At 38.2% G+C, this 66,725-nt stretch overlaps 6 protein-coding genes across 7 annotated transcripts; 3 read left to right on the forward strand and 3 right to left on the reverse strand.

The window, feature by feature from the left end:
• Positions 1–2,083: 2,083 nt before the first annotated feature.
• On the reverse strand, positions 2,084–5,668 carry LOC113047583 (protein FAM104A). Its single transcript, XM_026208961.1, has 3 exons — positions 5,138–5,668; positions 4,741–4,852; positions 2,084–3,015 (listed from the first exon to the last, which is right to left on the reverse strand). Exons 1-3 carry the CDS (start codon positions 5,152–5,154, stop codon positions 2,785–2,787), a joined length of 360 nt encoding a protein of 119 aa, XP_026064746.1. The 5' UTR covers positions 5,155–5,668; the 3' UTR covers positions 2,084–2,784.
• A 1,019-nt stretch (positions 5,669–6,687) lies between these two features.
• On the forward strand, positions 6,688–20,224 carry hid1a (HID1 domain containing a). Its single transcript, XM_026208915.1, has 19 exons — positions 6,688–6,899; positions 8,044–8,193; positions 9,559–9,729; positions 10,162–10,284; positions 11,170–11,276; positions 11,485–11,601; positions 12,588–12,795; positions 12,929–12,985; positions 13,077–13,217; positions 13,298–13,388; positions 14,853–15,004; positions 15,110–15,188; positions 15,506–15,670; positions 16,495–16,722; positions 16,841–16,986; positions 17,064–17,156; positions 18,789–18,880; positions 18,961–19,119; positions 19,306–20,224. Exons 1-19 carry the CDS (start codon positions 6,834–6,836, stop codon positions 19,367–19,369), a joined length of 2,409 nt encoding a protein of 802 aa, XP_026064700.1. The 5' UTR covers positions 6,688–6,833; the 3' UTR covers positions 19,370–20,224.
• A 146-nt stretch (positions 20,225–20,370) lies between these two features.
• Positions 20,371–45,711, reverse strand: otop2 (otopetrin 2). Its single transcript, XM_026208925.1, has 8 exons — positions 45,516–45,711; positions 24,859–24,967; positions 23,643–24,025; positions 23,396–23,532; positions 23,252–23,310; positions 22,732–22,880; positions 21,632–22,446; positions 20,371–20,838 (listed from the first exon to the last, which is right to left on the reverse strand). Exons 2-8 carry the CDS (start codon positions 24,900–24,902, stop codon positions 20,668–20,670), a joined length of 1,758 nt encoding a protein of 585 aa, XP_026064710.1. The 5' UTR covers positions 24,903–24,967; positions 45,516–45,711; the 3' UTR covers positions 20,371–20,667.
• Positions 27,365–33,868, forward strand: ush1ga (Usher syndrome 1Ga (autosomal recessive)). The gene is made up of 3 exons (XM_026208933.1): positions 27,365–27,616; positions 30,586–31,036; positions 31,664–33,868. Exons 1-3 carry the CDS (start codon positions 27,453–27,455, stop codon positions 32,468–32,470), a joined length of 1,422 nt encoding a protein of 473 aa, XP_026064718.1. The 5' UTR covers positions 27,365–27,452; the 3' UTR covers positions 32,471–33,868.
• LOC113047558 (protein amnionless-like) lies at positions 34,414–36,498 on the reverse strand. The gene has a single exon (XM_026208934.1). It carries the CDS (start codon positions 36,083–36,085, stop codon positions 34,670–34,672), a length of 1,416 nt encoding a protein of 471 aa, XP_026064719.1. The 5' UTR covers positions 36,086–36,498; the 3' UTR covers positions 34,414–34,669.
• On the forward strand, positions 36,874–40,039 carry zgc:112148 (DUF846 domain-containing protein). 2 transcript variants are annotated; one of them, XM_026208956.1, is made up of 8 exons: positions 36,874–36,960; positions 37,177–37,247; positions 37,670–37,814; positions 38,070–38,159; positions 38,934–39,059; positions 39,144–39,272; positions 39,356–39,387; positions 39,448–40,039. In XM_026208956.1, exons 1-7 carry the CDS (start codon positions 36,949–36,951, stop codon positions 39,380–39,382), a joined length of 600 nt encoding a protein of 199 aa, XP_026064741.1. In that variant the 5' UTR covers positions 36,874–36,948; the 3' UTR covers positions 39,383–39,387; positions 39,448–40,039. The 2 variants fall into 2 exon arrangements, with proteins under 2 accessions (XP_026064741.1, XP_026064740.1); XM_026208955.1 differs by having other exon boundaries at positions 39,356–40,039.
• Positions 45,712–66,725: the final 21,014 nt, after the last annotated feature.

The raw sequence follows: 66,725 nt of genomic DNA on the forward strand, positions 1-66,725 counted from the left end.
GAAAACGGAAGACAACCATCAAAATGGATAGAAGAATAACCAGAATGGCAAAGGCTCAGCCAATGATCACCTCCAGGATGATCAAAGACAGTCTGGAGTTACCTGTAAGTACTGTGACAGTTAGAAGACGTCTGTGTGAAGCTAATCTATTTTCAAGAATCCCCCGCAAAGTCCCTCTGTTAAAAAAAAGGCATGTGCAGAAGAGGTTACAATTTGCCAAAGAACACATCAACTGGCCTAAAGAGAAATGGAGGAACATTTTGTGGACTGATGAGAGTAAAATTGTTCTTTTTGGGTCCAAGGGCCACAGGCAGTTTGTGAGACGACCCCCAAACTCTGAATTCAAGCCACAGTACACAGTGAAGACAGTGAAGCATGGAGGTGCAAGCATCATGATATGGGCATGTTTCTCCTACTATGGTGTTGGGCCTATTTATCGCATACCAGGGATCATGGATCAGTTTGCATATGTTAAAATACTTGAAGAGGTCATGTTGCCCTATGCTGAAGAGGACATGCCCTTGAAATGGTTGTTTCAACAAGACAATGACCCAAAACACACTAGTAAACGGGCAAAGTCTTGGTTCCAAACCAACAAAATTAATGTTATGGAGTGGCCAGCCCAATCTCCAGACCTTAATCCAATTGAGAACTTGTGGGGTGATATCAAAAATGCTGTTTCTGAAGCAAAACCAAGAAATGTGAATGAATTGTGGAATGTTGTTAAAGAATCATGGAGTGGAATAACAGCTGAGAGGTGCCACAAGTTGGTTGACTCCATGCCACACAGATGTCAAGCAGTTTTAAAAAACTGTGGTCATACAACTAAATATTAGTTTAGTGATTCACAGGATTGCTAAATCCCAGAAAAAAAAATGTTTGTACAAAATAGTTTTGAGTTTGTACAGTCAAAGGTAGACACTGCTATTTTTTTGAACACACCCCTTTCAACTAATTGCCCAATTGCACAGCCTTAAGAGCGTGCATATCATGAATGCTGGGTCTTGTTTGTTTTCTGACAATCTACTGAACCTACTGGTAACTTGTTTGCCACGTAGCAATAAAAAATATACTAAAAACCTTGATTATTCTGGTTAGTCACATTGTACTGCTATTATTTTGAACAAGACTGTATATATATATATATATATATAATTTTTTTTTTACACATTTTGTTAAAGATAATCTAAATATATGCCATTAAATCAATATTTCAAATGATCTCCAAAAGTATTATGAAATATTATGATTACAATGTCATATAATTACATGTATATATACACGCCTATAATTCAGAATTTTTCAGTTAAAAATGATTCCATAATAAAAATACCTATCAAATACCACTCAAAAACAGACATTTCATCAAATGTGTTACACTCAAGAAATCCTTATATTAAATCACAAATTTGTTTCTCTTCCCCTTTCAATAAGTTTGAATTAATGAATGCCATCTTGTATGTATGACCTGGTCATATCGATGCTAAAAATAATAAGGTTATATAACAGTTTGTTATATCATTAATTCTTTTTTATTTATTAAAATGTACAGATTCTCTATGGGTTTAATGTCAGATGGTAGAACTTTAAAAAGCTAAAGTTATATTAGTCACCGCTATGAAGACGACAAATCTTTTCATCTTTCTTTAAAATCTATGAAGGTTCGAGGTAAAATAATGCTGTAAAAAACTGGACTGAGTGTGAGGTGTGAGGACATTTAGACAATTGTTAACTTGTTAGTCTTTTTCAAGACAAGACAAAAAAAAAAATAATTACAGGGCTAATACAGATGTATTTTATATTGTAGAATAATACTTGAAAATATGCTGAACTTGTGTTAACCACAGACCTTATTTCAGGCATTTAACCATAAATAAATAAATAAATAAATAAACCAGACTACTCTTTTTAGGTTTTAGGACTCCGTAACTTCTCTAAATGCTAGATCTCAGTTCAGGATTACTGGTAGTGTACTGTAGCATTTAACTGAGATTTTTTTTCTTTTGAAAACATGGACATATCACTTTTACAGGATTTATCTTCCTGATGTTATTCTACAGATCACACAGATTAACGACACAGGTTTGCTTAAGAACATCCATCTTTATTTAGAAATGTAGATGATCTGAATGTAAAATGCAATGTACATCTTTCAATACAAAAAGGTATAGTAAAATAAACCACACTCTTTAAAATGCAGAATTTTGACTAGCACACGAGAAAACCTCCGCAGGGCTTCGAAGGCCTGATGCCTGGACGAGCGACCAGCTTCAGTGATGGTTTAGGAGGAAAGAGATCCGGCAGATGACAAAGACATGTTCCAGATCCGCCCATCAGCGCAGTCTTTGATATTAACTCGACTGCATTTAGTGACAGAACTGCAATGGAGTTCACTAACCAGAGGTGCATGGGAATATTTACGCCTCCCATCTAAATGTGCTCAGCTGGATTGCTATATGCTCCACATCAATATCAGATCAAGTGCAAATCCCCACTAAACTGCATCTTAATTCTCAATAGAGCTGTTTTCAGAAGAAACGTACACAGTGTGAAAGTCACAAAAGTTTGCATCATAGTCAAGCCGTTATTGCTTACAATGAGCACTTTTGTGCTCTAGTTAGTCGGAGAGCTTACAGTACCAGGGCATTTTTATTTCCATCCAATAAAATATTAACATAACACGAGCTTTAGCAGAGAGATCTAGAAAGTAGGAGCAGGTTTGAGTGAGGATGGAGATGAAGAAGTTTTACCCTGGTCTCTACGGGGTTTGGCGGTCCCTGAGAGTCACCTGTGCTTGGACTGAGCCCGGCTCTGTAAGCTTTGGAAATGGGCTTCCCTCAGGACACGGTTGATGTGCTGGTAGGACAGCAGGTCCCCGGGGTCCGACTGCTTGGAGGCACTGTGGGGACTGCAGGGGCCGGGGCCGGCGTGGGGCCCGAGAACATCCACTCCGCTGCTGCTGCTCCCCGCGGCGCGATCCGGACTGCTGATCCAACTGCTCTCGCTACTGGAAGACTGCATCACATGATCAAGATCATCAGTGAGAGGGGATTCAAGAAACAACAGCCCTGGAGCGGTCAGAAAAACTCCCTTTGTACCATTCAGACAAGATTCAGAAATGTGAATCTTAAACGGATTAGATCAGATGGAAATGACCAGTGAACTTGAGTCGTACCTTTCTAACACTGAGAGTTTCTGTCAGCCTTTAGAAGTAAAATATTTACTTGGAGCACCCCTGAGAGAAGTTCATATCTCAGTCATTTCAACGTTTTAAAAATGACAAATAAAAATAAGTATTGAACCTGTGACCATTTTTCTCAGTAAATATATTTCTAACGGTGCTGTAGCCGTATAATATTCACCATGTGTCAGTAACAACCCAAGTAATCCTTGCATACAAAGTCAACCAAAACACATAAGTTCGGAAATTAAGTTGTGTAATAAAATGCAATGACGCAGGGAAAAAGTACTGAACACGTGAAGAAAGGGAGGTGCAAAAAGACATGGAAAGCCGAGACATCAGCTGAAATCTATCAGTATTTAGAAAGCAATCCTGCCCCTAGTCAGTGGAAATTAATATTAGCTGGTTCAGTCCCACCACCTACAGTACCAGGATGAAGAATATGAAACAAGGGCAGACGTTTAGATTGGTTTCAGAGAAAGAAAAGAAAGGTGCTAGAATGGCCAGCCAATCACCTGACTTCAAATAGAAAGTAAGAACTACAGGTCAGAGATTTTAGAAGAGGCTCACATAACCTTCATGATTTGAAGACTGTGAGAAATAAAGACCCAAATCACATCCAATACATGTGACTAGTTTCTTCCCACAGGAGGCGTCTCGAAGCTGTCATTACCAACAAAGGCTTTCTGCACGTTATTAAATACATTTCAGTAGTTTTTTTTTTTCCCCCTGGCGTCATTAAATGTTATTACACTTCACTTAATTTCTGAACTTATTTGTTTTGTTTTCTTTGTATGGATTACTTTGGTTGTTGTGGACATCTGGTGAAAAGTTCAAGTCAACAGCACCTTCAGAAATATACAGGTGCATCTCAATAAATTAGAAAGTCATGGAGAAGTTCATTTATTTCAGTCTTTGGTTCTTTTCATTGTGATGATTTTAGCTTGTCATCACCTCAGAAACCCTGTTTTTGAAGAAGATGCAGAGTGGCAGGAGCTACGCAAAGCCAGAAACGGCTTTTAATAACTTCATCCCATTATATTCCAGCCTCATCATAACTGGCTAAACACTTCCGAAGACAGCAATAAGACAACACAGTAAGTTGGGTGCAGTTAAATGATAAAGCCCCGTTCACACTACAAGAGACACACAACAGGAGAGCAACACAATCCCATTCATTTCAGCTGGTGATTTTCGGCACAGCAACTTCAACTTAATGCAAATGAAGAGCGACTTTTGGAGCAACAGCCAATAGGAAAGAAGATAGAGCTCCTGTGATCTTCCTCCCCTCAACAACGTACATAAACATACGCAATGGAAGAAAGTAGGCTCTGGTTCTTATTCATTTTTATTTGCATGTACGGATTTCATTTTAGATGTAGATTATATGTAGTATTTTGCCTCCAAAATGTTTGTGCTTAGCGGGAAGAAACCTGATTCACTGTCAAGGCAAACAGTATTGAGACGCCCACTAGCAACCTCTTCGCCAGACAAAAGTGGCTGATAGTGTGAAAGGGGCTCAAGAAGTGTATTGGTGTGTTGTTGACTGCGTTCCCTACCTCAGATTCCCAGGACTCTCTCCCCGTCTCTGAGCTCTGGAGGGCTGAACTCAGTCGTTTGGCCTGAGGCATCTGAGCATCTTCATCATCTCCTTCAGCGCGCTGACGTTTCCTTTACAGCATCATTACAGGTTAAAGATTGTCAACACCGTACTAGAGCAGCTTCTTAACACTGATGGCACACACTTACACATTAATCATTGTGTATAACCATATTTATGTTTTTCACATACTATTATGTATACTGTTTTATATTTGTTGCAACAATGAACATTCTAGCGCATACCACTTTGTCACAATCTGTCTCTAGTCTAAACCTAAAATTGCCCTTCTGTGAATCATATAGACATGTTGGTTTATTATGATGAATGAATGCATCAGCAGTTTATAGACTCACCTGTTTTCTGTAAGCATTTCTGCGACTCCCACAGCAGATTAAGGGTCTTGAATGCTGGTCTTGAGTGTGTGAGTGTTTTACTGAGCCTCATTCGCTGCTGGATCAGCTGTGTTTCTCTGATCAACAACCTGCTGTGTCATGCTACACTCAATACAACACAACACGTTTAGACACTAAATACTCTCATCCCCGTCCCACTGAAAGCGGGTTTATGAATTAGTAATGAGACGATTATAAATCGAAATAAGTGAAAGTCGTATTTAGTTGATTCTACGGTGATAAATGTGTCGAACTCTAACTCCTCCGGCTAGTCTCTGTCATAGCTGCGTGCTAACTGACACTTTCACAAATTCACGCGTCCTTTACTACTAATTTAACGCTTTAAATACTTCTTCTTCCAGACTAACATTCATTAACGAAGCAGATATAATAACGTTCTCTGTAAATATAAACCGATTGTTCGTCTGTTTGATGAGCCTTCGCGACACCGAACACACCACCGCGGTTGCTGTTATTTACATGCTAGTGCGCATGCGCGGACATGACTGTAAACACGAGGGTGGCGCGGGATTGGCTGGTTGTGCGATGACGTCACGTCCGATGCCCACAGCGCTTCTGCTCAAGAAAATATATTTGATTTTTATCTGGTTCGGCACCCATTCAGCTTTACCCTTATTTATTCACTTAGCTGCTTCTTTAAATTATTGAAAATAATGCACATGGATAAAACAAGTATAATCAGAAACAACAATTTGCTAAAGGAAGATATTTAGGCTACTATTACATAAAGACATTAACGGAAATACATGCTTGTTCAGTCTTTTTTGTTGTTGTTATTTACACACACACACACACACACACACACACACACACAAGTATTTTATTTTAATTCATATTTTTTTAGGGCAAGATTGATTCAACAATAAATTACTTTTTTAAACGCTAAAAAGTATGCTTTGTTTTTTATGTATATGGAATTTAGCCATTAGAATTAGTCAAATTAAATTAAAAAGTCCGTGTGTCTCTCTGACTTACAAAAAGACCCAGTATAATATTAGCTGAACACATTTATGACAACTGATGTTTCATTTAAAGGCTAAATGACTAAATGTTTGATAATTAAAATGTATAAATGCGTTGGTTTTCATGAGACTGCATTAGATTTTTTGTTCCGTGTCCAATGCATATGGATGTCTGTGAAAAGTAAAATATTCTAAGGGTGAATTAGCTAAACAGTGTTTTCCTAGCAACTGCGTTTGGGATTTATTAATCCTACTATGGTAACTTAGGCAGAGGCCTGGCTTATGAATATTAATTTGAGCAGATTGTCGTTGCTTGGTAACTTTTCTTAGGCGTCTAGTTACGCAACCTAATAAATATATTTAGTAATATTGAAGAGTCAGCCCTGCTGCATTATCAACGCTTCATTAATTCACAGACTGAGCTGAGGGCCGCTAGACTCGCTTCATGTCGCTCTGCCGTTAACCCAATCCGTTACGCCTATTAGCTTGACGTCACACCGTCTAATTAATATTCAGGAGTCAGCCTTGACCATAGTAGGTTTATTTATCAGATCCTCATCCCGGAAGTGTGCGGATTTAGCGCAGCTCCGCCGCCTCCGCAGATGACACACGCAGAGGAGGAGGTGACGGGGATTAGAGCAGAGCCTCATCATTAAACCAACATATCAGGAAAAATGGGAAATACGGACTCGAAGCTGAATTTCAGGAAGGCGGTGATCCAGCTGACCACGAAAACACAGGTTTGTGTCTTGGCTGTTACTCGAGGCTGTTATTAGGAGCCTGTGTGTTTCCAGATGGAGACTGCGCCTCACTCCAGACCTCTGCAGCACCTCACATCTCACATAATCAGGATAATACAATCATAATTTAGTCTTCATCATACACTGGGTATGACTGCGATGGTCATGATATTTAAATAAGAATAATGATGCTTGTGTTCGCCCATAATAAGACAGGTGCAGGTGTCATGTGTTTATCTGCAGATGTAAACATCTGCGTTATGTTCCTCATTCATATGGAACGATTTCATTTTTTATTTTTATTTTTTATTTTAATGTTAGCGTAATAACAATAAACAGTGTTATTTATTTTATAATTTTTTTTAATCTATGTGAAAATGTAGTAACCGCTAAACATTTTTAAAACAAAATGAATTTACGTAGAGCTTAACTGCATGTGAGAACATATGATTTAATATAACTGTATTTTATGTAAATTTTATTTCCCGTTGGTTTCAGGATAAACCTCTCTAAATAAATTAAAACTAAAGCTGTATATCTTGTTTTATACCATTTATTTGAGTTTTTTGTTGTTGTTGTTGTTAGTTTGTTTGCTTGCTTTTAATTATATATATATATATATATATATATATATATATATATATATATATATATATATATATATATATATGTGTGTAGAAATTATCAAATGAAATAATGAGGTATGTTAGATCCCGCCCCTCTTGACGTGACGTCGTTTTTTAATGATCAATTCATCCAAATATATCTTAATAATAAGCGTATAGAGGTCGTTGAGAAATGAAATATTTTATTTAAAAATATTCTTTATAGTCACTCAGTCAGAATGAGCTCACAAACCTGTGTGTATGATAATCATAAAAATCAGTCAAATGTTGTTTAAATCAGTTTTTAGAGGATAATACCGTGTCACGTCCTGATTGTCATTTTTAAACATGATTTTAACTGAAAATATGAAATGATGAACTGTTTCATGTCCTCTGCAGGGTTAACGTGGGTGCTTTGTTATTTTTTACTGGTGATTAAATATTGATGTGTAGATCAGCCCAGCTGTTGCTTCGTTCTAGTGTGTGTTAAAAGGATTTACATATGCATTAAAAACCTTATCCTCCTCACCCACCCCTAGCCCGTGGAAGCCACCGATGACGCGTTCTGGGATCAGTTCTGGGCTGATACTGCTACCAGCGTGCAGGACGTGTTCGCCCTGCTCCCCGCCGCTGAGATCCGAGCCGTCCGGGAGGAGTCCCCCTCCAATCTGGCAACACTGTGTTACAAGGTAGCATTCAGTGCTGAAACATGACACCTGTTACATACGTGCAGCACTAACATTCAGTCATTAGAGAAAGTGCCTCATCGGTAAAAGGCACTGATTGCATGAGTTTAAAGTTGTCGGTGAGACAGGAAACAGCTGGTGTTTTCCCTTCCTGTCTCAGTCCCTGGACTTCCTGTTTAAGGCTGTTCATCAGAAAGGAAACCTGATTAGAAATCTTCATAGTCTTCAAGTGCGCATCCTGCCAGAGGAGTTTGCAAAAAAGAGAAAGAGAGACGTGTTGCTTTACTGTGTACTCAAGGAATAAAAGCATGACATCAGACCATAAGTAAAGAGATTATATTGTGTAACAGAATTTAAAAATGATTTAACTTGTGTACACATGTGCTCTGTTTAGTTTCACGGTGGGCCCGAATGTATTTAACACTTATCTGAATAACAAAAGACATCAAAGGGAATGTAATTAAAAAAAAAGTAGCTAGGATACTTTATAGACTTTAAAGATTTTAGTTAGTTTTTTTTGTCCATCAAAGAATCCTTTAAAAAGTATTACTTTATATATATATATATATATATATATATATATATATATATATATATATATATTAAGCAGCACTGATAATAATCAGAAATATTTCTTTAGCAGCCAAATCTGCATATTAGAATGATTTCTGAAGGATGATGTGACACTGGAGTAATGATGCTGGAAATTCAGCTTTGCATCACAGGAATAAATAACAATTTACAATAGATTTAATAAACTGTTACTTTAAATGGTAATAATATTTATCAGTGATTAAATAAATGATTACATTTGTTGAGCAAAAGAGACATCTTTTAAAAACATTATTAAAAATAATAATAATTCTTACCAACTCCAAACTTTTGAATCCAAACGTTAGTGGATCATATTCATAGTTAATATGATTCATTTGACATATTCAACATATTTTTTTTTTTTTTTTAATGATTGGACCTTTATTTTAACCAATATAAGGTGTACATTTAGGCTCTCTCTTTTTCTTTTAAAAGAAATAAATATAAATTTGTATTTTATGTGAATATATTTGTATCTAGGTGAATGTGTACGTGCACGTTTGAGTATACAGTATATGTACACATATCTATATCCTATTATTATTTTGATTTTGTTTTCATATTTTGACAAGTATTTGTATCTTGCTTTTAATTTTTTTCCTGCAATTTGACCTCCTGATCTACTTTCTGGATTCATTCAGCCACAGTATCGATAAACTTGAAGACTCAAAAACTGGACATTCTGATATTTTGACACGTTTTAGGTGTGTATGTGTTCATGTCCATACTGTCTTGTGTGTGTTTGGTCATGAGTGTATGTGTGTATTCCCCCAGGCGGTGGAGAAGTTGGTTCAGGGAGCCGAGTCCGGCTGCCCCACAGAGAAGGAGAAACAGATCGTGCTGAACTGCACTCGTATGCTCTCTCGGACCCTGCCCTACATCTTTGAGGACCAGGACTGGAGAGGCTTCTTCTGGTCCACCATCCCTGGCGCTGGCAGAGCGGGGGTGAGGAGGACCACTAAATAATACCCACTGAGTGCTTGCTACTCACCTTCAAACCTGGCCCATATTCAGCAGTGTGACTTAAAGCTTGTGTTTAAGTGCATTTAAAAATAGCAGTGTACGATTATGAAACACACTCAAATGGATTTCTCTCAGCAAAGCTGATGCTGTATATTCAACACAAGCATATTTATTCATTTTTATGCCCTGGTTGTGGATTTGCTCTAAGAGAAACCTAAATTGCTAAAAATCATTTACATCCCTTTCTACATTGTCAGATTTTACAATTATCTTTAAAATTATTTATTATAACTGAAATAAACATACATTATAGGTAAAATAATAATAATAATAAAATAATAATTACATGTTAAAAATAAGAGTAAGTGAAGTAGTAGCATTTGTAGTGATTTGTTTACCCTCGTCTCTGCACAGATGGATGATATGGAGGATGAAGATGAAGGCGCTCGTCCGCTGGCAGAGTCTCTCTTACTGGCTGTGGCTGACTTACTCTTCTGTCCAGACTTCACTGTTCAGAGCCACAAGAAAGGAAGACCTGTGAGTACCTACATATATATATAGAGAGAGAGAGAGAGAGAGAGAGAGCGAGAGAGAGAGATGGCTTAACAGCTAACGGCTGAACCGCATCCCTACACTTGAACCTCTAGCACTAGCATTCTCTCTTCTTTTTAATAATTTTATTTATTATAAAAAAAAAAAACATTTGGATCACTTTGGATAAAACCATCTGCTAAATGACTAAATGTAAAAGTAAATGAGACAAAAACAACAACAAAAAACTTCTGTAACAGAACTAATGAACTGGATGTGGTTTAAATAACCAGTTAAATGAGGTTTATGTATTTGAAATCAATAAATCAAATTTGTTTACATCTCATACATTTCAACTAATAGACTATTGCTTGTTTCACAGCTAGCCATATTTAAACAATGTCCATACTTTTTAACTGAATTATTCTAGTCTTTCTAGAGCAGATTTATGCTGTTTGAAACATTTTGAATAACTGTTAAAACGAATTAAATCAATCCGTTTTGAAGATATGATTATTTTAAATCCAAACAAATAGATGCAAATAGTTGATAAAACTGTGCTGTGTAGATATTTATCTTATTTACTTTTTCGTTTATGACTGACAAATATGCATCGTATCAAGTTGAGTTCCATCCAAATGGATACGCAATTTAGGCCTAAATATATTAGAGTGTACAGTGAAGGGCTTGAGAGGTGAGGGGGGTTAGTGTTTATTTAACCCTAGGGGGGTTAGTGTTTATTTAAAAATAAGTGTGTCAGTTTTACTCAACCTGGAACGGTAACCGGTTAACCACTTAATAAAGAATTTACAATATGTCAGTTTTGGTAATTAGTCCCATGCAGTTACAGTAATTTCAGTCTCAGCTTGAGTGTCTGTTTCTCATGTACAGGACTCGGTTGAAGACATGCAGTCCCTGGACAGCTGTGAGTACATCTGGGAGGCTGGAGTGGGTTTCGCTCAGTCGCCTCCGCTCAACTACATCCACGATATCAACAGGTGAGAGCCGCGAGAAGAGCGGCAGTTTCCGTTCCCACAGCCGCATGAGTTTATTTGAGCTTCCATGGTGACCTTTCAATCAGTAACCACACAAGACACTTAAGCCTGCACCTGTTTTCCACCCAAACTCCAGATTCAGCTCACTCATTTAGAGATCAGATGAGTAGTTTAAAAGTGTTTCACTCCTCTGTGTGTGGTGTGTTTACAGGACTGAGCTGTTGAGGTTACTGCTCACCTGTTTCTCAGAGGCCATGTACCTGCCGCCAACATCTGAAAACTGTATCCTCAACCCCTGGGTCACCTTCTTCTGTTCCACTGAAAACAGGTCAGTCTCTGTAGACGAGAGCGCAAACACAACACTCCCCAACTAAAGACCCGGAGACTTCCTAGCGCTGTTTGCTAAGTTAAACCTCTAATCCTGAGTATTAAACGCTAGTCTGCAAACTTCAGTGTGGGCGCTTTTGATTTGGGCCTGGAGGAAACGGTCTAGAAAACAGCCAGCACATCCTAGTAACCGTGTTACTAAAACCAGTCAGAACACACTATTAACCGTTTGTTAGGAAATGAAAGAACACTACAGCCACACTAAAAAAAAATGTCTTTGTGTTTTTACAGTGCATTCTTAAATCAGTTTAATAAAAAAGTTTATTAAGAAGATTTCAGGTCTTGTTTTCAGGAAAATGTATAAAACATGTATGCTAAAAAACCTTCTTGTTGATAATAAATCAAAGGGAAAACAAGAATATTTGTCATAACACATTTGCATGTATTTTGTCTTGTTTTTAAGAGAACTCATTTAATTTTATAGACTTTTCAGTATGCAAACCTACACCGTTTTGTAATATTTCATCTCTTCCTTCACTGCCAAATAAAAAATATTTTCTTAATAAACATATTTGACTTGTTTTCTAGTTTAAATATCTAAAAGATACATTTATTTGAGAAGAAAAATTACTTTAGATATTAAGATATTGAGTCTTGTTTTCTGAAGAATTTATCAAAATGTTGCTAGACAAAATATCTGCCAGTGGTGTAAGAAAAGGTATTTTAATTCTAAAGGAAAACGAGATAAGTTTTCTTGCCTTATATATATATATATATATATATATATATATATATATATATATATATATATATATATAAAAATATGTTATAATAAAAAATTATATATAAAAGAAAAAAATTAAAAATAAGTATGTTAACTGTCACAAGAATTTCTTACCCCTTTGGCATATATTTTGTCTTGTTTTAAGAAAAAAAGAATGTTTTAATTAAAAAGAATCCACAAGAATCCTGTGAACATTGTTTCAGACACGCTCTGCCTCTCTTCACCTCGCTGCTGAACGTGGTGTGCGCATACGACCCGGTTGGCTACGGGATCCCCTACAACCACCTGCTCTTCTCTGACTACCGCGAGCAGCTGGTGGAGCAGGCCGTGCAGATCCTCATAGTGACTCTGGAGCACGAGGGCGGACAGCCGTACCGCCCACCCTCCCCCTCCAGCATGGAAGACCAGGATGTAAGCACACCACCACACCCCATAGTGTACACAACATCCACTCAAGTACAGCAAATGTCAATACAAGTCAAGTGAATAATAACAGTCCAATGGTCGTTGAAGCAATACCTTCTTTTTTTCTTTTTATTGGTAGTCTGTTGGTCCAAATAACCTGTTTGTGAATTACCTGTCCAGAATTCACAGGGAGGAGGTATGGAGAGCCTTTTTTTAGCATATGTCAAGAAAATAAGAAGAAACTGCATTGTTCTCTTGATGTTTGAGCTGTTTCCTTGTGTCTGCAGGATTACGACTTCGTGCTGAAAGGTTTGGCGCGCCTGCTGACCAACCCACTGACTCAAACATACCTGCCCAACTCAACCAAAAAGATCCAGTTTCATCAGGAACTGCTGGTCCTCTTCTGGAAACTGTGTGACTTCAACAAAGTGAGAGATTAGGTGCTTAAATACAGTCATCTCTAAATAATGATGGGGAAAATTCACACATACTCTATTTCCTCTTGCAGAAATTCCTGTACTTTGTGCTGAAGAGCAGCGATGTGTTGGACATATTAGTGCCGATCCTGTATTACCTGAACGATGCCCGAGCCGACCAATGTAAGAGTACCAAATGGAAGATTTTAAAGACATAGTTCACCCAAAAAAATTCAAATTCGGTCATTTACTCACCCTTCATGTCTTTCCAAACCCATAAAGTGCCCCATTATGGGTAATGAAGGCTTCATATTTTGGTTTTGGGAGTCCCCAACAACAGATTGACATGCATGCAAAGTCAAAGAACACTTTCATTGTCTTATAATATGTATTTATTTTTACCTTACTTGCTCAACAACTCCCAAACAATTCGCTTAAAGATTCATTTTTCCAAACCCCTCCTTTGCGTGACGCTAATCTGCGGTGATTGGTTGATTGGTCTCATTTTAATGTCATCATGAGCCTGTAATGTCTGATAAAGCAGCGTTTGTGAGCACAGTGCTGCTTTGTTTACAGCGTTACCGGGGTAACAGCAATTTTTACTGCTCCAAAAGCAGCATCTAGTGGCAAAGAATGAATTTCCATTTTCATTCAGACCAAAGCGAAAAGACCAACAAGTGGATGGGCAATATGCTAATTTTTCATGCTGACGAGGATTTTTTCATTCACTTAGAGCTGTGTTACACACTGCATGAAAGGTAACTTTCAAAAATCCATAATAGGGGCATAACATTTTGGCAGAATGGGCTTTCAATGGGTGGACAGAAATCTCTCAGGTTTCATTTTAAATTACATGAAGAAGGGGGAATAAATTACCAATATTTTGGGATGAACTATTCCTTTAAAGGAAAACGTCACCCTTTTTCCATATTCCACTATGTTCTTCCCTCAACTCAATCGTTGTAGTGCGTGGCGCCACTATGTTAGCATTTAGCTTAGCACCATTGATTCCTTAGGGTCCAAACAGGGATGAATTTAGAAGCTACTAAACTTCCATGTTTTCCCTATTTAAAGACGGTTACATGAGAAGTTACATGAGTAATGTACTACGACAGCACTTCGACCTCAGTAATATCATCATTCCTTAAAACTCTCCCTCTAATTTCCGTCCAAGGTGAGGAGTTTGATATTACTGTGCTGAGGTCAAAGAGTTGCGGAAATCGCCTCAGGAAATTGCCACTGTTTATTTTGTGTCACCATACTTACTCATGTAACTGTCTTTAAATAGGGAAAAACACTGAAGTGTTTAGTAGCTACTAAATTCATCCCTGTTTGGATCCTAAGGAATGAATGGTACTAAGCAAAAAGCTAGCATAGTGGCGCTGCGCACTACAGCAATTGAGTGTTAGATCTTTAGAGACGGGAGAGGTTGTGTCAGCTCACCTAAGTTGAGGGAAGAACAGTGGAATATGTAAAAAAAATGAGTTTTCCTTTAAGGATGACACTTTGTTGTTGTTTTTTCCCCCTGAAAACCACTTAAAATATTTATTTTACATCAGAAATGAATTTTTGTTACTGTACCTTTTAAGATCTCTATGTAAATGACATGTCAGTTTGTTATGATCTCTTGATGTTGTTGAACTTCAGCACGGGTCGGTCTCATGCACATCGGCGTCTTCATTCTGCTGCTGCTGAGTGGAGAGAGGAACTTCGGTGTGCGTTTGAACAAGCCGTACTCGCTTCATGTCACTATGGACATCCCTGTGTTCACGGGCACACACGCCGATCTGCTCATTGTGGTGAGATGCATGTCTGCATCAGTTTTACAATTCACATGAAAGTTTCTGGTCTTGTGTCTGACTCTACCGTTGTTTTAAACCTCTAAAAACCGGTTATGTCTGAAGGTTTTCCACAAGATAATAACCAGTGGCCATCAGCGTTTACAGCCTCTCTATGACTGCCTGCTCACTATTGTGGTGAATGGTGAGTATTAAGAGTATCTGAGTTTGCATAGGGCTTTACTAGGATTCAGATTGTAATCCGTTGTTACGCAAGAAAAAAAAAAACAATACTGGAGGTGACACTTTTCATTTGGTTAGAGACTAAATGATTTATTCCATTTAGGGTGAGGCCATTTTCATCAAAGATAACAAGTCCAGTTGGTTTCCTGAGATCAAAAATGGCTTTATTTGAAATGGAATAGTCAGATTAATGTCAAACTAATGATTACTGTACAAAAATGTTCATCTGTGTAGTTTGGTTTTTGACAGTCAAGCACATAATACTGTGTTCTTGTTTAGTGTCTCCGTACCTGAAGAGTCTTTCCATGGTTGCGGCCAACAAGCTCCTCCATCTCCTGGAGGCGTTCTCCACTAACTGGTTCCTGTTTTCTGCACCTCAAAACCACCATCTGGTCTTCTTCTTGCTGGAGGCCTTCAATAATATCATTCAGTACCAGTTCGATGGTAAGATCGACACTCTCGTTCATCTTTGCCAGATTTAGAGTTTTAGACATTCTCTTGCCTTTCTGCCAAATGTGTTAATGTAGGTCCATGTGGTACGTTTGCAAATTATTAATGTAAATCTCGTTGTCTGGTGCTATAAGATAAAGATGACTCAATCTTGATAATAAACCTTTCCATTAAAGGTGCTGTAGGGAACTTTTGTAAAGAAATATTTTTTACATATTTATTAAACCTGTCATTATGTCCTGACAGAAGAATATGAGACAGATAATCTGTGAAAAAAATCAAGCTCCTCTGGCAATATTTGATCTCTTGAATTGTTTTTCAGTGGCATTTTTTTGCCTTTGTTTAGGAAATTATTAGGGATGCACCGATACTGGCCTCGATATCGGGTCCAATTCTAATCTCCTGTATTCTTGTACTTGTACTTTTTAAAATGCCCCAATACCAAATGCCGATATCACACAGTGATAGTAATTTCCATTCATTTCATTGATGTGCATGTTCTAACAGATTCTATATTTAGTCACTGTTTTGTCTTTTTCACTGTTGTGCTGGTTTAATTCTCTAAATGTGTATAGATCGGTATAGAACCCCAGATAGGTCTAGACATTCATTTATCCGCTCAGCTGTAAAGTTTTTAAATTTAAAGTCAGAACATTTTAGGAAGGAAACTTGTGTTTTTTTGTATTGTGTGTTTTGTTGTTTTATGTGAAATCCTTGTAGGCTGCAACCAAATTGCCTTCGGGAAATGAATGAAGTCAAACTGTATTGAACTGAACTGATTTCTTCCCTGACCCCAACTCTGGTAATGTTTTGATCAGGTAACTGTAATTTGGTGTACGCTATCATTCGGAAGCGCAACGTCTTCCACCAGCTGGCCAACCTGCCCTCCGACCCCACCACCATTCAGAAAGCCTTGCAGAGGAAGAGGAAATCTCCAGACGCTATTTCTCGCACCAGCTCACAGGAGACGGTGTCCATGGAGGGCTCACGGCCAGCTGTGCCTGCTGAGCCTGGCACTCTGAAGACCAGTCTGGTTGCCCTGCCAGGTAGCTTTGCTCATTGCTTACAAGTACTGCATGATAAATATTAGTATAAGACCAGTTTTTATGAGACAGTGGCACTTTGGGTGTGAGTTGATTTGATAGGCAGGCTAACTCTCTCCAGGCATCGATAAACTGACAGAGAAGTCCCAGGTTTCAGAAGACGGTACTATGGTAGCTGTGCCACCGACAGAGTCCCCACAAACTCCTGAACACAGCATTGCGGCTGGAACCAGTGACACAGAGTCCATCTCAGGAAGAGATAGTGAGGTTAGAGGAGCAGGCCCACAATCACATTCAACACTAGCTCTTTAAAAGAAGGTGTTAACAGTAATGCTTCTCCCCAGGATGTCTTCTACACTGAGGCAGAGATGGCAAGGAGACGTCTGTCCAACTCATCATCGTCTGCCATCAGCCACTGGAACCCTAAGCCAGACTGGGTAAGAAGACCTTCATCATCGCATGAAAAAATTCTATAGTCATTTATGGTATATAGTGTAGTGTTTTCTGAACCATACTTGCTCAGCTAGAACAAGTTGTGGGCATTGGAAGTATCTGCATTTAGTTGGTTTCAGTCATATCTGAAAAATAGAAGCTTCTCAATCAATTTTGGACGATATTTTTCTGGGTCGGTCCCCCTGACTTGTGGTGTCCCCCAAGGCTCTATTTTGGCCCCTTTATTGTTTTCTTTATGCTTTATTGATTAATTTTCCTTTATCTCTTTACTTCCTTTAGCTTCTATTTTTGAAAATCATAGCTTGAACTATCACTGCTATGCAGATGATACTCAACTTTATTTGCCCCTGTAGCATAAGATGCATGTAGAATCCCTCCGCGCCTGTCTTTCCGATGTCAAATCCTGGATGTGTTTGAATTTATTTTTATCTAAATGAACGATCATTGACTTCATCAACAGAGATCATTGTGTTTGGCTCTTCTGAAGTCCCAAACATTTAAAAATGTAAAATATCTGCTTCAGTTAAATCAGGTGGAAAAAAACAAACAACCTGTGCGTCATTTTCAATAGAGCACTTAAATTTAATAGGCAAATAAATTTAGTTGTCAAATCACGTTTTTACCAATTAAGAACATTGGCTAAAGTTAACATGCTTTCTTTTAAGCATTTTGAAACTGCAATTCATGCTTTTATTTATTCTAGAATTGATTATTGTAATTCCATGTATCTGGGAATAAACAGCTCTTCAATATCTAGATTACAAATGGTGCATACGGTGCAAATCTTTTAACCAGTGTTCGCAAATATGAACATATTACTCCTGTGTTAATATCTTTACATTGGCTGCCAGTATGCTTTAGAAGTGATTTTGCTTCTTTTTAAATGTTTAAATGGACGCATTCCCCCTTACCTTTTATGTGAATATTATCCAGAAAAAAAACTCTTGGGTCTGCCAACTTAGAATCTGTTAACTCTGTTAAACCTGTTCCAAAGTCAAAATTAAAATCTAGGGGTGACTGAGCTTTTACCATAGACGCATGTTGTTTGTTGCCTGATGTTTGCTTGGTTTGTATATATGTTTTTATAAGTCTTTTACAACATTTCACAGCACATTGTTCAACTGTAGTTGCTTTTAATTGTGTTTTATAAATGTATACTGTATATATTATAATATTTACAACACTGTTAATGAATGCTACAGTATACTGTAGTATTAACTATAGTGAACTGATAAACTATTATAAATACTGCAGTATCCATTAGTCTTTACTGCTGTACAGTAAACTGTGGTGTATTGTTTTGTTTGAAACAACATGAGGGTGAGTAAATAATGACAGAATTTTCCTTTTTTGGGTCATCTAGTATATAATCCATTTGCCTTATTCCATGTTTTAAAGAATTCATACTGTACTCTGGCTCGAGATTTTAAGTTTTACATTTTACATGTATTAATCCTTAAAGTTCTTATTTGCATATGTAACAGGTTAATTAGATAGATTGTGCTAGTGCAACATGCAATGAGCATGTTACCTGTTTTAATAACAGTTTGTGATGTAAGTGCACAGCTCTTTTGATCGAGGAATCAAAATGACTCAGTAGATATACTATATTGCAGGTCCTTTCCTGGAAGAGCAAACTCCCACTGCAGACCATCATGCGCTTGTTGCAAGTACTGGTGCCACAGGTGGAAAAAATCTGCATTGACAAGTAAGAGAAGAGTTTGTCATTGATAGCTGCATGCAGTTTGGTTTGCCGCTGTGAAATATTACATTATGTTTTTACATTAGGGGTCTAACAGATGAATCGGAGATCCTAAAGTTTCTTCAGCACGGCACTCTAGTGGGTCTGCTGCCTGTGCCCCATCCCATTCTCATCAGGAAATACCAGGCCAATGCAGGAACTGGCATGTGGTTTCGCACATACATGTGGGGAGTCATTTACCTGCGGTTAGTATGGCACTGCAGTTTTCTTTTATCAATTCAAACCAAAAAATTATGTGTTTTTGAATCCAACTGTGTTATTTAGAAACAGAATATTCATTTAGTAATAATGTAGAGTAGGATTTTCATTCATCAGCCAAGTAAATAAGATATGTTTCTGAGTTTAACATTGTTCCATCTTTTTCACTGTAGTAATGTGGATCCGCCCATCTGGTACGACACCGACGTGCGTCTCTTTGAGATCCAGAAGATGTAAGAAAGAGCTGTAACCTGCTTCAAGACTTCATTTTGCCTTATCATTTTGCTTTATCCCATTCATAGACTGTGAGACTCCACGAGAAGTGCCCGGTCTGTTTGCTTGGGCTGGTGTACAGATGATAAAGTGTCTAAATATAAACCATGCACTCTGATAGTAAAAGCATACTGTGGTCGGCAGCTTCGGCAGCCCAGTCATGTGCAACTCTCTCACTGTGGTTTTTATAGGAACAAGGTGCTTGTTATAAAAGGAATGCTATTTATAGTGTTGAAAACCTTGTGAAAGATGTTCGATTACAAGCATTGACGAAGACCTCTAGATTGTATTATCACCACAAGAGGGCAATCTTACTAGATCCTCTTTTTTTTGTTATCTGCGTGTTTACATGCATACTCCCAAATTTTTACTTAAGTCAGGTATGAAGAATAACTGTAAGGAAAAGAACTGGAAATAAAAAGCTGGTATAGATTAATTCCACCAGTATTCATATACAGGTTGTTTTCCGAAGTATTATACGTATATCGCAGTTGTTTGTAGGCATAGCCTACCAATATCTCTATTTTTGTCTGCATTTCAGTTTTGCTATTGAGATACTGTAAATACTGCTTGATATTTAAAGTCGAAACGCTGTCTAGATATATGAAAGATATGAAATTATCCGATGTTGTCAAAATGATTAGCTTAGTTGCTGAATTTCTGCATATGTTCATCATATTGTTTAAAGTGCAGATGACTGTAAACTGAATGTTTTTCTTTATTTGTGGCAGTATTTATAAGAGAGCTTGTGAAACAGATCAAGCGTTTGTAAATGTATTTTAATGTTTGTGCATCTGTGCAAAAATTGTCCAAATATATTGAGAGGATGTAAAGTCCAAAAACACACTTGTCGTTGTCATCCATTTAAGAACAAAAGCATAAAAAACAGAATAAAGTTTGCTCATTTTAATCTGGGTACACAGTGACCAGAATAAACAGAAATTGGGAATTCACAGGTGCCAATGAAAGGACAGATCTCTGGTAACACTTCCAGAGGGATTCACTGCGTTGCTAACAGTCAAATGCCTGTAACAGGATTAGGCCATATTTCAGATGATATTGTGACATCATTCACATATTCTAACGGACGGTCTAGATCTCCACACACACTCACATATACACATTGTTGCATTATACAATAAAAATGTAGTATAAAATAAAACTATTTCTCTTCAGCTAGACAAAAAATATAATATAAAAAATAGATCTATTTTACAAAGATTTGTGCATAGGCTTGAACAGTTCCTGAGCGGTCAGCTGATTTATGAGGTGAGGCACACCTCAAACAGACTAGCCACTGAGTGCATCCGATAGAAGATCCCAAATGGCATTCCAATATTCACAATTGCTGCCCACGTTTCGAATACATAAATGTCTGATCCGACGGTGTTGTCAAACTGAGGCCGGGCTCCAAAGGCAGGCATAATCCAAAGCTGCAAAACAGAAATACAATGTACAAATTAGATTTAAAACTGGATTCAGCATTCTGCATTCAGAATGGAGCAACAGGCAATGGATTTCTAGCATTTTTTAAATGCATGGATAATAAATTGTTAACCACAAAATTGTAGCAAATAAGACAACAATCATGTGGCAATCATAAATAATCAAGGTGCTTTCTCCACTTCCAGCTTCTTTTAATTTTGTTATGTGATGTGTAATAAAAAAATAATAATAATCCAATGTGTTAATGAAACTGTATGTATCCTGTGTGTATGCCCTCTAACTAGGGTTGCAAAGTGGCAGTGAAAAAAATCCAGAAATGTTTAAAATTTTCAAGATGTTTCCAAAATTCCCAAAATCTTTCACAATTTTCCAGACATTTCCAAAAATTCTGGAAATTTGCTGGAAGTTATCCACCTCTTTGCAACCATTCACACCAAGCACAATAACTATAAAAATAACAATAAAGATATAGTTCTAAAAATCTTTCTCAATAATAAATAATAGTCCACACCACAACTATAACAATAAAGGCACAGAGAAATGATATCGTTGGAATAGTTTTCTGAACGATTTTTATTTTTCAGCTGATGAATTGACAGCCAATCAGAATTCCTCCTGCTATAACGAGCTTGAGAATTTAAAGCGGCATATGCATATGCGCTTAGAATAAACAGGCGATATTGTTCGCTGGTGTGGACGCTAATATCGTTATCTTTATCGTTTCTGTTCTTGGTGTGAACGTGACTTTACTCAATAAAGAATATGGAGTCAGGTACTTACAATGACATTGCAGAATAACAGGAAGCCACAGATCTCCTTAAGGATCCTCCTCTTCCAGGAGAGTCGACCCCGGAGGAATGTCAGTGGGATGGGTAGCGTGTGAGCTGGGACGATAGAGCTGCTCCGTCTGTCCGGGTCTCTCTCTCGTACGGCCATGACGTTGGCGAAGACGGTGGATGTCTCAGTCTCTTTGAACGGCTCCCGATGGAGGCCCTTGATGAGGAAGGCGTTCTGTAGGCACAACTGGATCACAGTCAGAATAGAATTGGCCAGGTTGAGCCCATTTATGTGCCCCTGTACCCCTGATGCCAGAACAGCTACTATGGTGAAGTAACAGATGAAGAACTGGCCCAGAGACGCTCCCACAAGCAGTCCCACATCCAGACTCCTGGTAGGGTTCTTCCCAGACACCTGCTCTCTCTTATCCATCCGGAAGATTATGCAACCGATCAGAGTTGTGATGGACATCAGAAGGATGGCGACTATGTTCATGATGTAATGCATTATCAGAGCGTTCTCCTTCTTTTTTTGGTCCCCTTTGGACACGTCCACTTCGTACACCACAAACGTAGCCAGGCCCGCCACCAGAACGATCAGGCCAGCAACCGGACCAATCAGAACGTCCCACAGGCTAAAGCGTGGACTGTGGCTATGGTGTTCATCCACCTGCCGGCCGACATTTTTCCACATGACGTAGGCCATGGCTGATGCGAAGAGGCTGTACTCGATGTTGAAGGGGTACAGATAGTAGTAGGCCTTCTCAAAAACATCGCACAAGTTATGGCTACACTTGCAGTCGCTTGGTCCGGCACGGTCTGAAAGATAACAACAGAGAACGTCAATGAAATGCTCTACTCAATCTTCAGATTAAGCAAATCAATACAGGATGTTCAATATTTGTCAATGTAAGTTAGCCTAAGTACACAACCATGTTGAAAAAAAAAATGCTTATGCCGTTAAGTATTTTTTTAAGCACTGAAGCTAGTTTGAGCTAGTTTAAGCTTAGTCAGCAATGCTTTAAAACATTCCTAACCAGCATATGCTGCTTTTTTAATTTCTTTTTAACAGGGAAGTCTCAAAAGTGTGCAATATTAAAGCACCTTGTGATGTGACATCAATTTTGTAACCGCCATTTGAGGAACCGTTGTATGAAGGGTCGGCTGGAAACACTGTTTGATGGAGCGACTCCTCTGTCACTGCCGTCATCCACACCATGAGGTTTGTAGACAATGTCAACATCAGACCACAACTGCAATGAGAGAGTTAATATTACTACGCAGTAATGCTAGTGGCCCTGTTTGGTAGAAGTGTAAACTCAATGCTAGAGGCACATTCCGCTATCCTACCAAACCTTCAGTCGGGTAAACATTTGCTTGAGTTAACTTAAAAATGTATGCTCATTGCTTCCTTATAAAGCTCTACAGTCAATGCACTAGTCAAGGTCGCTACCTATAAATCATTTCATTTATCGTTCTAAAAGGGTGTGATCATTTTCCTACATTTGTCAGATTTCCCCATTATTTTATCTTCCTGACTACACGCTGAGGTCAAAATAGCAAAAGACAAGGAAATTAACAATAACCAGATAATATCCAAAGTCATCGACTCATTAGAACTGACCGTGTGATTATTTGCTGAATCTGCACACAGTCTTTTGCATGAACCCAGAGGATGTATGTCTGGAATATGAAAGAGAGTATGTTTAAATTATGAATAAATACAAGAACAGATAGCCTGAAACCATTCTTTATAGTTTTAACCTACCTGTACAATGACAAAGAGAGCTTGCACAACAGGGAAGGCTATTTTCACAGGCGAATCGCAGTGCATGCGACCCACGTAATAAATAATCTTGAAAATATCCATGATTACACTGCAGACGCCAAACAGAACCAGTCCACCTGATGAAGACACAAGCAGAATATTTGAGACTAGATGTCTACAGAATACAGAAGATAGAGAGAACAACCCAAAATGTTCTTTCTCAAATAAGAAATTGGTTTGGTCATACCTCTCAGCCAAATTGGTCCAGCGTGGCTATCTTTGTAGAGCACTGCACGGTACACCCTCGAAGTATGGATTTTGTAGTAAACCATCCATATGGTGGTGAGAATGACAAGAAAAATAAGGAAAATCTGAAGATGAGCAGAAGTGATCTGGATCGTGTTGAAGACGCTTCCGCTCACTATGGCGATTCCCAGGAGAAGGATGTTCAAGGAGATGAATCCAGACAGAAGCCATCCCCAGTTGCGACCCTTCTCCTCCGTTTTGAACCCGCCATGGGAAAGTCCCGATTTGACCGTCTCTCCATGGGAGCTGACTTGGATGGTGGATATCTGGTTCTCCATGGCTTCTAGTTCTTGCTTTGTCGTCATGTTGCGTGAGTTAGAAGAGCTGTCCACAAGAAAACACAAGTCAGTTTGTTAGTGGAGCTCTAAGAGTCCAAGTTGAAAAGAGCCTGCTGGATTTGTATAGTATGAAGCAAGTTGTCACTCCAAATAATTGGAAGGAGCCTAGTTTCTTCAAGCTGTATAAATACTTGAACCCGCATCAGTAGCCAACCAATCACCTGTCTTCTCTTCCGCTTACGTCTAGCTCTGCGTCTATCCCACATCTAAAGAAACCTGCATCCTCAAATCTGACTGGACAATATTGTAAATCTAAAAAGATTTCACCTTTGCTTGCACTGGACCAAAGCCAGCCAATGGCTCCCTGCTATATTGTGATAACAGTGTTTAACAAGAGGGCTACCTGCACAGTCTCTACACTCTGTTTGGTGACGAAGGAAACGTGAAGTACTGATCAGACACCATCAGCTCTGAGTCATCAACAAATATTGAGCTTTTATTTACTTCAATCAAATCTGTTGTCAAAATATTAAGCCTTTATTAACTCAGCTTATATCGGTTTTCACAGTCATTGCGATATTCCGCCTCACCTAATTTCATTGTAAATATCTGAGTACAATGGAACTGTGCATTGTTTCTTTTGTGTGCTGTGAGAGAAACGTATTAATGGCGATTATTAATGTTGAGACACACAATATTAACAGGCACTTTCAACCAAAGCATCTTGCAAAAGTCCCACAATACAACATTTTGAAAGTAAACATAGTGCAAAAGCTAGACTCTTTGTCATATACGTGTATTCAGTTAGCGGAAAATAGCACTATTCAGTATAACACGATTCATACTATTATGCATGATGGTTAGATGTCCTTCACTTACCACGAGTAGGAACCGCTGGCCTTCTGAGGAGCGTGCCACCTCATTGCATATATATATATTCACTTGGTGACACGAAGATTTACAGCCGTAACACTGAGGGAGCTGTAACCTGTCAGACACAACACACAGTACACAAAGAATTAGAACAAAATGGATGAACAATTTGAGATTTCCCAAACACAATGCAATTATAGGCATTATAAATCCAACAAAATCAGTAGAGGTATGTGTGATAGTGCCACGGTGATGGGAAATCATGATATATATATGCCGTCTATATAAAGCCTTCATAAATAACATTTATTGCAACTATTAATCCAGGTTATAATGACTGATGATTTACAAATGCATTTAAAAGTACCGTGACAACTTTTATGTGAAGATAATAGTAGTTGACATTCCCTCACGAAAATTAACCATGGTTTAATTACAGTAAAGTTGTAGTAACTGTGATTTGCCGTATTGACTACCATTTGTATAACCACAGTTTTACTACAAATACCATGGTTAGTGTAGCAAAACCAGAGGTGTAAAATACTTGAGTCATTTTACTTGATTACTGTACTTAAGTATTATTTTGGGGGGATTTGTACTTTACTCAACTACAATTTAAACTGACTACTTGTACCATCAAATCTGAGGAAGCATATTGAGGTAGCAAGGTTACTTGTTCTGTTTTGATAAAGCCATTAGCTACGTAATATATTAGCTGAATGCACAAAATTGAGTGCAAATTAAATCGAGACTTTAAATACAATTAACATTTTGTGGGATTTGTTTTTTGTTTTTTTATTAAATGTTACAAATATCCAAAAAAGTGTTTAAATAAACATTATATGCTAAATAAATTGTAATTCATGTTTAGTGATGTTCTTACCAGGTGGTGGATAAGTTGTATTTACAATATGTCATTATATGAAGTAGTAATTAGGACTGTCAGTAAATATTGTTTTTAATCTTAATAATTGCATTCTTTTCTTATTAATTAATCTAATTAGTCACAAATAATTATTTATCAATATTTGCTAAGAAAAAACTCTAAATGGCCCAAATAAACATTTAAAAGATTAATTGTCCTTTTAGACAGTGACGTTGAATAGAAAACATAAAAAAAGTGGCCTTTAAAAACTTTAACGTTGTATGTATTAATTTTATGACTCTCCTCAATAATTCAACACATTCTAGTATCCGGTCTGGAATATATTTCTAGCCTCTCCATCACATCTTGCTCTTCAAAGGGATAGTTTACCCAATAATGAAAACTCTCTCACCATTAACCGAACCTCTGTCATCCCAGATGTTTAAGACTTTCTTTACATGAACACAAGCAAAGATTTTTAGTTCATATAATGCAAGGGGACAGGATCACTTCAGAAACCACACAAAGTGAACATGATGGTCAAGATTAAAATAGTGGTATTTGTATTTTTCTTACATATGCTTATCGTTTCACTTAAGTCAAGTCAAGTAAAGTCACCTTTATTTATATAGCGCTTTAAACAAAATGCATTGCGTCAAAGCAACTGAACAACATTAATTAGGAAAACAGTGTGTCTTGAGAAGAGAGTGATTCATTAACAGGGGTTGCATGAGTTACTATCATATTCTCTTTGTGTATAGTTTTTGAAGTGTCATTTTTGGATTTCACATACACTTAGTACTCTTAGTTTGTGTTCATCTGATAAATGAAAGTCATAAAGGATGGCATGAGGGTGGAAAGGATGGAGTTTCCTTTTAATACCTTTCCCTGTATTTTTTTTTTTTCATTTTAATTGTTGTTGTTGAACTAAATATACACGTTTGACCTGTGCCATTGCATTTTTTCATTCTCTCCCTTTAACCATTCTTCTGTATGTCTGTCAGAAAAAAAAAAAATACTTTTACTTTTTTAATACTTGAGTACAATTTAAAGTAGTAATTTTATCACTTGTTCTCAAGTATTTTTTTGAGCAGATACTTGTACTTTTACTTGGGTAAATTTGTTGAGAACTTTTTACACCTCTGAGCAAAACCATGGTAATTTTTTGGTTACAATGGTTTAACTATAGCGACCAAAAAAAAAAAAAAAGGTTATCTTTCATAAAGGCTAACTCTTAAAATAATTGTCCACCAAAGCCACAAACTAAAAATATGATACCAAATATCAAAGCAATCTTACAATACAGCACAAACCTAATTTCAGGCTTGACATTTCACGAGAAAAAAATTACTTCATGTATCGACTAAGACTGGTCGTGGTCAAGTTTCATTTGTATTTATTTAGATGTAGTTTCAGAGTCCTGGTGTCACTTCATTTGAATGTTTATGAAGAAATAAACAACTGTTTATTAATGCTGTTCGTGTGCTTATGAGTTTGGAGGGGAACGCAGGGGTCTTTTAAAGTTTCTCATTCATTCACCCAGTAATATAATAGTTCAAATCCCAAATGGGAAAAAGATTTCGTTTAGTGAGGACCGAGCTGAAGCCACACCCTCACGAGCCGCAGCGCGTCCGAGGTGTCCTTGGAAACACCAAGTGCCTCACGCGGGCTTAGGGCTTCGACTAAATGCACAGAGCCGATGAAAGAGTGATGGAGGCTGAGGTTCGAGATCACCATGAATGACAAATACCACAAGGCAGCCCGGGATGGCTACCTTAACTTGTTGAAAGAAGCGACGCGGAAGGACCTGAACGCTCCGGATGAAGATGGCATGACACCGACCCTATGGGCCGCTTACCACGGCAACCTGGAGGCGCTGCGGCTGATCGTAGGGAGAGGGTAAGACTGCGCCTCATTCCCCACATTTGATCAATTGCATTGTGGATTTAAAGGAAGTTTAACTCGTATGTTTGCATGTACGCCTCATTTGAAATGGCTCACGCAGGAACCGGCATGGATCTCTGGTCACCGTTACTGTAGATCATCACAACCCTATACTGGTGTCACGACGACTGGTGCTTCACATGGCTGATGACTTTATTAGCTTGATTGGGTGTGGAACGTGCTGTTCCCTTCAGTCTACTTCCTTAAATAACCCTTTCTCGTAATGTTTATAGTGGTGTTATGTATCAAGTTTGCAGAGGACCATGTCATTTTAACGTAATACCATAAAAGGCAAGGTTTTTTCTCACTGTAAAAAGTAAAGTAACCAAAAAAAAAGTATTTCTGTTAACAAGGAAATTACCTTGTTTTAGGTCATATAAGGAAATAGAACCTATGAAAATAAGTTTTTCAGAGTCAGTCAGACCAGGCAGAAAAATTAACGGCAAGTTTTTGCATTTTTGGGCATATCCAACTATCAGAATGAAATTCTCATTAAAAACTACTACTAATAATATAATAATAATAATGTAATGTAGTGGTATTTTAAGGTGTTTATTGTTTTGTTTTCACATTTTCATGTTCCTGTAGCTTGGACTGCCAGAGCATGCCATTAACAACAACACTAAGGTCATAGGTTCAGTTCCCTCTTAATGCACGAACTGATTAAAAATGTATACCCTGAATGCACCTTAAGACGGATATACTGCCCTTAACTGTAAGTGGCCCTTATTCATTTGCTGTGTCATTTGAGTTGTTTTATCACTAACAACACAATAAACAATTCCACATTAGGCCGCTCTGTTAATGCAGATGACAGAAAACAGATAAATGTGAACACACAAAAGCTTTCATCAGAGCTGGCCTGGTTTCCTGTGTGGCCCTTTGTAAAAGCTCTTAATTGTCAGAAGTTCTCCCAGTGTTTGGCAGTCCTGAATGCATAATCGGACTGTTTGACCATTGAAAGCCGCTGGCTATCGCCTGATCTCCTCCACATAAAGCAAAGCAAGCATCGCATTTCTGTGGTTAGAGCCAACTTATGCTCATGTACACATAGGGATACAGTAATTAATCCCTTAATTTGGGTGTTTGATTTCTCGAGGGATCCATTCAATGCACAGCATGGCACTGACTGATCCCTGAAGCACGATTTCCCACGACGATGCCCAACGTTGACAGAAAAGGTTTTCAAGAGGTTATTAGTGCACTATGGTACATGAGAACAGGACCTGACCTGTCATGAATCATGTTATAAGAAGTTGTTAACAAATAAGGACAATAAAATGTTTGTAAATAGCAATAAAGGTTAAAAAAAATAGACATTTATAGGTGGTGGGTATCATATAGCAATCATTTAACATTTAAAAGTCATGTTAGGAAATAACTTCCTCTATAATACCCCTCTTCAACTAATTTTACAATGTTCTGACGGTCATATGTCTTATTATCTGACAGTAGCCTATTAGTGGGGTAAGAATGACTTATTACCCATGTAGACTATGGTTTATGAACTGTTATTTTTACCCCACTAATACTAGACCAGCTGCAGTACACTGTGTCTGATCGTGTTACATAAGGATCAATAAATCTCTCTCATTTTATAAGGCATTACATTTCTATGCTTATATATTTGATGGAAGTATTGGCATGCCAAAAATCAAGGTCAGGCAGGTTAACGGGTCTTAATCCAAATTCTGGCTTGACCCAGCTTTGCACACATCTCCCTTTGCTAACTGTGAAAACCTTGCAGCTTTTCTCATCAATAAAGCATCACTGCAAGGCTTCACCTGTCACCCATCAAATATTAAGTAGGCTCAACTAGCTCTCGATGCAGAAAACAGAGAGATATAGCTTAACTGTAAAGTGCAAATTAGAACCGCACGAATCATATAGTATATTCTGATATATTTTGTCATACCTTTTTTATTTTTCACTATAATATATTATGCACATTTTTAAATTAATATTTTCAAAATGGTTTTATAGGTGCATTCATATTAATCTCATCTGTAGGTGGGGCTATACTGTACAGAAGTAAAGCTACGTTTAATCGAAGTTTAGTATCGTAATGCCTCCCGCTGTACTGAGTCATTTCAAAGAGTGCCGTATAGCAAGTAACATTAACACTTAATTCTCATAGAGGTATGTCATAATATTTAATTGAGAATTGCACGCAAGTTAGCTTTTTATACAGTATCAACATGTGTTTGTAAATATCTCAACTCAACACTTCAACAAACTAGATTTAAATGATAGTATGCATTTTCTAGAATGCATACTGAATAGCTATATTATGAATAGTCATTATGTACTGTATGTGGTTTCTAGCAGTCATAAATAAGAACTTTTCTTATAGTTTTAGACGTGTTTCTTTGATTGCGGTTACAGTCTGAATCACATGTGAAACTGTATCATTCTTGCTCGTAAGGTGACACCCAATAAGCTCCCTCTTATTCAAGAAGGCGATCAAATTACTGATCCAGTGGTTTGGATCGGCATTAGGAGAGTTAAACCTGGATTACTGGCTTAAAAAAAGAAAACTTATATAAGTAAGAAAAATAAGAGATTGTATGGGTTATATAACACACCTGTTTGTCCTTCTTATGACCCTCTTTTATTATTTTCGATATATCAAATGTGTAGAGCAGGTTGTTTCAGTTTTTTATAGACTTATGCATTATTTACTGGCCTTCACAGATGACAAGCCAGTGCTAAAAAAACAATCAAAAAATCATGGGATCGCCAGTGTGGTCTCAGCTATTCTTGGGATATAAAACGAGTGATAAATTACAGTTTATAAAAGCTGTATCCAGTTTCACTTTACATATAGAAGTGTCAATTAAATATGTTATATATAGGCAATGGGATAGTAGTGGTCATTGTTAAATTCCACACCTTATATGGATCTATCGCGTCTTTACTTTCAGGGGGAACCCAGATAAGTGTGACATTTGGGGGAACACCCCACTCCACTTGGCTGCCTCCAATGGTCATCTCAACTGCCTGTCCTTCCTGGTGTCATTTGGTGCCAACGTGTGGTGCCTGGACAACGACTACCACACGCCCCTGGACATGGCTGCTACCAAGAACCACATGGATTGCGTGCGTTATCTGGACTCCATCGCTGCCAAGCAGACAACCCTCAACCCCAAGCTAGTAAGCAAACTGAAGGACCGGGCTTTCCGTGAAGCTGAACGCCGCATCAAGGAATGCATTAAAATGCAGCAGAAGCACCGACGCCGAATGGAACGTAAATTTCAGCGAGAGACAACGGACGCATCAGTCTCTGATGCCATGAGTTTCTCCAGCTACGCCAGCAGTACCTTGAGTCGCAAGCTACACCACTTCAACACTGCCACTAGTGTGCCATATTCCCAGGTCAGATTGCTCTGCAATGCTTAAATATTTGTGGCCAGTAATACTAAACAGGGCAAAGTAGCACGGGAGCCCAGTTTCAAAACAGCACAGATGGGCGTGGACATTTCTGCAGGTGATTTACTAACAAAGGTCAACTTGATGAACACAGATGCAACATCTCATTTACATATGGACCAATGCAATATACCAAGTGCAGTGCAAATTAGCGTAGTCGCCAATAGAGAATAAAAAAAGTGTTGATAGATCTGGTATTGCGTGACTCCTAGTCGAGGGTCCAAAGTCGTCTTTTATTTTCTGAAGCAAATTAAATAACGTGGCCATTTCAAGCACAAAATAGTTTAAGATGTACTCTTTTTTTGCGTTAAATAATGGAGCATATGCCAGTAATTTGATGAGCACATTAGTAAAATAAATACTTTACCCCATAAATTGTGTGTCCGAAAGGAAAACTCCTACAAATGCAAATCCAATAAATTCAGCTGCAAAAATAACTGTCCACACCTCTACAGTGCAAATTCTTCACTGTGCGTCTTTAGACAGCACTAATTTAACGCCAACAGTTAAAATAGATGTTTAGTTAGAAGCCACATTCACTAAAGCTATACTTGTATTATTTTTTCACTCTAGGCTACTCTCCACGCCACAACCAGGGGCAAAACTAAGATCCAGAAGAAGCTTGAGAAGAAAAAGCAGGGTGACGGGACATTTAAGATTTACGAAGATGGCAGGAAGAGTGTCCGCTCTTTATCTGGCCTTCAACTAGGCAACGACGTCATGTTCCTGAAGCAGGGAACATACGTCAACCCTAAGGACCGATCTCGTCGTAACATACGTGACATGTTCCCTGGTGACAACGAGGATGCCGTCTCCCGTGCCATCAGCGAACCCGACTTGCACGGTCATGATGTGGACTACTCGGAGATTAGCACTGACTCGGGCCATGACTCGCTCTTCAACCGTCCCGGCCTGGGCACCATGGTTTTCCGCCGCAACTACGTTAGCAGTGGACTTTTTGGCATTGGGAGGAGAGATGAAGGGAGTCTAGCAGGCAGCGAACGAGTCGATAATGTACGCCTCCGCAGCCGGATGCATCGCATGCCCAGTCTGGATGACGATAGCATCGGAAGTGCCCATAGCCTGCAGGAGAGGAACATGCAGGAGCTGCCATGGGAAGAGGTGGAGTTGGGGCTTGATGATGATGATGAGCCTGACAATAGCCCTCTGGAAGTGTTCCTAGCCACACAGAGCATGAACGAGTTCATTCCTATCTTCAAAAGAGAAAAGATTGACCTGGATGCCCTTTTGCTGTGCTCAGATGATGACCTCAAGAGCATACACATCCCCTTGGGTCCTCGCAAGAAGATCATAGACTCCTGTCAGCGCCGATTGGAGACCATTGAGGACCCAGGCTGCATAGAAGACACTGAGTTGTGAAGTTCTGCCTTTAATCCAATTTTTTTAAGCAGGTTTGGCATGTTTTGAAGCATGCAAGCTGGTTATGAGATGGTTATGAGAGGAGCTAGGTGCTTAGGACCAGCATATGACCAGCTTAAACTAGCTGTCATGCTTCAAAACATACCTAACAAACATGTGCTGTTTTTTCAACAGTGAAGTCGGTTTTTACCTCAGCGAATGTTTAAACAAAACAAGAGTTTACAGAATAATTCTTCCATTTTTCTTTAAAGATTATCAACATTTGCACCAGCCCAATGCACCAGATACGCTAAAGAAAGAGAAGTCTAAATCAGTCCAGCTCCCGAAGAGCCAGTTTAGCTCTGGAAGTGTCTACTGATCCTAGAGACCTCAATAAGCTGGTTCAGGTGTGTTTAATTGGGAAAGTCAATTGAATGAAAACAATATGTGATATGAAGAGAAAGTATCTTGGACCAATGTTGAAAGAGCTGAAATATGACCTCTTTAGCAGCTGGCTACATTAACTCTTTAACTGTCACAAACAACGCAGTATGCATAAAAATTGTAATTCAGTTCAAATATAATGGTTATCTCGTGTCATGTGGCAAATGAAGAGAGTGAAAATGAGGTCACATCTCATTACACACGCTCTTAATCTCATAATATTCCAGCCCCCATGGGGCATATATCTCAGTGCCTGTGCTTTGTGTGCCTGCACATTTCTAGACAAAATGTCAATTTAAGACATAACTTGTGTATAGAAGTTGACAAATGTTTTCTTAATTCCTTTTTTAGACAGCAAAATTAATTGTGTGGTTCACATGGTGGTATACATTGTCTAGTTGCTATTCTTGTTAATAAACAGATTTGGTTAGTTGTTGGAGAGCTGAATTGTGAGCTGTAAATGGTTAAATGTTCAGTAAATGGATTAACAGAATCTGACGTCAGTGTTGCTGTTGTGGGGACTGTTTGTAGGATAAAGGCACCCTCACATTATGATACACATACTTTAATGTTTACATGTATCTGGCCATAACACGTTTTTTTGAAACACAAGTAATTGGATGAGCTATGTGATGCATGGTTGAGTTGGCGTACACAGAGAACCCTTTGTTGATCCTGGAGCTTTAACTTGAGGAGCGTAGACCTCATTACCGCTGAGTCATTTCGTTTATCACAACAGTAGTTTCTGATTGAACTGAGGTACATTGTCAGTAAACAGTATGGTTCAGTACAGCAGGTTCTTGAAAGCCTATCCGTGCTTGAGTTTTTACATGAAGTCTTCCTTCAATATTTATGAGCACAAATAGCATTTAAAGCCATGTTTTATAATATATACAATTATTTGTTAGTATGTAACTATTAAAATTGAAATTTTTGTAAAATGTGTTTTCGTTTGATCATTTGTCTTGAATAACATGTTGACATTTAAAGTGCAAAATGATCTGGTTAATACATTGTGGTAAGTATTATTGTGCTGCGTCTACTCTTGTCCTGCCTCTCTTTGCGCAAACTGCAATAAATAGGGGTTGGGTTATTATACGTGTGATCTCTTACAATGCTGTTCAAAGCCTTCAGAGATGTAAAGGCTGTAAATGTGATTGCTGTAGAAACCAAGATATAATGAAAAATGTTCCCTTAGGAATTGACACAAATTATGCTAAATATCCTGCCTGACATCCAAGAATAAAGCTCCTGTATGATTCAACAGCATGTATGATTGCTGAGCATGCAATATACCACTGAAGAATCTGTCATTTTAAAGTTGAATAATTAAGTATTTGTAGTAAACAGAGTCAGTCTTGCAATCTAACAACATGGCAAGAATCCAGCATCACACTTTGAAGTTATAACCTTCAAATCTGAGATTTAATTATTGTACTTGTTTGTCACCATGGAGTCATTAGCTAAATGTTGTGACAACAAACTTCACGTGAGGAAGACTGGCAAATGCACATGATATTATTGCACATGGTATTATTTATTTATTAATCAAATGCATGTTTGTATCTTAGAATTTAACCCTGAATTAAAAGTAGTAATGAAACAATAACATAGCCAAAAAGAATCTTAGATAACCATGCTTGTAATTTTGTGAACAAAAACACAAAATTAAATTTGTGTAATTTAAAGATTAGTTCCTCAATCTTTATGTTACGTTTTTATTCATATTATTTTATCATCACATCCCCTAAATCGGATCAGCTGATACTACACCATTCATGCATGGAAATCAGTTTCATCATAAACAGGATTTACGAAATGCACTCCTGATTGAGTTAGAGTTATCGAGTTTATCATTTCTGTCCCGTAAAGCCCTGGTTCCTCAGGCATCATAGTTGGTTTGTCAAACATGGGGTTGTCAAAGCCGTGGTCCAAGGGGCCACCAAGCTCCCCAATCTCACTACTGTTCTTCCACTTGCTGAGTGAGGGGATTCTAGGCATTCTGGGTATCTTGACGATGCCACGGCGGTAGAGCACAACAACGGCTGCAATTAGACCCACTCCAAGCAAGGAGCCCAGCACGACCCCTGCACTGTTTCCAGCCGCCTCGCTGCTGCTGGCGCCGGATGACGCCTGGAACTCCGCGCTGGTGATGCCGATGTTCAAGCCGTGGTTGTGCACGTCCTGCACCACGTCTCGAGCGAGAGCTTCAGCCAGCTTCCCGGCTTCCTGACCTGTTTTCTGGTCCAGGAGCAAAACTTGAATCTCCTGAGTGGCTCCGAAAGGAATCACTCGCAGCAGCCTCTGCTCTTTTGACACTTTCGACAAGGCCATCTGTATAGATTCATATTTATGCTGGCTGAGAAAGAGGTGCTGCAGCCGTTGGCGATACGACTCAAAGTTGAAGCTCGGAGAGAACTGAACATTCACAACAGCACCGCAGACATTGCAGCAGTGTCCCACCGGGTTCAGAGGTTTCTTGCACTCCAACGAATCACATTTCACATTTGAACAGATCCTGTCTCGATTTCCAGAGTTGTCACAAATGCACCCCGTGATATCGTCACACCCTGAACCGCCAACTTTAAGGGACGAGGACCCATGGAACTGTAGCTTGCCGGAACTGGATGACAGGTATTGAGAAAACTCAGAGCTGCTGGTGAACTTCTTCCCAAGTACAGACACACTCTTCACGGGCACGTCGTGATCTGATGAAACGTCTACACGGAATGATGTGGTCTCTCGAAATACCACGTCATCATACTGACACGGGACACTTTCTTCGTGGACTGAAAATTGATATGTACCTCTGTGCAGGTCATCAATTGTGGTTGCAGTCACCCACAGCAATGGGTCGAACCATTTCTGAGATTCAGGGTCTTTAAAGTGTGCCGTGACCCCAGATCCACAACCAGGATCTCCACCCTCTCTTACAGTAAACCCAGCGCCGGATGCCAGAATCAGTTCTCCATCCACCGGCAAGCTCATTCCAGTGATAGTGTGAGCTGTTTCTACATACACTGACACTTTCCTTTGAGCTAAAAACACAACTTGGTCGTTCCCGCAGGGTACAGAGCCTTTGTCCCAGTTGGTAGCGTTGTCAAAATTGGTGTCTGGAATCCATTGCTTGTAGAGTGCATTTGTAAAAGGTAAAATGTAAAGGAAAAGCAAGACGCTGTGTCGAAGAGCCATGGTGAAATGAATGTTAAGGAAGAAAGACGGAGCGACCTTTGATCAGTCACTAACTGTCATGCTTTAGCTTAGTGACAAATTCACAAGAGCTATTTTGCCAGTCAAACATCTACTACAATGACAATAAAGGCACACATTAAGACTACTGTAAAATATTTAATAGGCAAACTGTGATGCTCTGTTGCGCACATCTTGCGGTGGGTTCCACGAAACCATGATAGGAGAAAAGGTGTGTTGTTACATTACCTCCCTCTCTCTGTCCTATCTATGTTCCTTAAATGTACCATGTTGGCAGAATACCTTGTAACTTGATTATATATAGTATTATCGAAAGGTGTTGTAAGCGATTGCCGCCATTTTGCTAACTTAGCCACTGAATTAGACTAGCCCCCATCACAGCAACACACCCTCTGTCCAAAACCTCGCCCTCCAAAGACATGACATCCAATTCAATGTCAGCAATCCCAGAGTGTACAAAATTATTTAGAGGTAAATAGTTTCTGACTGGTTATTTTCTAGAGATTCATCAGGTAACGGGGTGTGCCATGATACAAATATACAAAAACAATAACTTAAAGGATTAGGACATTCATATACTACTATTAAATATGCTATTAAATCCACAAACACAAACACATCGTTCTCCACGTTACTCTGGTGCCAGAGCTGTTTTTAACAAGACAAACTTGTTGAAAATGGCCATCTGATGTCTCCTTAAAACATTATTGGACTCATTATTTGAGCCACCACGCGCCCCCTAAAGGAGGACAGCTTAAATTAAATATTAGTAACGATTGCTTTTCGTAGAGTGGACACGTGTGTTTACATACACGTCAGCAGGAAACTAGACTACATGCACCAACATGAACAGACAGGTGAGTTGTCACTTATATTCCTTTAAAGAAACCTGTTATGAAAGAGCTCTAAGCCACAATATGTAGAGTTTTGCGTTTAAGTGCATCTGTCTGCATGACTTGTGGATAAAGAATAAAAAAAAAGAAAGAATTTCTTTTTTTATTATACATACAATACTGAATCACTTTGAATGTCGTAGTGTTAAAACCTGAACTGATGCAGTATTTGTTTTGTAGGATTCTCTCGGTGAAGTGCCATTGTTTCATGAGGATGAAAATGCATTTAGAGAGAAGAAATCAAATATCAAGTGAGTTTTTAGAGTTGGGAAAACACAGGCTAAAAAACCGATTGACATTAAGTGACATTTTATAACTGCTAAAATGTAGATTACACTGAACAAACTTGAGCACTATATGTAACACTTTGGTATAAGGACCAATTATAAATATTAACTAGTTGCTTGCTAGCATGCATAACAAATTGGCTGTTTATTAGTACTTAAAAGCACATATTCTGCATGACCATATTCTACTGTACATCTCTGATCTTACCCAATTACTAAACTACTACCTTACTAACTATTAATAAGGCAAAAGTTATAGTTCATCGTGTGTTAATAGTGGGAATTGGACCTTAAAATAAAATGTGATAGTTTCTACTTTCTCCTTTTTTAAACCATTCTTCAGTCCGAAAGACTACTGTATATAAATAATAGTTTGTTCTTCTCAGACATCCTCTGGCCTGTTTCTTTCATCTCTTCTTCCGCACAAGTGCAATCCTGATCTACCTCTTTTGTGAGCTTCTCAGCCGAAGTTTTATTGCCAACATGGTCACCATCATTTTACTTCTGTCATGTGACTTCTGGACAGTGAAGGTGAGCATGGGGTCAACATGAATTCTGGTCTTACTACAAATTTAAAATACTCATCTTTGTAAGCATTAATCAAACTAAATCAACTTTCAATTTTTGCTGACATCATGTTGGCGTGGACCGTGACAAGCATGTTTCAAGTGTTCCTTGCCCGCCTTTTTACCTGAATAAAATTAAAGTCTCATCCCATGTGTGTCCTCATTTATATCCTTTTTACATAAGTAAATAGAGCTCTTCCTTTTGACTTCAATATATCAGAATGTGACGGGACGACTGTTGGTGGGCTTGAGATGGTGGAATCAGGTCGATGAAGACGGTCACAGTCACTGGATGTTTGAATCCAGATCAGTGAGTCTCGCCACACACAACTTTACAAAACTGCGGGACATAAAAAATAAATAAATATTGCAACTACGGAAGGCAACACTATTACATAAATCATGTTTATGATTGTGACTAACAATACTGAGGTAATGTGCAACTTTAATATATAGCTATAGCTAACTTTTATCGCAGCTCGTTCAAAGTTTAATGATCATGTTTTGTGACTGTTAGTGAATGCCCGACACATTTAGCTGTGTCATTATTTTAAAGCGTGAAATTTCCTCTTTTGAGTAACACTGTTCAAATATTAAAAGAACAGTTCATACAAACATGAAATTCTGACGTCATTTACTAACCCTCCTGTTGTTCCAGACTCATAGTGACTGACTTTCTTTGTTCTATCGAACACTAAAGGTGAATTGTGAAGGATCTTCAAGGCAAAAAATTTTAACTATTAAAATCACATGTTAGCTTTGTGTGAAAAACAGAAGCTGTAATACATATTTACTATATATAATAAAACAGTAAAAATGCCCTCTGCTGTAGGTCTCAGATCTTTTTATCTATTTCCACACATTTGAACATGCTAATAATGAATATTATAGAGTCATTAACCCTTTTTTGAGCTTGTCAGATGAGTTTATATGTAAAAGAGCTGTGTTGAGATTCTTCGAAATCTCAGCTTTTGTGTTAACATCACATGCGAGTTTAACAACGTGAGAATAGATGATGAGGGCATTTTATTTGATGTCTGAACTGGTTCTTTAATGGCTAACTATTTGGTCTATTTCTTTAAAGGCAACCAGTAAAAACGTGGTCTCGAATTCCGATTCACGGATTTTCTGGATCGGCCTGATCGTGTGTCCGTTGTTTTGGGCTCTCTTTGTGTTTAGCTCACTATTCTCCTTCAACATAAAGTGGTTGGTGAGTTATTAAATTCTCTCAGATGGCTAATTTTGCTACATTTGCTGCATTTCTGCATAAGTGTGTGCGTGTGTGTGTGCGCAGGCGGTTGTGATCATGGGAGTTGTGCTACAGTGGGCAAACCTATATGGATATGTGCGATGCAGAGTTGGTGGTGCAACCAAACTTAAGAACATGGCAACTAACTACTTTGGCCTTAAGCTTTTCAAAAAGGTAACACTGAGTTCTAGAGGAATACAATAGCCTATATAATACGCTCCTTGATATTGTTTTAACTGTTCTTTATTCTCTTACAGGTAGTAGACCAACCGGAGGGACCATGATTTGACTGTGGCTGGCTTAATTTAACTAGTGAATTATTTCTCCTTGTTTTGTCTGGATGTCCTGTCTCTTCAATCTAATTATTATAATTGTTTATGGTGAATTCTTCATTCCTCTTCATGTTTCTATTGACAGTTTTTCTTTTTTTGCTAGCTTCGTAAAACTTTGTGTTCCCTTATCAGTAGGTAACGTGATTATCTGTAAAAAAAAAAAAAAAAAAAAAGACCTTCAAAACATTAAAACGCATTAAAATATTTTGAGTTCTGCACTGAGTTGAGGAATACGTCTTAATATTGATTACAATTATAATACATTGTAAAGTCTCATTTAGTCTGTGATGCACACTGTGTTATTCTTCAGATTTTCTCCAGGTGCTGCTGTTGCTCCACATAAAATGTGCTGCTTTGGAAACCAAGTTAATTTACCTATAAACATTACCTGAAAATATATGTACTAAAAGTAAAAATAGTGTGAATTTTGTCCACAGAATAGCGATATTTGATACTACCAACTTAGTAGTGCAATTTAACATTTGCAATTATTGAATCTCTTTCATTATTAGAATTACTGTAAATCATTTTATTTTATGTTTATATTTTTATTTGTATTTTGGGGACAAATTCTCCCTATTAACTCAATAAACTCAACTTTCCTGCTCATTTAGTCAGTAATAGTTAGTAAGGTAGCAGTTAAAGTGCCTCATTAGCATATTGTGCGCCCAGTTCTTCTAGAGTTGATCTGAATAAAAATGCTTATTCATTCTTTGGCACTAGATGCCTCTTTGGAGCATAAAAATAGCGGTGTCCCAGGTAACGCATTAAAGAAAGCAGCACTGCGCTCACAAACGCTGCTTTATCAGACATTACAGGCTCATGATGACATTAAAATGAGACCAATCAACCAATCACCACAGATTAGCATCACGCAAAGGAGGGGTTTGGAAAAAATTATGGTTGAGCCAATAGTTTGGGAGTCTTTGAACAGGTATGGTAAAAATAAATACATATTATAAGACAATGAAAGTGTTTTTTTGACCTTGCATGCATGTCAGTCTGTTGTTGGGGACTCCCAAAACCAAAATGTGAACTCTTCATTACCCATGATAGGGGCCCTTTAAGTTAAGTTTAGGGATGGTATAAGATTAAAGGATCCAAAATGTGGTCATGCAGAATAAGGCTTTAATATGTGCTTTATAAGTACTAATAAACAACCAAGTAAATAAGCAACTAGTTAATAATCAGAATTGGTCTAATGTGTCACCCTAAATTGTTTGTTTTGCTCTCAAGGTAACCACCACACAATCATGAGTCAAACTTCAAAAAGCTTTTTGTCCATATCTGACTGTTCTCTGAGCTGTTTGCCTGGTCTATTATGAACACTGCCATGTTGTTTGCGTTGCAGTCAATAAGCGGAGTTTGACCAAATGTGTTATGACATCTGTTCACAGTAAAATATGACAAATCACAACTTTTATTGGATAGCTGCAATATGAAATTCACAAATAGGTCAAAGTACACAGACTGTTATGAGGGTATATGAACAAACAGACATCACGAGAAACCACTTAAATGTGTTTTTATAGTACGCTATTGTGAAAATACAGCTTAATCAAGTGTATCCTGTCTTGGTCTTGTCATGTGCCACTGGCACTTATTTTTTTGGTCTACTCTAAACAATGTGATTTCTAGATATCCATCTGTCAAATCTGTAAAGATGCGATGCTATTGGACAACAATTACAACTTAATTTAAAACCGCAGTCCGTAACTTTTTTTGTGTTAAAAATATACAAAATCTGCTATTGGCAGGGAGTTAATCCCCTAGACTCCCCATGTTCAAATGCCAACTTAACAGCAGACAAAAACATGTTTACAGCCTGGTTCATAAATTATTTTGGTCTATATAGCTAATTTTGCCTTTCATGACAACTGTGAGGGGGGTGAATTTGTTTATAGCTCCTCCTTTTAAATTATATTAAGCCTTGAACAGAGATGACAACACTGAATTCAATGATAAACTGCTTTTAACTATTATTTTGCATTATTGACATGTTTTCCTAATGAATGTTGTTTAGTTGCTTTGACGCAATATATTTTGTTTAAAGCGCTATATAAATAAAGGTGATTTGACTTAAAGTTCTGCATAATTAAGGGCGTGGCCACTTGTTTTGATAATCCGGGAGTGTCGCGCAAGGGGCAAGGAACTCGACCGGAAGTTGAAGTCGGATGGGGGCTGCCATCTTTTAGCAGAACTTCACTTGCGTTAGCATTCCCATTGACTCCCATTCATTTTGGCGTCACTTTGACAGCGAATAACTTTACATCTGAGGCGTTTAAAGACTCTGTTTGTCCATTATTTATTTCTAAAGATACACGACAATGTATAAAGGGCTCCATTACCTTCTATGTTACATTATGGCCCCGTATAAACAGTTTTTGTAAAAAATAGGCTAACGATTGCGTCATAACCACTCGTCTCTCTGTCGCATTACCGTACAGACAGGAGGAGAAGCTCGCAGGCAATTAACTTAATATGGCGTACTGGCGTTACATTTTAAAATACTATACAAAATAATTAATCAGAAAACTTACTCCTGCTCACTCACGCCAAAGAACTCCCCGCTCAAGCTCGCCGTCTCTGCAAGATTAACGATGGCAGTTTGCACACACAGCTACTAGAAGATTTTTGCTGACGTCGTCAAGCTTCGTTTGAGTCTGCGCGTCAGAAACGGAAGTGCTAAAAAACGCTAAAACTGGGCTTCATTTGTCTCAATTGAGTTCCAATGGGGTCGCTGTGTCAATTTCTTTTACTGTCTATGGTGTCGCGAGGGGACACACATCCAAGATGGCGACTTTTGACTTCAAAAACGCTCTTCGGAAACCTATGGGTGACATCTGGACATTGCGTCCATGTTTTTATACAGTCTATGGCTTTAACATGTAAAAACATGTTAATAAAAGGATTATAACATGAAAAGACACTAGGCCTATAGCTAACTGCTAATTTTACCAGTGTTAGCAAGTTATGGTAGATGTCTTGTTTTTTTTTTGTGACCAAGAGACCCTCGCTACTTTTTCCAAAACAAAAACAACTAGATTCACCAACACACAACAGCATCTTAAACCTTCCTCGAAAACCAGCAATCATAAAGTGGGCCACGTGTTGACATGCTGGTGCTCTGTCGTAATCGTGTCACCCTTATTGTCCTTGTGTTCTGTCTGGGTCATGTGACCACACCAAACACGTACGAGATTATTATGAGATGACAACTAAATAAGGCTGTTTTCATCAGAGTGGACACTAGATATAAACCCGTATTGACAATATTACAACTGAGACGAAACAAATAAATGCTTTGATAACCGAGATCTGATAACTAGGATGAACATAACAGGTTTTTAAAAAATGTTTTATTGTACTATTGACTGGACAATGTATGCACTATGAATATTTAGGCAAAATATTACTACTTTATCTTAATGATCCTAAATTATTTGACAAGCAGAGTTTTCATTCTTGTGTTGATGTATTTGAACTAAAAAAATAATAACTATATACATCTCTGAGCAGGAATCAATATTCTCAATATTCTTGTTACACTTTTGCAGAATAGGAAAGCGTATGTATTTTAAACCTAAATTATATTTAGACATCCTCAAAGTTGACAAACATGAAGTAACTATTAAATATTAAACACGTTCAGATGGATATTTGTTCTGGTAAATTTGATGGTGAATCTGGATATTAGCATGAACTCTTCTTGATGCCCTTCATGAAAGTGTGCTAACATTAATCTAATAAGCTACAATAAAATAAACTATAAAAAAAAAAAAAAAATTGTTCACTTAATTTTTTGATGGTTCTTCTGTGGTGTTAATTATTTTTTAACTATTTGTGATCATGTAGCATCATTATTTCTGTAATTATTAACGTTATTTCTTTAAAAATTAAGATATTTTACTTCTGCAAGATAGGAAAACACTAAAAGTTTCTGGAACACTCTGTAATGGAACATTTCAGAGAATTGTGTGACTAGTCATAAAAGAACCTAATAAAACCTAATAATAATCCAAGTAGTTACCTTGTACTACAAGTAATTTTTGGGTAAGTACACGGTACAATGCTGCAAAATTACAATTGATAATTTTGCTTCCAAGCTGAATTCAAATAAATTGACGTTTCAAATGCATTCTCACTTCAGTTCTGAATGGCTCTCAACTCTGCTGGATATAGGTCAAACTAATGTGCTTTATAGATTACCAGCATCACCCATCACCACGACCAGTGCCAAAAGAAAGTATTTGTTGATATCAACAGCTTCTGCTATCTTGGTATCAACACTGTTGTCTAATCAGATTGCACTAGCACTCTATCGCCTTCCACACCATAGCATGCAAAGGCACGATTGCCTTTTATCTAATATATCTGTCACATCTGCTTCAATAAGACAATGAGTGAGCTCTTATGTTAAAAAGCTGATAACATAGTCACGGGACAAACACCAATTAAGCCCTAACAGTTAAATGAGACCATAAACAGGGACCCTCAAAATTTGGAAAATCTAGACCAAGTACTGGTTTAGCGTAAATAGGTTGATAAGACTTATTGGACTGAATTTTCCAACAGTAAAGAAAGAATGAAGTTCAGTTATCCAACAGCTCTGTTATCTTGCAATGACATCAACCTTAGACCCTCTGTCTTACCCAAATGGTCCAGTCATGTGAAAGAGTCCATTTTATGTGTTCAAAAAGTAAAATGCTCAATGCACATGCAAAGATGCTACTGTATGAAAAACAGGTCCCAAATTACACCATACTAAATAACAGGATTTACTCTATGGGGTTAGCATTAAATAAAAGTGTAAGGACAGTATGGGTTATTTAGTGATAACAAACCATTGTTTTGGGCACCCAAATTTTTATATTATATTGTAATATGGATCAGAAAGACTTGTAATATTTTTTAAAGAAGTTTCTTATGCTTATCAAGGCTGCATTTATTTGATCAAAAATGCAGAAAAAACTGTAATACAAAACAATGGTTGCTATTTTAGTAGCCTTTAAATTACAGCTGAAATCTTATGCAGCAAAGCTGAATTTCCATCAGCCATTACTCCAGCATAAAGTGACATATTAGAAATCATTCTAATACACTACTGATTTATTACTAGAAATATCAATGTTGGCAACAGTTGTGCTTCCCAGTATTTTTTGGGGAAACTACAATACTTTTTTTTAGGATTTTTTGATGAATAAAAAGGTTAAAAGAACAGAATTTATTCAAAATATAAATATTTTTTAACAATATAAATCTTTGCTATCACTTCTTAATAATTTAACACATCCTTGCTTTAATTTCTTTAAAAAAAGAAAGAAGAAAAATATACTGACCCCAAACTTTTGAACAGTAGTTTATAGTGTTAGAAAATATTTCTATTTTGAATAAATTATCTTCTTTTTAACTTTTTATTCATCAAAGAATTCTGAAAAAAGTATCACATGCTCTAAAAAAATTGAATAAATTAATTAAGCAGCACAACAGTTTCCATCACTGATCATAAATCGGCATATTAAAAGGTTTTCTGAAGGATCATGTGACATTGTGACAGTGTAATGACGATGAAAATTTGTCTTTGCATTACAGGAATAAATTAGATTTTAATGTATATTAAAATAGAAAAATGTTATTTCACAATATAAAATGTTCCCCGTATTTTTGATCAAATAAATGCAGCCTTGATGAGCATCGAAAAACATCAAATCTTTCTGAATTCAAACTTTTGACTGGTAATTTACTGTATATATAGTCCCCTTCATTTGCGTTTTATAAGTAATCAATATCAACATAAAATATTTTTTATTTTATTTTTAATTAAATAAAAAATAAAAAAAAAGATGACCAAAAAAACTGTAATTAATAATCTTCAGAAATCCTTCAACTGTACTGCTTGGGTCATTAATCTTAATCAGCTGCTTGGATAGAATTCTCTACAGTGATGTGATTGCATGTTGGTAAATAGTTGGTTTGTAACATGTCTTAATTCCAACAAATATTATGACAATGATTTGTGATTATAGCTCTAATCATGATTAAGCTGTCAGATAACGGAAACAAGTAATGAAAACATAATACTCACCACCCTCCCGTGTCCTGAAAAGTGGAAAAATCACAGCTGGGCAGAATGAAGGCCTTCTTATAGGTGAGTCTCAGACTCTGTCAGCCACCTTTGACCCATGGGTCAGTCTGGATTCTTAGAATATGAACATTAAATCCTTTCAGCAATCTCTGAATACCTCTTTGGCAAACAGTGACATTCCCAGAAGTGACCTCATTGGGTATAGCTCACTTTACTCTTTTACAACACATGTTGTTATACGACCTTGAATCCACTCCTAGTCCATTTTTTTTCACTCTATAATAACCGACTTTCATTTTTGCAAAATAATTACTAACTTGCGTCATAAAGGCAATATACCTTAAAATGCGTCATGCTTTCTTTTATCAATGGCCGGTACAGATCTACAGATCTGTTTATGGTTGCTCATCAAAATCTCAAAATTTAGTCGCTTTAGAATCATTACATAATTATCGATGCGTCTGCGTTGAGAGTTTACGCAATAAAAGAGCATAGCAAATTCAAATCAACTTATTAACAACACAATGTATTACTAACTAGATCATGTTCAGCAATTATAGAGCTTGTGAACACCACAGGAGGGTGGGCTCCTATCAAGGTTTCTCCTTGTCAATGTTTCCCTTTGGTTGAGGACTTTAAGTCATTAATTTCTGAAAAGCTGCTTTGAATGAACAGATTTTGAAAAGCATAAATAAAAAAAAACAAGAGAGTTAATCACTCTCTATTCCAAAATGTGCCTAGTCTGCAGATTTAGCACTCATTAGTGAGTTCAAATAAAATGCACAGGGTTTATAGGAGTTACTGTAGATAAATGATATCTGATCGTTTTGATATGTTATCACGTTTACAGATCAGACGTGATATGGTTTATCTCTAGTCAATCGTATAGGATTTTGATGGGTGTGTCAAATTTGGATAAGTAAATATGCTTATCTGTAGCGCATCCTTATCTTTGCTTCAGCCCTTTCAGGACCTTCAGGTTATCATTATGGTGATGGGCTGCATACTGTAAAGCCATTGGTGAGGAAAGATGGAAATATGGAACATTTACGAGCCCGACATGAATTGGTTATGAAACAACCTTGACTTTTTGAAATGTTGGACGTCTGGGGCATGTTAGTGTGCTATTGATTGACCATGTGTACTTTGCTAAGCTTTATGTACACAGTGTAAATGCAGTGACCTAACACACTTTCTGAATTCTAAAACTGTTTGCACAAATTTGCAGGTGCATTTACTATGATCATTTTATTGATGTTAAGTGTGCAAACAATTTATACCGAAACAATTACAGGACAGTGCTAGAAGATGCACCATGATCGAGAGGGTCCTTCAGCCAGGGACAATGAGGTCACGGCTGTGATGATTTCAAAATACATTTTCAAATGCAATATTTTTGATTGCATCATTTTTGGTAGTGATGGAATGAATAGGTGCCAAATGGCTAGGCACCCACAGAAAGGCTTTTCTATTCACTATCATACTGGCAAAACTGACCTGGAAAACTATCTAGTGTCTGCGCTCTGGAGAGTGTCAAAAGGTTTCTCAGTTTTTTTGCATTGTGTTGAGCAATGTAGCCAATCACAGACATATCTGTTGATCTCTTGAATGCAATTGACCTATCAGTAAGCCCCGCCCCCCTTAGTTACAGTTGCAAACTTGTACAAACAAACGAAAGAGTTGATAACTGTTTTACAATAACAACTCAGTGTGAAAACCTTGTCCCTATATCTTTTTTGAAAGATTTAGACACAGAAGGACCACCATTTAAGTGGGACTTAAAATGCTCCATTATGGGTAATGAAGGATCAATATTTTGGTTTTGGGAGTGCCCAACAACAGGTTAACATGCATGCAAGGTCAAAAAACACTTCCATTGTCTTATAATATGCATTTATTTTTACCTCACTTGTTTCACGGCTCCCAAGCGATTCCCTCAACGATACATTTTTCCAAACCCCTCCTTTTGTGTGATGCTAATTTTGCATGATTTTGCTCGATTGGTCTCATTTCTTTTTTATTTCGTCTCACATGTAATGCCTGATAAAGCAGCGTTTGTGAGCACAGTGCTGCTTTGTGTACAGCATTACCATATATTTACTATATTTACACTCCAAAAGCTGGATCTAGAGGCAAAGAATGAATTTGCATTTTCATTCAGACCAAAAAATTAATATTGTAGGTATTCATTTGGAAGCATGGGTTAACAGGTCACAATGCAAGTGGGAGAAGCCTCATTACCGTCACATGATCTCAGATAACAACATCCCAGATCAACACTGTTCATGTATCAAAGGGTACAATTAAATGTATTTACATTTATCCATTTTAATATGAAGAAATTGTGAAATGTAAACCTTCAGTCCGCTATTTAGTTTGTTTTAATTTTTTTTATGGACTCACTAACTTTAATGTTAGTTAGTTTTAGCCAGAGATACACTGCTAGAGCACAAGACATTCTGCTTGAGTAGATGAAAATTGTAACTAAATGCGAGTATGACAACCAGAAAACTAATGTTTTTGTCTTCAGTGGGATTGGGACATTTTGCTCAGTTTTGTTTGGGTTTAGGAAATAGAATAAAACAGAATAAAATGAATTCTATTAGGAAACCTGGAATCATTGATACAAGTACATAGCCATATTGGCCTAGAAAATCGCAACTTTTCAATTTCCGTTTGATCTTTTGTACACAATTAAATTACAGAAGTTAAGTTTTAATTATTACTTATGAATGTCTAGTTACTTGATTCTTGGTAATGTATTTTGCATTTCATTATGTATGTTGTGAAGCCACTAGCAGAAACATAAATTGGTGCCATAAAATTAGTTTGCCGTCTCCTTGTAGTGGTGAAGTGTAGTGGTGAAGACCCAAGCCAGATTACTGGTTGCTGGTTTGATCTTCGGGTAACACTTTAGTTTCGAGATGAATACTCACTAGTTTATTTTTATATTAGCATGCATATAACGAGCATATTGGCTGTTTATTAGTACTTATAAAGCACATATTAATGTCTTATTCTGCATTACCATATTTTAGATTCCCTTAATCTGACCCCACACCAAATTTACTGTAACAACTACTATTAATAATCAGCAAATTAAGAGTTTATTGAGGTAAACGTTATTCCCTTTCACTACCTGCAAATGCACCTTCAAACGATTTACAGACTGAGAATTTCAATCACAGAGACATGTTATTCTCTTAAAAATTGGCAGCTTCCTCAAGAGATGCTGCAGCCCTGTGCCAGGTTTTCAGAGTATCTATTTTTTCCTTATGGCTCCTAGGCACCATTAGGTCCAGCCTGGGAAGCACTTTGCCACTGAAGTTATGAAAACTGTGTGTGTGTGTGGGGGGGGGGGGTGGGGGGGGGGATCATTAATTTGAAATAAAAAGTCTGTTATGTTCTGATAGATATTTGAACTAGACTGATCATCTTGATTTAGAAGAGAGTTTTCTTTTTGTTTATCTTTAAATTGGTAACATTTTAAACTAAGCTTCTGTTGCATGCTGAACACCAAGGGGCTCATGCTGAGCTGAGATGCATGATGGGATGTGGTTCACATGGAATCAAATTAGGATCTTCTTGTGTTACATCTATAATGACTCAGCTTCTTCAACTCTGCCTACAGGCTGGGAGCAGATCAGAACCGACCAGAGGAGAATGTTTTTTTTAACTATACTGTGGAGCATCCCAAGACTTGCCCACTTGGCATGCAACACAGGCCTGCATTAATATTGATTCTTTATGGGGTGCAGGTTTGGTGAGTTTGCTGACCAGTCAAGCACACCAACACCATGGTCACTTAGCCAACTTTCGGTGCTTTTGGTAGTGTGGCAGGAGTACTCTCTGAACAGACAGCTTCTTTGGCAATGAATGTTTGTGGCTTACCCTCTTTGTGAAGGGTGTCAATGATTGTCTTCTGGACAACTGTCAGATCAGCAGTACTCCCTATGATTGTGTTGCCTAATAAACCAAACTGAGAGATCGTTCTGAAGGCTCAGGAAACCTTTGCATGTGTTTTGAGTTGATTAGTTGATTGGCATGTCACCAAATTCTAATTTGTTGAGAAAGTGAATTGGTGGGTTTGTTAAATGTGATCCAAAATAATCAAAATTAAAAGAACCAAAGACTTAAAGTACTTCAGTCTGTGTGCACTGAATTCATTTAATACACAAGTTTCACAATTTGAGTTGAATTACTGAAATAAATGAACTTTTCCACAACATTCTAATTTTACTTAGAAAGACCTGTATATAAAATAAGCAGTTACATGCCTGTGGCGAGGGGGGCGTGGTTTAGCGGAATCTGCAACGGGAGAGAGACGGGAGGAGCAGAGCGAGGCATAAGTAGGGCAAGTGCAAATAACGAACACGTGTGTTTGATTGCAGTAATTGGCGTAAAGAGACTGGATATAAGCCGAGTCACCGCAGAGAGAGAGAGAGAGAGAGACACGTTGGGACCTCGTACTGCACTGGGAAGCCTCAACAGTGAAATTGAAGTTATTGACTGTGTTTGAGCAATATTTTGCTGATTATGCCAAGAGGGCATCGTGATTTGTTTTATTGAATAAACGAGCGTCCCAGCAACAAGCCGACCCCTGCCTTCTTCCTTCCTATTAAGACTGTGTCGAACCTTGTTACACTGGTGCCGAAACCCGGGAAGGAAGAAGAGCATCGCCGCCATGCAATCTCCGTCAGGTAAGCCATTTGCGGACATCATCCAGTCGCTCGCCGGTCTTCATCAGGTGCAACACCAACACATGCTGGTGATCAAGGAGGAGCAGGACAAATGCTTTGAGGCGCTCCTCCAGGCCCAGCATGAAGACCGCGAGCTGTTCTGGAGAGGTCCGGGCCACCCCCTCGTTCAAAGACAATACATCTCCTCTGCCGCTCAACAAGATGGGGCCTCAAGATGATCCGGAGGCCTTCCTGGACCTGTTCGAGAAGTCGGCAGAGGCTCGAGGGTTTCCCCCCGCGGACTGGCCCCTGCGGCTCAATCCCCTGCTGTCCTGGGGGGCGCAGGTAGCCGCTCACCAACTGCCAGTCCAAAACCTCCTGGCCTACCAGGACCTCAAGCGTGCCATCCTCCAGCGGGTCGGTCGGACCCCGGAGCAACATCGCCAGAGGTTCAGGACTCTGACCCTGGAATAGTCCGGCCGGCCCTTCGTGATGGCACAGCAGCTCCGTGACTCCTGTGGTTGATGGCCGACAGTAGCGACGTCGAGGACGTGATCGATCGTGTGGTACTCGAGCAGTTCGTGGCCAAGCTGCCGAGGAAGACTGTGCAGTGGGTCCAGTGCCACCGCCCGACGTCGCTGAACCAGGCCATCCAGCTGGCGGAAGACCAAATGGTGGCGTGTCCAGGGGTCGGCGACCCCTTACCATTTGCTTCTCTCTTTCCCTCTCTCTCCTCCCCTCCCCTCTCTCTCCCTAAATCTGTCCCTCTCCCCAGGTCCCGTGGAGGGCTTCCGCCAAAGCTAGCCCGAGGTGGAGGACGGGATACGGGGCCGAACCAGCAGCAGGGCCCAGGGCTCCTCCCAGGGGTGGGAGTTCGCCCACGGGATCCTTTCCCCAGGCCACGCCCTCTCCGCTCTCTCCTCGCCAATCGCTTGACCTACTTCCTGCCGCCAGGGTGGCGGTAAAGTCTGGGCCGGCCTGTTGGCACTGCGGGGACCCAGGGCATTTTATTGATAGGTGTCTGTCAATCAAGTATCAGGGGGGGTACATATCAGGCTTTGGTGGATTCAGGATGTAACCAATCCTCCATCCATCAAAGCCTGATTTATCCGAGGGCATTGGATAGTAGCTGCATGGTTAGGGTTCGGTGTGTACATGGGGAAGTGGTGAATTATCCTATTTTGCCTGTGGATATTAAATTTAGGGGAGAAAAACATAGAATAAAGGTGGCGGTTAATCCACACCTCAGGCATCCAATAATTTTGGGTACGAATTGGCCCGTGTTTAATAAATTTTGGGGGTATTTGTGTTTGGATGTCTCTTGGGGGAAACAAGAGAGGGCTAGAGTAGTGGTTGCACAGGTGGGAGAGGCTGAACTGGAACCTCCGGAGCCTGTTTCAGGGGAACCGAGTGTTCTCGAGCGGAACATCCTCCCTGAGTGCGATGATTTTCCCCTGGAACAGTCCGGCGATGAAACGCTGAAAAATGCTTTTGACCAGGTTAGTTCGATCGACGGACAGCTTCTCCACCCTGACCAACCGCTCTCTTATCCTTATTTTTCAATTTTAAAAGATAGGCTGTATCGGGTGATCCAAGATGCCCAGACAAAGCAAGATACAACCCAGTTATTGATACCTAGAAGCCGTCGGGAAATGCTTTTCCAGGCGGCTCATTGTAATCCAATGGCCGGGCATTTAGGGCAAGCGGCTACACTAAACCGTCTCATGGCCCACTTCTTCTGGACGGGCATTCACGAGAATGTGCGCAGGTGGTGCGTGGCTTGTCGTGAATGTCAGTTGGTGAATCCACCGGCCACCCCAAAAGCACCATTGTGCCCCCTTCCATTAATGCAGGTCCCCTTCGAACGAATTGGCATGGACCTCATCGGGCCATTAGAGTGGTCAGCACGGGGACATCGCTTTGCATTAGTTCTGGTGGACTATGCAACACGATATCCTGAAGCATTGCCTCTCCGCTCTATTTCCACTAAGAGTGTGGCAAGTTTCAATTAATCTTTAATCTTTCAATTAATCTTAACTATGAGTTAGCTCGAACGGATAGGTGCGGGTCACATCAAATATACCACCTCAACCTGCTAAAAAAAATGGTCTGAGGCGGAATCAGTGATGCTGGCGACGGTAGTGAGTGGGGAAGAGGATCTCGGTCCAGAAGTGAGTTCAAAATCCCAATCTCTCGCTCTGGCCCCTGGAGGAGACCACCTCTCGCCCTCGCAGCTCACTGATATAAAGTCTAACCAAGCAGCCTTTGCTGATGTGTTCTCGCCACTGCCTGGTCAAACGGATCTCATTCAGCACCATGTTGAGGCCGAGCCGGGCGTGGTAGTTCGCAGCCGGCCGTATAGATTACCTGAACATAAAAAAGGTGGTTCAAGGGGAGTTAGAGGCAATGCTAGAAATGGGAGTAATAGAAGAGTCCAACAGTGACTGGGCGAGCCCGATAGTCTTAGTGCCTAAAACAGACAGCTCCGTGCGGTTCTGTGTGGATTATAGAAAGGTGAATGCTGTGTCGAAAATCGATGCATATCCAATGCCCAGGGTGGACGAATTGCTTGATCGACTAGGCACTGCTCACTTTTACTCGACGCTGGACTTAACTAAGGGTTATTGGCAGATCCCCTTGTCTCCCATGACCAAAGAAAAGACAGCTTTCACCACGCCGTTCGGTTTATACCAATTCGTTACTCTTCCGTTCGGGTTATTCGGGGCTCCAGCCACTTTCTCCGTCCGCATGCTGCATATGCTGCTGCCTACCTGGATGACATCATCATCTACAGTGGGGATTGGCAGCGACATATGCAGCATTTGCGAGCGGTCCTAAAGACACTGAGGATGGCTGGGCTTACGGCTAATCCGAAGAAGTGTGCAATTGGGTGGGTGGAAGTAAGATATCTGGGTTTCCACTTGGGTCATGGACAGGTGCGTCCCCAAATTGATAAGACTGCAGCAGTTGCAACGTGTCCAAGGCCTAAGACCAAAAAGGAGGTTAGACAGTTCCTGGGGCTGGCAGGGTATTATAGAAGGTTTGTACCTAATTTTTCGGACACTGCTAGCCCGCTGACTGATTTAACTAAAAAGGAGGCACCAGATACAGTCCAGTGAATGGAGCAGTGCCAGCAGGCTTTCACCCAGATAAAGGCTGCTCTGTGTGGCGGACCGCTCCTGAATGCTCCTAACTTTTCTCTCCACTTTATCTTGCAGACAGATGCGTCGAACAGAGGTTTGGGCGCAGTCCTGTCCCAGGAGGTGGAGGGGGAAGAACGGCCGGTGCTGTACATCAGCCGGAAGCTCTCTAAGAGAGAGACGATGTACAGCACCATAGAAAAAGAATGTCTGGCGATCAGATGGGCTGTTCTTACCCTCCCATATTACCACTTGGGGCGGGAGTTCACCCTCTGTTCGGACCACGCTCCCCTGCAATGGCTCCACCGCATGAAAGATACCAACACGCGGATCACCCGGTGGTATCTTGCTTTACAACCTTTTAAATTTAAGGTGATCCACAGGCCGGCTGTACAGATGGCTGTGGCTGACTTCCTCTCCAGGAGGGTGGGGGGGGCTGCACGCCGGACGGCTCCCCGGCCTGAGTTGGGCAGTGGTGGTATGTGGCCAGGGGGGCGTGGTTTAGCGGAATCTGCAACGGGAGAGCGACGGGGGGAGCAGAGCGAGGCGTAAGTAGGTCAAGTGCAAATAACGAACACGTGTGTTTGATTGCAGTAATTGGCGTGGAGAGACCGGATATAAGCCGAGTCACCACAGAGAGAGAGAGAGAGAGAGAGACACGCTGGGACCTCGTACTGCACTCGGAAGCCTCAACAGTGAAATTGAAGTTATTGACTGTGTTTGAGCAATATTTTGCTGATTATGCCAAGAGGGCATCGTGATTTGTTTTATTGGTTAAATAAACGAGCGTCCCAGCAACAAGCCGACCCCTGCCTTCTTCCTTCCTATTAAGACTGTGTCGAACCTTGTTACAGTGCCATTTATAGCTGAAGATGGCTCAATTTTTCAGTTCACTTCATGGGAATGCTCTTTTATTTGGCATGTGCCTGGCTATACACTAAATTGTAACATGAGATATTTTATGACATTGTCAGTTTGCACTTCAAGCTCCTTTATATGTTTGTAAGCCAGCTCTAATTAAATCTCAACCAGATTAGACACTGAAGAACTTGTTCCCATGTTTAAGAAAGCCATAAAATGGCATTAATCAGTGTTTTCTTTCTTGATATTTCTTGTCTTTCTCTCTTAAAGGAAAACAACACAGTTTTTCCATATTCCACTATGTTCTTCCCTCAAATTAGATGAGTTGATACGTTCCTCTCCCGTCTCAGTTTGTGCACTCAATCACTGTATAACGGAGCACCACTATGCTAGCATTTAACTAAGCATTATTCATTCCTTAGGATCCAAGCAGGGATGAAAATCCACGTTTTTGCTATTTAAAGATGATTACATGAGTAGTTACAAGTAACACATGAGTAAGTTCAAGTTCAAGTTCAAGTCTGCTTTATTGTCAATTTCCAAATGTACAGTACATACATACAGAGAATCGAAATTGCGTTACTCTCAGACCCCGGTGCATACAGATAACATTAACATTAAAGCCTAAAAAAATAACTAGATCAAATATAAAATGTAGATAAAATTATACAATAAGGGAATTATTAAAAAAGACATATAATAAAAATAAAAGTTAAAAATAAAGTTAAATAAAGCAGCGCACTGTAAATGACAGATATAGTGCAAATCAATGAAGTGAACAACAGTGCAGTTAAAAGATTTTTTTGTTAAAAAAAAAATCACTTATTAAAAATAAGTATGCTGACACAAAATAAAACATGGCAATTTTCTAAGCGTATAAAAAAATGATAACTATATGGTGGAAGAGCACTTCGCGGCACTTCAAACTCAGCGCAGTAATATCAACACACCTGAAAGCTGCTCACGTTGGTTGTTGGAAGTAGAGGGACAGGGGGAGTTTTTTTTTTTTAGTAGTTATGATATTACTGCACAGATGTCGAAGTGGTGCGAAGTACTCTTCTGCCATACATTATAGTAAACCATTTTTATCTTCTTAGGAAATCGCCACTGTTTATTTTGTGTCACCATACTTACTCGTGTAACTACTCATGTAACCGTCTTTAAACAGGGAAAACATGGAAGTGTTTGGTAGCTTCTAAATTCATCCCTGTTTGGATCCTAATGCTGGGTACACACCAAAAGATAATCGGGCTGATTTTGGGCCGATTTCCCGCCTTCCGACAATCCTCACGATTACCTTGATGGTTCTACAGATTATATTATTTTCTCTTGGTGTGGGGTGTGTTAAGAGTGTCCAAGATACTAGAAAAGGTGGTATCTTTACAATTATTTTCCTTCTTAGAGAAAAATGGTATATGTGAGGATTTCCAGTCAGGATTTAGACCGTATCATAGTACTGAGACTGCTCTCCTTAGAGTTACAAATGATCTGCTCTTATCATCTGATCGTGGGTGTATCTCTCTATTAGTTTTATTGGATCTTAGCACTGTGTTCGACACTACATTCATTTGCATAGACTAGAACACTTTGTTGGCGTTAATGGAAGTGCATTAGCATGGTTAAACACTGTAAAACACCGATTTGAAAAACTAATGGAATGCATAGTCGATATAAAAAACTAATTTAGTAATTTCTTACTGCTAAATTCAGAAAAAAACAGAGGTGTTAATTATAGGACTATAACAAACTCTGCTTGTAATAACCTAGAACACTGTCTAAGACTTGATGGTTGATCTGCAAATTCTTCGTCATCAGTTAGGAACCTAGGTGTGCTATTTGATCGCAATCTTTACCAAAGCCACGTTTCTAACATTTGTAAAACTGCATTTTTCCATCTCAAAAATATATCTAAATTACGGCATATGCGCTCAATGTCAAATGCATAAATGTTAATCCACGTGTTTATGACCTCAAGGTTAGATTATTGTAATGGTTTATTGTGTGGTTGTTCTGCAAGTTTAATAAACCAGTTACAGTGAGTTCAGTGAGTTCTTACTAGAACCAGGAAGTATGACCATATTAGCCTGGTCCTGTCAACACTGCACTGGCTCCCTATCAAACATCGTATAGATTTTAAAATCTTGCTTATCACTTATAAAGCCCTGAATGGTTTAGCACCTCAGTATTTGAATGACCTCCTTTTACATTATAATCCTCCATGTCCGCTGTGTTCTCAAAACTCAAACTGCGGGCGGCAGATGCTTTTCCTATTTGGCGCCTAAACTCTGGAATAACCTACCTAACATTGTTCGGGAGGCAGACACACTCTTGCAGTTTAAATCTAGATTAAAGACCCATCTCTTTAACCTGGCTTACACATAACACATTAATTATACTTGTAAAATCCAAATATGTTAAAGGATTTTTAGGCTGTAGAAAAAGAGGTCTAGAAAGGATCTCTACATCCCTGAAAGACAGCGGAGACCAGGACAACTAGAGCCCCAGATACAGATACCCTGTAAAGACCTTGTCTCAGAGGAGCACCAGGACAAGACCACAGGAAACAGATGATTCTTCTGCACAATCTGACTTTGCTGCAGCCTGGAATTGAACTACTGGTTTCATCTGGTCAGAGGAGAATTGGTCCCCCAACTGAGCCTGGTTTCTCCCAAGGTTTTTTTCTCCATTCTGTCACTGATGGAGTTTCGGTTCCTTGCCGCTGTCGCCTCTGGCTTGCTTAGTTGGGGTCACTTCATCTACAGCGATATCGTTGACTTGATTGCAAATAAATGCACAGACACTGTTTAAACTGAACAGAGATGACATCACTGAAGTCAATGATGAACTGACTTTAACTATCATTTTGCATTATTGACAAACTGTTTTGTTGTTCAGTGCTTTGACGCAATGTATTTTGTTTAAAGCGCTATATAAATAAAGGTGACTTAACTTGACATGACTTGAGTAAGCTAAACGCTAACATAGTGGTGCCGCGTGATATGGGACATGATGCTGCAACGTGATCTCATGAGAATACGTGTGTATTTTTACGTTAAATGTGGTTCTACCACATGTACATTTACCATAGACAGTAAAAGAAATGGACACAGCGACCCCATTGGAACTCAATTGAGACAAGTGAAGCCCATTTTTAGCGTTTTTTAGCACTTCCGTTTCTGACACGCAGACTCAAATGAAGCTTGACGACGCCAGCAACCTGTCTGACAGATGTAAATCTTCTAAGTGGCTGTGTGTGCAAACTGCCATCGTTAATCTTGCAGAGACGGCGAGCTTGAGCGGGAAGTTCTTTGTCATGAGTGAGCAGGAGTAAGTATTCTGATTAATTATTTTGTATAGTATTTTAAAATGTAACGCCAGTACACCATTTTAAGTTAATTGCCTGCGAGCTTCTCCTCCTGTCTATACGGTAATGTGACAGAGAGACAAGTGGTTATGACAATCGTTAGCCTATTTTTTACAAAAACTGTTTATATGGGGCCATAATGTAACATAGAAGGTAATGGAGCCCTTTATACATTGATGTGTATCTTTAGAAATAAATAATGGACAAACGGAGTCTTTAAACGCCTCAGATGTAAAGTTATTCGCTGTCAAAGTGGCGCCAAAATGAATGGGAGTCAATGGGAATGCTAACGCAAGTGAAGTTCTGCTAAAAGTTGGCAGCCCCCACCCGACTTCAACTTCCGGTCGAGTTCCTTGCCGCCTGACATTTACTTACGTTTTCATGTACATAGAAACGTACAATTTAGATGTATTTATATCAGTAAGACGTACAAATATTTACGTTTTATGAGCTAAAAAAACGTAAATATTCTAACGTAAAGTGTGAATGTATATGAATTCCCATGTAGTAATATTAAAATAATGGCTTTAATGATTTAAATCTGTTGTATTTAATTGTCATATCAATACATGATTTTATTCAATTTATTGAAAGCAGTTTACTCGTCTACTTAATAGGAAATAACATGTCTGTGCATGCTGCAAACCATAGATACACAAAAGCACAGCATAAAATTACAAATCACATCAGTTTTATTTGTTTGCTGTACTGCATATCTTTACAATCCAGATGTTTGCAAGGAACATATCCATATCAATCGATCTTCATCTTCATTCTCAGCAACAGTGTCCGTCACAGTCAAAGCTCGCGCTCGTTATGATTCGAATTTGAAAATAGCGCCAGTGCGCCACGTTACGACATGGTTTACGGCACTGATATCAAACGCTCATTGGTCCTTTTCCAATTCGTCACAGATTGCGACATGTTGTGTTTCAGTTTATGACATTAGGAGGGGAGGGGCCAAGATGGCGACCGAGTAAGTCTGTCACTGCTGAGCTCCCACACAAAAGTACTAATTTGGTGGTATTTTAATAATAGCTACATTCCTGGTATATTGGACTATTTCTTGTGACTTTGAGAACGACCTAATGTCACCACCTGAGAGGAAAAGGATGCACAAGAACAAGAAGAACCTCATCCCTGATACACAGCCAAATAATGCTCTGATAGCCTCATGTTACAATTATGCTAGCACCATGCCGTCACTAGAGGTATCCATGTCGGAGGAAAACTTTCCCCCGCTACCTGTGACTCCATGTGATTCCCCAGCGGCAAAAAAGGCTCTTTATAATGCAAAACACGAGCCCACATCCCAAGACAACATCGTAATTTCTACTCTTTCCCAGCTTATTAAGGAGCAGGCTGACTCCATAAAAATTCTGGTGAGTGAAAACTCCAAGAAAATTGATGGAAACGCAATGAAAATCGAAGGTCTAAAGAAAACGGTAGACTTTGTATGCAGTGAAGTTAAAGAAGCACAGCAAAGAGTTAAGAATGTTGATGGCCGCCTTAAAGATGAAGAAAAAAAAGTGGCAGCGCTCCAAACTCGCGTGTGTGAACTGGAGACTTACTCAAGAAGGTGGAACTTGAAGGTCTATGGAGTGGCCGAAAATACTGCTGAAAATGTGAAGGAAAAGGTTACAGAGATTTAACGGAATATTCTGTCAGAAGACAAATTGACGCCAGCGATCGACGTTGCCCATCGCATTGGGAAACTAACTCCAGCCAGCTCTCGGCCGAGAGCGATCATCATCAGATTCTCCCAGAGATCCTACAGAGATGCTGTATGGAAAGCGGCAAAAAATCACCCTGTCATGCATGATAACAAACTCTGTTTTGTTGAAGATCTCCCGCAACCTGTCAAGGAAGCTAGGATGAAGTTGTGGCCTTTGGTGAATAAGGCGCGCAGTGAGGGTAAATCTGCCTACTTCGTTGGAGCACGGGCTTTTGTCAATGGGAAGGAAATCACTTGAAGATCTGAACTGACATTGACCTGAATTCCCCGGAACAATGTAGGCTACATGAAACGATCTCTTAGAGCCCCATTTTATTGGGTAAAATATTATATTTTTTGACAACAATCCTAAGTGGGTTTCCAGGCTGTGTGTTTTTTGTATATATATTTATTATTATTATTATTATTTTATTTTTTTATTTTGTTCTGAAGCCTGATCCTTAGTTTTAATTCTTGATGATCGTTTATGTGGGATGTAGCTTACTGACAAACAATTTAGAAGATTTATTTTTTGATAAATATGGTCTCTCTTTTTTCTGGGAAGCAAAAAATATGTTCTTAAATTTCCACCATTTAATATATATTTTTTTCATTTTAAGGTGCAATAGGTGCTCAGTATAACTTTGTTAATTGTTCCGTTGTAATTAAGACATAGTAATATAAGCCTTTTATTTTCTTGAAAATTTCATTGTCTATTGTTTCTTTAAACGCCAGGGGGTTAAGAAATATAACTAAACGTAAAGCGTTATTTTTATTTGTTAAACAGCTGAACACAGATTTTTCGTTTTGTCAGGAATCTCACTCAAACTCTAATGACGAGAATTTTTGGAGATCTCAGTGGGGGAACGAGTTATGGTTTTCTCACTGTTCAGAAAGATCAGCTGGGGTCTTAACATTGAGGCATAGATTTAGTGGTGACATATTACACACAGATAGAGATCCAAAAGAGCATTTTATCTGCCAAGTGGTTGATTATAACAAGATTGTCTTTATCATATTCAACATTTACGGGTACAATTCTAGTTTAGAAAACATCCAGTTATTTGCTAATAAAAAAAAATTCCCAAACTCTCACATTTTACTTGGAGGAGACTTCAATGTTACTCTAAACTCTGAGATAGACAGATGGCCGCCTACACATGAAAATAATAGAAATGCATATTTTAAGCTTTTTATGGACAGATATGATTTTCTAAAATGAGAAAATTGGAAGAACAGAGAGTTATCACAGGTATCTCGGTAATATCTCAAATTTCACCAGACACCTTAACAGAGGAAGAAAAAATAGAAATGCTTAATTTACAAGAGAGCCTGGATAATATATATAAAAAGAAGGCAGAAGGAGCTTTTATAAGGTCTCGGAAACGGTGGTTAGAAGAAGGGGAACAAAATTCAGCATACTTCTTCAAACTGGAAAAGTATCGAACAAAAATGAATACTATTAATGAATAAAAAATTGGCAATTCTATAAGTGATGATCAGCGTGTAATATCTGATTTTTGTTTCTCATTTTATAAAAAGCTATATACCTCAGAATATGTCGACGATAATTTTTCAATATTTCTTAACTCTTTACATAATACTCCTAAGCTCGACAACTCAGAAAAGGATTTTTGTGACCTCCCGTTATCCCTGTCAGAAGTCACTCAGTGTTTAGAACTGTTAAAAGACAACAAGTCACCTGGGACAGATGGCCTATCGTCTGAGTTTTATAAATTGCTTTCCCAGCAAATGGCACCCTTCTTACTGCAGGTATTTAATGAAAGTATAAAAGCCAAAACTTTACCATGGAGTATGACTCAAGGTTTAATTACTTTACTCCCTAAACCATGCAAAGATTTGCTTTATATTGATAATTGGCGTCCAATTAGCCTATTAAACAATGATTACAAAATTTTGGCCTTAATATTTGCTAGAAGAATAAAAAAAGTATTAGATTCTATAATTGATGTAACGCAATCAGGTTTTATGCCTAAGAGGCATATCTCCAACAACATAAGGTTAGTCTTAGATTTAATTGACTATTCATATTTAATTTCAGATGACAGCTTCATATTTTTCTTAGACTTTTTTAAAGCTTTTGATACAGTTGAACATAATTTTCTTTATCTTTCACTTAAGAAGTTTGGCTTTGGGGATTTTGTTTGTGATGCAATCCAAACTTTGTATAGCAATGCAAGTGGCTCAATTAAGCTTAAAAATGGGTCCTCACCCAGATTTGAAATCAGACGAGGAATTCGAATTCTTTTTTTACTTGCAGCCCAACTTTTGTGTGAGCATATTAAAAACAGTAATTTGCAGGGCATTTCCATTGCTGGAAAAACAGTTATCATTAGTCAGCTGGCAGATGATACAACTCTGTTTTTAAAAGACAGCTCCCAGGTTCCTCTTGCTATTGACATAATAGAAGCTTTCAGTAAAGCCTTTGGTCTCCGCTTAAACCTTAAAAAATGTGAATTGCTGGCTCTTAAAGACTGTGATGTTGAGTTAATTGCTAATATTCCTGTGAAAAGCTCTGTTAATTACTTGGGTATTGTGATTGATAAAAATGAACCTCAAAGATGCAAGAATAACCTCACTCCCATTGTTGAAAAAATGAAGAAGAAATTTAACCTGTGGCTATTATGTGATTTATCTTTGAAAGGCAGGATTTTACTCTCAAAGGCAGAAGGAATATCAAGGGTAACATACGCTGCTCTGTCTTTATACATAGATCAACCCATGTGTAAAACCATAGATAAAATCCTTTATGATTTTGTATGGAAAAATCGTAATCATTATCTGAAAAAGTCTGTTTTAATGAATAAGTACAGTAAAGGTGGCCTTAGTTTTCTGGACTTCTCTACTTTAAATTACACTTTCAAGATTCATTGGATTAAACGGTATTTAGAGTGCCCAACCAATCTGTGGAATTTTATTCCCCATTATGTCTTTTCATCAATTGGCGGGCTCCAGTTTTTGTTGGTATGCACTTTTAATATTGAAAAAATTCCTGTTAAACTTTCTTCGTTTCATAATAAAAAATGCTACTGTCTTGGTCTCTAATTTACAAGCACAATTTCACTCCTCACAGATTTTATATTTGGAACAACAGATATATTTTGTACAAAAACAAATCCCTTTTCTTTCAAAAGTGGTACTGTATGACAATAATATTTTGCTTGTAAATCAATTATTCAATCAACATGGTCAACTTTATAACTACACTGAATTTATTCATCACTTTGGTATCCCTATTTCACCAAAGGACTTTTCTATCGTCTTCGATGCGATCCCTTCAGCTGTCATCTCACTTCTTAAAGGGGCTAATGGACTTGTTGATTCCCCTACACTGGTGGATGTGAAGGAAACAACTGTTGGGAATATCTGTTTTTCACTGCAACCTAAAAGCAAGAATAAAGCAATTCGTCAACTTTTTCAACAGGATATCAGGAATACTCCCACTGCTGTATCTTATTGGTCCTCATTTGTTGGAGACATTTGTTGGGAAAAAGTTTGGCTTTTGCCGCACAAGTTTTTTTTAACCAACAAAGTCAAAGAGATCTCATTCAAAATGCTCCACAGGTTTTACCCCACTAACTATTACCTGAAAAAAAATGAAGACTTGGATGTCAGCTGTACTTTCTGTGAAGAGCTAATCGAAACACTGGTGCATTTATTTTGGTCTTGCCCACATACCAAGAAGCTTTGGAGCAAAGTGTCTCAATTTATTGTTCTCCATATTTACCCTAAATTTGCATTGCTGTGGGAAAATATTTTGTTTGACAAAACATGACAAAAGTTTATGTTCAGAGTATTATGTGATAAATTTAATTATAATTTTAACCAAATTTTATTTGCACAGGTCAAAGTTCTTAAAAAAGAAACCAAGCTTTCTGGAACTTGCTGCTAATATTAAGCACTATGTTCTCTCAATATCTGATTGTACAAACAAAAAAGCTGTTAGATCATATGACCTCTGTAAGCTTTACAAGATATTTGTTTAATTTTTTTTTTTTTCTTCATTACTTTGTTTTTGATAACCCCTTGACCTCCTTGGCTTATTTCTAATCTGTCCATAGACTTTATAGATGTACAGAAGATGTTGTTTTCCTACTGTATGTCCTATTTCTGAATATAAAAAAAAAAAAAAAAAGTTTATGACATTAGAGTACTGTGCCAGTGCGCCTTCACGGAGAGAAGACAGATACATAATTTCATGGATTAATAAATTAAATTCTGCTCTGTATCCTATAAAAACTATTACCTCCATATAGAGGACTGCGACTGGAACTCACTATCATTTGAACTACTTTTGGTACCACTTTTGATATTTTCTCAAAAAATAAATTATTAATGTTATGTTTGTCTGTCTGTCATTTGTTTATTTATAACAGTAACGTTGTGTAGTTTTAAGAAATGGTTATGGGTAGGTTTAGGGATAGGTGTAGTATTAACGTTAGTGGCTCAAAATGTTGTTTCAATGTTATATTTTTACTAAATTGTGTTTCATTATGTTTTATTCTTTTAACATTCTGTATAAAATGGGTAGGTTTCGGGTGGGGTATAGGGATCTTACATTTATAAAAAATATATAAAAAGGGAAAATATACATAAATATTAAAGAAATTAATCAGATACGCATCGAAAAGCAGCTTCATGAGCAATTTTTTATGGATAACTGACTGTTCAGAGAACACGTTCTATCTGTACGTATTTGAGGTTGTTTTTACGTAAATTTTGATACGTATCGAACCTGTAATTACGTCCAGATAATACGTAAATGACACTTTAAATACGTAAAGGCACATACGTATTGGACAGTTTTAATTTACGTCTAAATATGTACGTTTTGATTGTGAGATCAGGCTGGACTTTTGTATTGCCAGTCAGAGTTGACTATTAGCATTGTTGACTGTTAGCATACAAACTGTGGCTTCAAACCTTGATCTCATGTGGTTTGTGAGCATCTTTTGACTTTGATGAAAAAAACTAGACAAAATAAAAACGTCCTCTTTATGCTCTCTATGGATTATTATTATTCTTTTAATTTTGAAGCAGTTCTGAACAAGGAAGAGCTACAAACCCACTTAAGATTTCTCCTTGAAGACCCTTATTAAAGAGTATATTTTGAAAGTCATAAAGCAATTGTTGGCAATTGGCTCGGGGTGAGGTTGTGTGTGTTTGCGTTCAGATAATAATTCATTAATGAATAGAGTTCTATAAGTGATGGAGTCTAAAGAGAAATAATGACAAAGGCATGATGACAATGCACAGTGTGATCAGACACAGGTAGGGTGTGTTTTGTGGGGAAAGTGAGAGGCAGCTGTGGAAACACGAAAGATCAGAGGCTATTGTGTTGTGCTTTTAAGCTAGAGCTTATGGTGTTCAATTATTAGTAGTAGTATACTTTATTTTCCTCGAAAGTAAAATAGTTGTGTACTGCATCTTTCTGCAAAGACACGCAATAAACATATAGTTACAATAAACAAATAATTCTTATAGTAATTATGTTTCTGATATGAGCACACCAGAGTGGATTCACAATAAGTCAAAGCAAACCACTTCAAAAACATCAAGGCCAGATTTCTAGGTTTTAATAAATTGTGCAGTATCATGCTAAGCTGGGCATTGCCGACACGGAGGGCCCAAAAACATGTAAACTCTTTCTTTGTTGTTGATGTGTTTGATGAAAATGTTTATTCAGACCATAGATGGTTTTCTAAGCCCTGTAACATTGAATTCTGGAACGTATTCAACACATTTTACATTTGTACAGTGATCATTTCATCAAGTCACTGATAAAAGGCTTAAACAGAGATGTTTTTCTGTTTGCGTGCTGCACTGATTTTAGGAAATTTGTACACAGACTATTTTAGAAGAAAAAAAAAAAAAAGTATTGAAACATCAGTCATGCCTAGCTGTTCAGTTCATTCAGAGTTTGGATGAATCCACCTTTATGTGCCAACATTGCTGCAATTTCCTCATTTTTATCAGACAAAATGCGTCACCAACCTATTTTTTATGACATTTTGCATATTACACCCATGATGCAACATGTACAGTCATACAGCCATTAACCTACAATCATTTAAAAGCCCCCCCCCCCCAACTTCACTGTAAATATTTTATTTAAAGTATTCAGCTTTATTTTCAACATTTTCTTAGTTTGAGCAGATTTTTCTTGATATAATACCGCTTATATTTTCCTCTAGTGAAAGGAAATGCAAACAGCCTTAAGACAGTTCTCCATATTTTGCCTTTTAAATATTGAAGGTTTTTCCTTGTTCTAAAATATCAACCCAAAAATAAGATTTTTTTAGGCAACACAAAGACTTTTGATTAAAATTAATTAGTATAAAGTGTTTATCTTAAATCATAGTAATATTTTTTTAAGTAATTTATCAATTAGCCTACATTTGTACATTTTTCACCACAATCCACCATTTTGTTTATTTAGAACTGTTTTTGCTTGTAAACAATGCTTAATCTATGCATATTTTTCTCCTGATTAAAAAAAGAGGATCCTTTTCACTGGAGGAGGTGATATTATGGACCATGGACTTTTTTATGGACTGGTGGTGGATGAGGAGCGCTTTGAGTGCTTAGAAAAGTGCTTTATTATTGTAAGGAAGGAATTGTTATTATTATTATTATTATTTTAAATTAATAAAGTCTTGATGGTTTTGTTTCTTACAAACACGCAGCTTTTCACTTCACATGATGTTAACTGATGGACTGGAGTTGTGTGGATTACTTGTGGATTATTGTGATGTTTTTTTCTCAGCTGTTTGAACTCTGACGGTATCCATACACTGCAGAGGATTAATTGGTTAGCAAGTGATGTAATAAATTTTTGTGTGCTTCATTTTTCCAATTCTGTTCTCGTGAAGAAAACAAACTCATCTACATATGGGATGGCCTGAGAATAAGTAAATTTTCAGCAAATTTTCATTATTTGGATAACCTGTTCTTAACTCAGGTCATAAAATCTGATTTCACATTGCCTATAAAAGAAGTATATTAGAAAATCTAAATTGAATGTGGCATGGCACATGGTCAGCTTACCAAAAGTATTTAATGTCACTACTTATAGTGAATCTTATTAAGTGTATTTATTGAGAATTTAATTGAAAAGCCATTAGTTCATGCCAAGCATGTGTTCATGTCAAGACACTGTTGAGCACAGAAATATAATTTTATAGTGAAAAGAAAATTAGAAATAGTTCATATTTGGTCACATTGGTGTTGCACCAGATAACCGGGGTACCTCAGGGTTCAGTGCTGGGGCCCCTCCTCTAACAACGCTAAGACCAATCATCTCTTCATAAAGTTTTTTCTTACTACTGCTACACTAACATCAAACTGTTATTCCTATTGAATGATTGCATCTAGGATTTTACAAGAAAACAGTCTGGAGGAAAAAAAAATCAAGTAAAAAAAAAAAAAAAT

This window comes from Carassius auratus, chromosome 28 (assembly GCF_003368295.1).
Source record: "Carassius auratus strain Wakin chromosome 28, ASM336829v1, whole genome shotgun sequence".
Lineage (NCBI taxonomy): Eukaryota > Metazoa > Chordata > Actinopteri > Cypriniformes > Cyprinidae > Carassius > Carassius auratus.

Coding starts and splice junctions, on each gene's coding strand:
- ush1ga (XM_026208933.1), top strand. CDS start 27,453: ATGAATGACAAATACCACAAGGCAGCCCGGGATGGCTACCTTAACTTG. Junction 27,617..30,585: donor CGGCTGATCGTAGGGAGAGG/GTAAGACTGCGC, acceptor CTTTACTTTCAG/GGGGAACCCAGATAAGTGTG. Junction 31,037..31,663: donor CTAGTGTGCCATATTCCCAG/GTCAGATTGCTC, acceptor TTTTCACTCTAG/GCTACTCTCCACGCCACAAC.
- otop2 (XM_026208925.1), bottom strand. CDS start 24,902: ATGAGGTGGCACGCTCCTCAGAAGGCCAGCGGTTCCTACTCGTG. Junction 24,026..24,858: donor GCCAGCGGTTCCTACTCGTG/GTAAGTGAAGGA, acceptor TCTTGTGGACAG/CTCTTCTAACTCACGCAACA. Junction 23,533..23,642: donor TGGACCAATTTGGCTGAGAG/GTATGACCAAAC, acceptor TGTCTTCATCAG/GTGGACTGGTTCTGTTTGGC.
- LOC113047583 (XM_026208961.1), bottom strand. Junction 3,016..4,740: donor GAGAGTCCTGGGAATCTGAG/GTAGGGAACGCA, acceptor CATGTGATGCAG/TCTTCCAGTAGCGAGAGCAG.
- hid1a (XM_026208915.1), top strand. CDS start 6,834: ATGGGAAATACGGACTCGAAGCTGAATTTCAGGAAGGCGGTGATCCAG. Junction 11,602..12,587: donor TTCTGTTCCACTGAAAACAG/GTCAGTCTCTGT, acceptor ACATTGTTTCAG/ACACGCTCTGCCTCTCTTCA. Junction 13,218..13,297: donor AACTGTGTGACTTCAACAAA/GTGAGAGATTAG, acceptor TTCCTCTTGCAG/AAATTCCTGTACTTTGTGCT.
- zgc:112148 (XM_026208955.1), top strand. Junction 38,160..38,933: donor GGATGTTTGAATCCAGATCA/GTGAGTCTCGCC, acceptor ATTTCTTTAAAG/GCAACCAGTAAAAACGTGGT. Junction 39,273..39,355: donor GCCTTAAGCTTTTCAAAAAG/GTAACACTGAGT, acceptor ATTCTCTTACAG/GTAGTAGACCAACCGGAGGG.
- LOC113047558 (XM_026208934.1), bottom strand. CDS start 36,085: ATGGCTCTTCGACACAGCGTCTTGCTTTTCCTTTACATTTTACCTTTT.